The following is a 62,749-nucleotide window of genomic DNA, read 5'->3' as shown; positions in this document are numbered from 1 at the left end:
AGAGCTTTATTAAACTTCTTAATTTCTTTGAAGCCCATTTGACCCACTTCTTTTGCTTCACACAACCTCTCCCAAATAACCCAATGCACCTTCCTTGAGTCATCATTGTAACCCCACCAAAATTTCCTAATGAGGACTTCTAGTTCTTTGATCAGCCCTTTGGGGAGCTTAAAACAACTCATAGTATATGTTGGGATGACTTGAATAACAGCTTTAATAAGGACTTCCCTACCTGGTATGGATAGTAACTTTTCTTTTCACCCCTGTAATTTCTTCCACACCCTTTCCTTAAGGTAAATAAAGCTCCTTTTTTTCTCCCTCCCCACTAGTGCTGGCAAACCTAAGTATTTTTCATATTGTCTGATCGCTGGAACTCCCAATAATTGTTGGATGCAGGTTTAGGTTTGTTGAAGGGTATTGGAGTTGTAAAAAAATATTAGTCTTCTCTTTATTGATTTTTTGACCCGTTCCCCTTTCATAAATAGCCAAAATATCCAGAATCCTTTGACACTCAGCCTCAGTAGCACGGCAAAAGAGGACACTATCATCAACAAAGAATAAGTGCGATACTCGAGGACCATATCTACTAATAGCCACTCCCTTTATACTACCCTCCACCTCTGCCTTTTGTAATAAACCTTGTAAACAGATGGCACACGAGAAATTAAGGAGTCAAAACTCTCATGAAGGAAAGATATAATAATGTCAAGATACAAGATACGATATGTCAATAGTGTATTATCAATACTTCAAGGGTATTATCCAGAACATTTGGATCGGGTAGGGTTGGATATCCATTACCTAATGGGTATGGCCATCCCTACTCCCCCCTACCAATTTTTCCTCAATCTCTTACTTTTTCACAGTTTCAAAGTCTGGTTTTGCTATAAACCCCAACTTTTAATCATTTATAAAAAACAGAGAAATAAATTTTAGTTTACATTTGTCTTAGACTTTGTATTACAATTACCGTTGTCTATAATTTATTAGTTATATATATCGATTAGTATTTTATATGTTACTTTTTTAATATTGTAAATTAATCTTGTCCTCTTGAGCTAAAATCCTAGTCCGCCACTGCATTAGATTATCACTTGAACCCTAGATCCCCATTCATTGAATCTTTCAATTTTTATTTAGATATAAAACATGTTGCATTTAAAAGTCAAATAAATTCTGTGTTATACATCCAACTAAAATTAGGTGGAGTTTATTATTTAAAAAAAAAAAAAAAAAAACTAAATGTATGAGGAAATAGGGAGAAGGGAATCTTTTTTAAGTATGGATGAACATGAATACTCTCAGTAAAACTTATGAACGATCTGACTCTGAGAATTGCGGAGCAAATCATAAGTGTTTTCAAAAACCATCGAGAAGTAATGCAACAATTGGGAAAGACAATGCTAGCCTGGGAGTTATTGGCAGATCTAAAGGCAAATATAAAGTTCACTCGGACTAAGCTAATAGACTAAACTGACCACTGATAATAGAATCAAGAGCAGCTCTGTTAGTGACCAGAAAAGCAAAGACTAAAGACAGGCCGGCATTATAAAGATCATCCCGGCCGGCATTATAAAACAGCCCAAGTTCATCCTCATTGATCGGTAGAGAATACAAGTACTAAGATCTACTCATTTCAACTGTCTTTTTAGTTTTCCTCTCGATTCTCATGTATTTAGGAATGTAAATTAGGTCTGGTTTACCTCCAATAGTTTTTTAATGCAATATGAGAAACTGCCACATCACCCACTAACTAAACAAAAGATAAATATTAAAACCCTTTATCATATCATTCTATCTCAAAAAAAAAAAAAAAAAAAAAAAAAAAAAAAAAAAAAAAAAAAACTAAATTTCCGATTGAAAAACTACTGGAGATAAGCCAAACCCTTCCCCTCTAGCTTGGGTCCTTGTTCAATAAAGTTTGTTTATTTAGAAGAAGAAGAAAAAGTATCATTCATGATTGAAATTAACATGGAGGATTTGATCTCCTCCATTTAAAATTAATCTATTTCATGATTCAAATTAAATATTATAAATCTAAAAGTGTATCTAGTGGTTATACTATTTAAAATTTTAAATAATATAGCATTCTGTAAATTATCAAATCCAAAAATAGTGTTAAGGGTCCGTTTGGATATAGCTGAAAACTGAAAACTGAAACTGAAAAACACTGTAGCGAAATAATTTTTAAATGTGTGAATAGTATCGTGGGACCCATTTTTAATGAAAAAGTTGCTGAAAAGTGAAATTTGTGGGTCCGTGAACAGTACACGATGTGCTGTGATTGGTCCAAAAAATTTGAAAAGTCAAAGTTTGCGGCTACTGTTCATTGAACAGTGCATGAACAGTAGCCGCAACGACCAAAACGCCCCAAAACGCGTGGAAAAAAAAAAAAAAAAAAAGGCAAACGCAGGATTGGGCAGAAAACGCCCAATCCAAACGCACTCTAAGACTCTTTTCCCACTCCCTTGTGTATATGTTTGTTTCTCAAAAAAAAAAAATAATAATAATAATAATAATAATCAGAAAAAAAAAAAATCTTAATATTAAATACATGGAGAGGATAATGCTCTGTTTTCATTTGGTGTGCCACGAGATAAGTAAAACCTAGTAGTAAATGTGTTGGAGCATTTTAATATTAATTAATTAAAATGAATAAATATTACAATATAAATGTAAAGATGTGGGAGTGAATATGGAAAATGGGGAATTAGTGAAAATGTTTAATCCACATTGAAAAGGAGAGATATTATTTTATTCCTTTTAACTGTGGTGATTAATAGGCTAATATGAATTGAATTAGATATTGGGCTAGCTAGATACGTGCGCAAGGGGGAGGTGAAGTGTGGAGGTGACAAGAATCCGTTAAAGGTTCGATGAGATGAGTAAGGAAGAATATAGTCTCCATCAAGAAAAAATAGATAAGTATACAAAAGATGAATACAATTGTTGCTCTTATCTTTTGAATTGTCTTGCCAATCATTATTATGATTATTATGATATAACTTATAATTTTACCAAGAAAATTTGGAAAGCTTTACAAAGCAAGTATGATATCGAGGAGGTTGGTGCAAAAAAGTATGTTGCTAGTAGATTTTTCCGTTACCAAATGATGGATGGAAAATCGGTGGTGGATATAGCGCAAGACTTCCAAATGATTGTGGCAGAATTGAGATCCGAAGGCATTAAGATTGGAGACAATTTGGTGGTAGCTGGCATAATTGATAAACTACCACAATCTTGGAGGGAGTTCCAAAAGACTTTGTGGCACAAATAGAATGAGACATCCTTGGAGACTTTGATCACACACATTCATGTGGAGGAGGAGGCTAGAGGACAAGATGCACTCATGACACAAGAGAGCAATGGTAATTCCACCACAAAGGTAAACCTTATTTCAGCCAATAATAATATGCCCAAAAATCATTTCTCTAGAAATGGTCAATTGAAGCCTAAAAAAAAGCCTTTAAAAATTATAATAGACCTTAAGGAAAGGGAAACCCGAATAAAAATTACAATAAGAACCAAGGACCCCCCTTCATAAGAACAATTTAATAGATCCTGTGTTGTCTGTGGTAAGAGTGGGCATATTGCTCGATTTTGCAAATTTCAGAAACGTTAATTTGTCCCGCAGGTTAATGTAACTGAAGAGCCTTTAGTGGCTATGATTACAAACATCAATATGGTGCAATACGTTGAAGGGTGGTGGGAAGATTCTAGTGTTAATAGGCATGTCTGCTATGACAAAAATTGGTTCAAATTGTTCATTCCTTTTGAAGAAGAAAAAACTGTTATGCTTGGTGACTCTAGCAAAACCAAGGTTCTTAGGAGTGGTGAGGTTGATTTGAAATTCACTTCTGGACTTGTGCTAACATTGAAAGATGTACTTTACACTCCGTCCATGAGGAAGTATTTGATGTCAAGTTTTTTTCTTAACAAGGCTGGCTTCAAGCAAACTACAGAATCTGATAACTATGTAAACACTAAAAAGGGATAATTTGTGGGCAAGGGTTATGCTTGTGATGGAATGTTTAAATTGAATGTTGAGAATAATAAAGCATCTACCAGTTCAGTTTATATGCTTTCTTCTGTTAATTTTTGGCATGCTCGTTTGTGTAATATAAATAGTAGATGTGTGGGAATCATGAGTAGTTTAAGATTAATTCCAAGATTGTCAAAAAAATTTGAAAAATGTAAAACTTGTAGTCAAACTAAGATTACAAAAAGGCCTCATGTTGTAAGAAATACCGAATTGCTTGAGTTAATTCACTCTGATTTATGTGAATTTGAGGGAATTTTAACTCGTGGAGGAAATAGATATATTATCACTTTTATTGATGATTTCTCAAAATATACAACTATTTATTTGTTGAAAAATAAAAGTGATGTTTTTGAAAAATTTCAAGATTTTTTAAAAGAAATTGAAAATCAATTCGGTAGAAAAATAAAAAGAATAAGAAGTGACAGAGGCCATGAGTATGAATCAAGTGCATTCAACTCATTTGTCTAGTCTTTGGGAATTATCCATAAAACTACTGCACCATATTCACCTGCTTCTAATGGTGTGGCTGAAAGAAAAAATAGAACTCTAACTGAGTTAACAAATGCCATGTTAATTGAATCTGGTGCACCTTTACATTTTTAGGGTGAAGCTATTTTAATTGCATGTCATGTTTTGAATAGGGTGCCACATAAAAAGTCACATACCACACCTTTTGAGATGTGGAAAAGACATAAGTCAAATTTGGGATATTTGAGAGGATGGGGTTGTCTTGCTTATGTAAGGCTTACTAACCCTAAAATACCTAAATTAGGTAAAGAGCTACTACCTATGTTTTTCTTAGTTATGCGATTAATAGTGCAGCTTATAGATTTTTTTTATTTTGAAAACAAAATAATTTTTGAATTTGGTGATGCAATTTTTCATGAAGAAAATATTTTGTCATAACCTAGTTCTTCTACTTCACATTTACAAAATGAAGAAAATTTTGAAATGGAACCTAGAAGGAGTAAAAGAGCTAGAGTTGAAAAGGATTTTGGTCTTGATTATTATGTTTTTAACATTGAGGAAAATCCCCAAAATTTAAAAGAGGCTTTAACATCACCTGATGCTATATTTTCGAAAGAGGCTGTAAATGATGAGATGTAATCTCTAATTTCTAATAGAACTTGGAAATTAGTAGATCTTCCACCAAGTTGTAAGACCATAGGTTGTAAATGGGTCCTTAGAAAAAAATTGAAATTGGATGGATCAATAGATAAGTTTAAAGCTAGACTTGTTACAAAAGGCTTTAAACAAAAAGTTGATCTTGATTTCTTTGATACTTTCTCTCTGGTAACAAGAATTACATCTATTAGATTGTTAATTGCTATTCCTGCAATTTTTTATTTGAAAATTGATCAAATGGATGTAAAAACTGCTTTTCTAAATGGGGACCTAGAGGAAGAGATTTATATGGATCAACTCGAAAGCTTTGTAGAGCCTGGACAAGAAAGCAAGGTATGTAAGCTAACTAAATCCCTATATGGCTTAAAACGAGCACCTAAGCAATGGCATGAAAAGTTTGATTCCTGCATGATTGAGAATGGTTATAAATCAAATGAATGTGATAAATGCACTGTTTTAAAAATTGGACCGGACCGGCCGGTCCGACCGGTTCAACCGGGAATCGGAAGCCAATCCGGTCCGGTTAAAACCCTCAAAACCGGTCAACAACCGGAAAACCGGCCAAAAACCGGTCAAAAACCGGGGTTGAACCGGAAATTCTAAAAAAAAACGGTTCTTTGTCCGGTTCGGTTTTTAAAACCATGGATAAATGTATTTATTCTAAATCATGGAATAATTTATATGTTACTAGTAGTTTCTATGTGGATGATATGTTGATTTTTGGCTCAAATATGCATGTTATAAATTTGACAAAAAAATGCTTAAAAGCCATTTTGATATGAAAGACCTTGGTGGGGCTAGTTTTATTTTGGGCATGAAAATTACAAAAACATGTGATGAAATATTTCTTGATCAATCACATTATGTTGAGAAAATATTGAGAAAATATAATTTTCATGATCACAAAAGTGTAGCTACTTCTTTTGATTCTAGTGTTTATTTATTTCCTGTGAATAATGACGATGAGATTTTTAATCAAAAGGATTATGCTAGCCTCATTGGTAGTTTGCATTATGTTACTAATTGTACTAGACCTGACATTGCATATGCAATAGGAGTGCTTAGCAGATTTACTAACAAGCCTAATAAAGATCATTGGCTAGTTATTGAGCGAGTCATGAGATATTTAATTGGTACCAAATGCTATGGCTTATTTTATAAAAAAGTACCCTATTGTGGTTGAAGTTTTTAGTGATGCTGATTGGAATACTTTGTTAGGTGATTCTCTCTACCATTGATTATATTTTTACCTTAGGTAGTGGTGTTATTTGTTGGAAATCTAAAAAGCAAACAATAATTGCTAATTCAACAATGGAAGTTAAATTAATAGCATTGGGTTCAGCTAGTGAAGAGGCAAATTGGCTTAGAGATTTGTTATATGAAATTCCACTTTGGGAAAACCCAATTCCACCTAAATTAATTCACTGTGATAGCACTGCCGCAATTGGTAGAGTTAAAAACTGTTGTTACAATGGTAAATCCAAACCTATAAGAAGAAAGCACAATACCGTTAGATCTTATTTGAGTAGTGGCATAATAACTATGGATTATATTAAATCTAATGATAATCTTGCAGATCCATTTACCAAGGCCTTGGCAAAAGATAGGGTCTAGAATACATCAAAGGGGATGGGACTAAAGTCCATAGAATCATGAGCCATGTATAAGGATACCCAACCCAAGAACCAGAGATCCTGAGAATCAGATTCAATGAGAAAAACGAATCATACGATGGTCGTAAGAAATGCACTATTTATTTTGTAAATAATTTTTTAATTGCTCATCCCTATGATATAAGTGCATTAATCTTGTAATGTGGAGAGGTTGAGTAAAAAACTCTTAATGAAATTTGTAGCTCATATAAGTGGGGTGTCAAAATTACGGGAGCACCTTGACAAAATTTCACCTATGTGAGCGTGGGAGTAGGGCCGCTCCCTATGAGATTTGGACTTAATCTCAAATACACTCATGAAACTGGGATCAGTACACGACCGTAAAGTACTAACTATAAAAGCTAATGTCAACACTTGGGTTGTTGTGTGTAAGCAGTGACGCTTAATTTTTCTAAAATAGTCTTAGTTCAAGTCAGAGACCACTACGACTCTGGAGTTGAGATCGTTGTCTTACTAAGTGAAGGTTCAATACAGAGCACACTTTCATGATGCATAGTGACCCGTCTTTGCCTGGTAATTTCTCTTTAATTAATATTAAAATGAGTGGGGGATTGTTGGAGTATTTTAATATTAATTAATTAAAAAGAAAAAATATTACAACATAAAGGTAAAGATGTGAGAGTGAATAGAGTTAGTGAAAATATTTAATCTCACATTGAAAATGAGAGATACTTTTTTATTCCTTTTAATTGTAGTGATTAATGGGTTAATATAAATTGAATCAGATATTGGGCAAGATACAGGAGAGTGAGTGCTGCACCTCAGTCCAAATAGTGTTGTGTAATTTTTCTCTTTACATTAATAATATTCAAAGAAATATTATTCAGTTTCTTTTTGTGTTATTTCTATTATTATTATGTTTGCACTAACAAAATGTAATTAAAGGTGAGGGCCATGAGGCATTGAGGGAACATTTACGTCAATAGAATACAAATTTGGTGGTTGGACTTGTACCTTATGGGAAGAATTTTATCAATAAAACGAGTCATTCTTTTTCTTTTTAAAAAAAAAAAAAAATTCTAAGAGTATAAAATGTGCCATTCATTTGTTCTTAAATGCTTATAAAGTTTTCATTTAAAAAAAAAAAAAAAAAAGCTTATAAAGTTATACCTACAATGCGCGTGTTTCAGAGGCCACACACTTAACATTTTTCTATAGATAGGTTCTTAATGATAAGAACTGTGGACACTAATTTGAAAATTATTAGGCATTTTCGAAGTATAATGTCGTGATATTCTCCCCTAAAGTAATGCTACAGTCACAAACTATTTTACAATATTTTTGCAAACTATTGATGAGGCAAATTTTTATTAGTTCTAATATAGGTCCACCACTAACATCACATTTATGTTTATCAATGATTATTTGAAAATTACTAAAATTAAATCAACAGTTTGTAAAAATGTTGTAAAATAGTTTATGTCTATAGCATTACACTTCTCCCCTATACTTGTTTTGACAATAATGTTTCTAAAAATATTATTCATTTTCTAAAAAGTATTTTCTATAAAATTATCTTATTTTCCTATGTTTGGTAGCAACCTTAAATGAGTTGAAAAACAATATTCTAATTTCTCTTATTTAGCTTGCTATGTAATAGAGTTGTTTTCCAAAAATTATTAGTGGAAAATAATCTCTAAAAATAAGTTATTCTTTTTATGTTTACCGAAGATAGTTTTTCCTTTGACTAATTTCTTCTAATGCTACGAAATATTGAAAAACATATAAAACTATCTTTATACAAGGTTTTCCATTGAAACAAACAGAACAATATATGGTGAATAATGTCAATTTTAATTACTGTAACATATTGCTATGTGTACGTATTTTCATCCAAAGTGATATTGGAGGGCGACTCGTTGGTGGTTATCAAAGCACTAACTGAACTTGATACTATGCTATCCTTTACAGGCCCTTGGATTGAAGATGCAAAGATCTACTCTAATAGTTTTTTTCAATTACTAAACTCTCATATAAGGAGAGAATGTAAGTGTTGCTCATAATGTGGCAAGATATGCGATTGACATTCTAGATTTTTTTTTTTTTGGATGGAGAATGTTCCATCACATGTTATGGCTGATTTAGCAAGGTTATTTTAATGCATTTCACATTTTTTTGGTGAGAATACTAAGTGCCATGGTATGAGTGCCACTTTTTTTTCTTTTCCTTTTTTTTTTTTTTGGGTGAGAATACTAAGTATTTTAACACACACACACACAAGGGGAGAGGGGTGAAAGTTTTAAAGAAACTGACAGTGGTGTATATCTAAAATGGTTTAACTCTTGAATACACAGCACAAACTTTAAAGTTTAAACCTCTATAGCTCACACTCATTTTTTAATGTGGAATTAACTCACAGTTATTTATTTTGAGAATACTAAGTATTTTAACACACATACACACACAAGGGGAGAGAGGAGAATATCTTAAAAAAACTGACAGTAGTGTATATTTAAAATGGTTTAACTCTTAAATATACAGCACATGCTTTAAACCTCTATAACTCACTCATTTTTCAAGTTCGCTGCCAACTGTAGCAGCACCATCCGTTAAAATTTCTCCCTTTTTGTTGCATTTACCTCGCGGAACCCTCGGTTTTTATGCATACAAGTATTTTTGTTAATGTAACATTACTTGCTCAAACGTGCTTTAATATTTATGGTTATGACACAATTAATATTCCAAAATATTAATATATACTCAATATGATATGCATGATACACTAACAATATATAACAAGGAAGTCCAACAATTATTCTTCAATTAATTTTTTTTTTTTTTAAAAAAAAAATCATACAAAGATAGAACCTATAAAGACTGAAAGCATACATAATCTGATATTCACCAGCTCTATATCTCTTAAACCCAAGTGCATATTTTACACACAATAACAAAACAATGAAGAAACCATGATAATAAAATAAAGACTACTAAGAATTACACCATCCTGAATCAAATGTGACAATGGTCTCGGGCAATTAGAACAATTGGACGTCGCACCTAGTAATCTCAAATCGAGCTGTTGATAAATTTCCGTTAGAAATCAATGGAACTTTCAATCCGCACCTAACCTTGGGCTTGTGATGTCCACCAATGAAATCTCCAATCCTGAACCTAATACGAAGATAGCACTTCAAATAAATGCTATAGACCCCAACACTTTTTTCCTCATTGAAGTCAAGCTCATTAGCTCCAAGCTCCATCCATTGCTGACCTGCAAACGTTGCATTCAAAAAATGCGTACTCTTGCGTTCTACTTTAAAACCCCATTTCGTCAAATTCTCTGTATCGAACCTCTGGCCCTCGTAGAACGCATTGGCCTCGATTTTGTCGAAGTAGATAGCCATCTTCTTGTTGGGGTTTCTGAGAGTGATGTTGAGGTCGAGTTTGTATTGAAGATTGTTGTTGTTGTTTGTGAAATTGAACTGAGTGAGTTTGGCATCCGTGATATGGACCTTGAACATTCTGGGTTGAAGGATAAGCCAACAGATGAAGATAGCAAGGACAATGATGAGAATCAAGGCCACTATGGTCTTCCAAAGCCAGCCAAAAAGGCAACAAAAGCGGCCACGGCTTTTGTGTTTGTCTTCTTGGTTCGGCGGTGGTATAGATGGGCCGGGGTAGGAACCATTCAACTGGGATTCTTTCTCCGCCATTGTTGATCACAAAATTAAGCTCAAGAAATTCACTGAGAGGAAGTTTTGGTTTTTATTTTTGGTTGGTGAGGAATTAATGGTAATAGAAGATGATGGAAGAGTGGTACAATTTACAAGTGTGATGTGTGTGTATATATAGCGGTGGATGAGTAGTGTTGAAAGAAAGGAGGTGGCAATTTCCATTGTCCAAATTGGTAAGCTACGGTTTGGCTACGCGGGGTTGCATGATACAGTGACATAGAAAACGCACGTTTGGTTTGGAAAAGTTCTGTTCCAAAACCAATATTTGGAAGAGATTATAATTTCAAAACTTCACCTTCCAATTTCCATTCTCTATCTATGGTGGATTTGCCCCCCAACAATACCGAATTCAATTAGGCGGCTTTGGATTGGGCCAACATTACCGAATTCAAGTTTATCTGCAACTGATTCTCAAAAAAATAAAATAGTCTGCAATTGGGCCTCTTTGACTTTGGGATTACATTGGACCGGATTTAAAGATTTATATATTTATTTTAATTTGATAATTAGATAAAGGGGTATTTGAACCTAAATAATTTAACATCAATAGGCGTCAGATTGTTTGTTATATACAAGGCTCTTGGCCGTTTTAAAATTCCTTTAAAGTTGTTTAAAAAAAAAAAAAGAAAAATCTTTCAAAAGTTATACACTCTTAGGTATGGACCTTAATTTTGTAATTATATTAAGATATTAGGTTGTATTTACCAATGCAATATAAACAATGTTATCATTTCTAAGTTCAATTTAACTCAATACAAATATGTTTTTGAATTTATTGTCAAAATTTAAAGTATATTGCCTAGTATGGAAGTGTACCTAAAATTTACCCTTGTGTTAAAAAACTCTTTTTCCCTTAAAATTGAAAAAAATGAAGGAATTCCAAACTTTAATCTCAAATGCTTAAAGCTTTTTAGTGCACTATTACATCCACTTTCATCTGTTAAAATGTGGACATTCACGTATCAGTTGTAGATATTGATGCAAAATAGTATATGTAAATGAGTGTGGATGGATACTTTTCCCTATTTAAAAAAAAACAAAAAAACAAAAAAAACAAAAAACAAAATCAACAACAGTGCAAATTAAAACATGGAAAACAATGAATGCTTTAGAAGATGGTGGAAGAGTACTAGTAAGTGTGTATTTAGTAGACTAGAGACTTGGCTTGGATCTAGTACTTTAAGGCATTGGATTTGTTGTGATGGCACACATCTTCTTTTAGCCACGTGTTACCATCACAATGGCTCCGGGTGCACGGGAGCAGCTGGACTCGAGTTTTGTCCTATAACTAAACATAGCAATGGAAAGTGAAAATGAATGTTAGTGGTAATTTTGGATTTCCAATTTGGTAAATCGTAAGGAGAGGTTTAGCAATATGTGGCTACATGAGTGATGTGAGTTAAAACTTAAAATGTGTTTCTTAAAGACTAAAATAAATATTGGGTGAGAGGTTACTCGTTGCATATTGGTAGCACAACTAATAATATTGTTGAATTGTGGGCTATTATGCATGAATTAGACTTAGCTTGGAGATTAATTGGCTAACGACCCATAGTGTATTGGCATTAGAATTGGTATGTGATTAAAAGAATTTATTGGAGCGTGAATGGACCGTCCATCCATGTCACATACACCATAAAGCTAACAGATCTGCAAATGAGTTAATGAAAAGAGTCGAGAGTTGAGAGCAACCCAACAACCTGAAAAATATGATAATTGCCCATCTTTTGTGTACCAATGTTAGGGGACTGCAAGAAGTTGCCCCCATAGATTGCTGAATTTTTGTTATACTCTTTTTACATGCAAATGATACTCCCCCGACGGGTTTGCCTTGGAAAAGTTCTGTTCCGATTTATGTTCTGTGTGATTTATTAATTTATATTTTGGTTCTGTGTGAATTAATGCACTGTACTCTGAACTCTCCTTAATTTTCCGTCCATTTTGATTTTTGACAGGACTTGCGTGCGTTGCTCGGAAATAGATATCATGCGAATTGAATTCAATGGAACCGATAGGAATGTATTAAAGGTATAGTAACAAATGGTGGGAATTGCGTTGAACCGATTTTTTTTTTTTTTTTTAGAATCATTTGAACCGAGTTAAATAGCTTTAAATATCCATTTTAAAGTTCATTTAGCAAAATTGTCAAGGAACCAAGAGTATTCGAAATGTGATATGATATTACATATTCTTATAAGGTAAAACCCTACTCTCCCCGTAATTATAAGTTTATAACTACTGAATTTAAAATAATAAAAAAATTCTTCTAAAAAAATAATTAAAATAATAATAATAAATAATTTTTAAGCAAAATTTGTTACATGTTTAACAGTTTTGTTAAAAATAACTTTTACTTCCTCCTAATTTTTTTTTTTTAACATTTAACTAGAAGTTAGGAATATCACCAAACTCTAGTGTTGAGGTACCGGTCTTAAGTAGACTATTCCAACTTTTAAATTTTTAATAAGTAAGAAAAATTCACATCAATCATGACATATAAGGAAATTAACGACAATAATCCAAAAAGTTTTGCAAAAATGATTGTCCTATTCTTGAATTTTGTGAGAAACATAACAAAATGCAAAAGCTAATTGAGTGACCCAATTAAGCATTTTGACTTTTTAGTAAAGTAAGTGAATCAAATAGCTCAATGGAAAAATAAACGTCATCAAAGAGTGAAGGGCAAATTAGTAATTGTAATAATAATTCATGTATGGGTGGTGTGATAAGGTTTTTTTTTTTTTTTTTTTTTGGTAAATTTCACTAACTATTCCTGAGATTTGGGTTAATGCCAATCAGGTCCAAAACAATTCAAAACTAACAATTTTAGTCCTAAGTCCAAATGGACTATAACGCTGTTAACTCACCTCTCATCCCTCTCTCTCTCTCTCTCTCTCTTTCTCTCTCTTCTATTTCTCTTACTTTGATTAAAAAATAGGCGAAAAGTACATTTTAGTCCCTACATTTTCAACCGATTCCCATTTTAGTCCCTACATTTTATTTTTACCGTTTTTAGTTCCTATTCTGAAAAACGCTTCCCGTTTTGGTCCCTACCGTTACTCATTTAATAGAATTATCCTACGTGACAAACGGTCCAACAGTAAATGCTGACGTGTTCATTAAAATAATATTAAAAATATTATTTATATTTTTTAAAATGCCACATCAGCAATTTAATTTTTTAAAAAAACCACGACAAATAAAAATAATATAAAAATTTCTAACCTAATTATTTAAAAAAAAGAAGAAAAGAAATTAGTTAAATTAATTTTTTTCTTTTTTTGGAAGAACATGAAGAACTCAAAACCATGTGTTCTTCATTTTCTTCCCCAACTAAGCTTGCCCAGAAAATTAAAAATTAAAAATTTACTTTTCTTTTCTTGCATTTTCTTAGCAACCAAACCCATAAAATCACTCAGATTTACAAAATAAAAAGACATGCCCATAAAAATTTACAAAACACAAACATTCAACAAGATTTTCTTATGCTTTGAAACCAAACACAAAAAACACAAAACTCAAACCCAGATTTTCGGCCTCCATGCACAACCAAAACACAAACAACCACACAACCTTGAATTCGACAACCCACACACCTTTAACCCCAGATCTGAAGCCCTCGATTTAGTTAGCCTATGGGTTTTGAGAGAAAGACACCACTGGTTTCGGCCATTAATTTAGAGAGAGAAAGTTTGGGTTTTCGTCCATGGGTTTAAAGAGAGAGAACTGGGTTTTCAATTCAAACTCAACCCGATCCATGCAATCATCATCCTTATCCACAAACCCAGAAATCAACATCGGAATACAACATACACCACAAACCCAAAAATCAACATACACCACAAACCTAGATCAACAAAACTCACAATCCCCAAACCCACCATCAGAATGCACATCTCCACCACGATATACACCACTAAGCTGAGAGATAGAGAGATGAAAGAGAGAGACATACCGATCTGGGATAGAGAGACAACGATCTGTGAGTTAGAGAGAGTTTGAGCCATTTGGGTCTGAGTTGGAGTGAATCATGATAGAGAGAGTAGGTTGTTTCAGAGAAAGAAAAGAAGAGAACCACCGCTAGTTGTGGTGGTGGCGGTACTGGCGATGAGTAGAGGAGGCCGGCCATGGAGGTTGAAAGAGTTGTGAGAGTTTTGGAAGAGAGAGGAAGGTTTGAAATTTAGAAGGGAGGGGAACCGTTTTGAAGGTTTTCTTTTGAGTGTGTGAAATTTTTTTGGGTTTGGATGCCAAGGAAATACATGAAAAAAAAAGGAAGACAAAGAAAAGGGAAGAAAATAAGGGTTAATTTGCTAAGAATATGAGTTAATCTTTTGGGGGGAAGAACACAAAGAAAATGAAGAACACATAGTTCTGAGTTCTTCATGTTCTTCCAAAAAAAGAAAAAAATTAATTTAACTAATTTCTTTTCTTTTTTTAAAAAATAATTAGGTTATAAATTTTTATATTATTTTTATCTAACGTGGCTTTTTAAAAAAAATTAAATTGCTGATGTTGCATTTTTAAAAATGTAAATAATTTTTTTAATATTATTTTAATGAACACGTCAGCATTTACTGTTGGACCGTTTGCCACGTAGGATAATTCTGTTAAATTAGTAACGGCAGGGACCAAAACGGGAAGCGTTTTTCAAAATAGGGACTAAAAGCGATAAAAATAAAATTTAGGGACTAAAATGTGAATCACCTGAAAATCTAGGGACTAAAATGTGCTTTTCGCCTAAAAAATATCTATGGGAAGAACAAGAACTTTCTCAATAAAAAAATTAAAAAAAAAAATGCTTGAATGAAACCAACAATCAAAACTCACTTTCATTGAATGAGGAGGAAAACATAACAAATTTAAACCCAAACCACAGAACATGCAATCAAGAATCAAGAATCGTGACAAAAAATCAGCCTCTCAAATCAAAATCCTAATCTAAAACCAAAACTCAGTCAATCAAAACATCCTCTTAACCGAACCCCCAAATTCGTAGACCTCAGCAAGAAAAAACATTTGCTCTTCTTTGTGGCTTTGTGACCGTCCACCACCAACCACCCCCACAACAAACCCAACATCGCCGATCAAAATCTAATCACCCCTAACCCACACCACGGCAATGCCACAAACACCATAGGAGAGAAAACCCAAACCCTCTAAGGCTTCTAAACTCAAAATCCTAATCCAAATCCAAAACTTAATCAATCAAAACATCCTTTTAAGAAAACCCCCAGATTCATGGGCCTCAGCAAGAAAAAAAATTTGCTTCTCTATGTGGCTTTGTGACCGTCCACCACCAACCACTCCCACAAAAAACCCACCACGACTGATCGAAACCTAACCATCCTTAACCCACACCACGGCACCGCCATAAGCACCACGAGAGAGAAAACCCAAACCCTTCAATGCTGATCCACACTAAAACCCACAAATCACCACTTACCCACACCACGGCGTCACCGCAAAGACCACAAGAGAGAGAAGGGAGAGACTCCACTGCTAATCCACACCAAAATCCACAAACCACCACTTACCCACACCAAAACCCACGAAACACCACTTACCCATGCCACGACACTGCCTCAAAGACCACTAAAGAGAGAAGAGAGTGGGACAAGAGAGTAAGAAATGTTTAAGAGTGAGAGGGATTAGAGAGTCAGAGAGTGAAAACTAAAAATTGAGGAACCAGAGAGAAGAAAGGTATGAGAGAGAAGCTAAAATAAATAATTTGTTAAAATAGTTTTAAATTTATGGATTAAAATGGTTAGTTTTGAATTGTTTTAGATCTGGTTGGCATTAGCCCAAACCTTAGGGGTAGTTAGTGAAATTTACCCTTTTTTAAAATTTTAAAAAAAAAATAGTTATTTTTTTCTTTTTCCATAATTTAAAAAAAAAAAACATTTCCTAAACCAATATTCTTAAAGAATCTCTTTTTTTAGGATACATACATACATACATACATACATACATACATGCATACATATATATATATATATATATATATAGGTGAAAGTACACTTTTGGTCCCTACATTTTAGGTCAATTCTCATTTTGGTCCTAAAATTGATTTTGTTACTAATGTAGTTCCTAAAAAAATAAAATCACACCCTAAAAAAAAGAAAAAAAAAATCAATTATATTTTGGTTCATATTGTCAACCCACTAATGGAAAATACTGATGTGGCAGACAGTGGTACAATTGGCACTAGAAATACTGACGTGATTATTAAAATAATATTTAAAAAATACCACATTAGCATCCACATCAACATACACGTCAACATCTTATTTTTAAAAATTAATTTATCAATTTTAACAAAATTAAAAAACATAAAAAAAAATTAAAAATTAAAAATGTAAAAATACATAAATTCAATTTATGTTGAAGGTCATGAATAAACAAGAACTTAATCCCAAATTACAAGAACACAAACCCAGCTCACAAGAATGAAGAACATAGTACTCAAAAAATTTTATTTTCCAACATTTCTCATAACACAAATTCAACTAAAGACATAGAATTTCATCCCAAATATATCTCCAAAACCAGTAAATCAAAACCCAGCCAAATCAACAACAAAACATCTAAATCATCCAACATCAACAACAAAACAACATAGCACTAATCAGACCACTTATCATCAACAAACCCTAGAGAAAACCCAATCATCAACACAAAATCCATAAATTACATCATCAAACCATAGATCCTCAACAAACCCAAAAGAAAACCTTGGTCTTCTATACTTCTCTCTCTTTCAGATCTAGACCAATAGACCACCCAATCACTATCGATTGGCCATGGGATTAAAAAGAGAGACAAAGATGATGAGTTAGAGAGAGAACGAATTAGACATCAAGAGATTGAACTAAGAAGATGAAAGATTTGGGTTTTCGACTGTCAGTGGCATCATCGTGTTTAGCCTGTGATCTTGGGCTTCGGCCATCAGAGGCAATGGCGGTGGCTTGAACCGAGAAGATGAGAGAGAGCTTGTTTAAGCGAGAGGCAATGATAACGAAGCTGCTGTTGCATCGCGAGTGAGATTGAGAAGTGAAAGAAATGGAGCAAAAGGGTTGGGATTTGAAGGGTTTGTAGAGGTCATTGAAGGACTTGGGAATGGTTAGGGTTTGAGAGATGGGGTTGGTAGAAGAGAGCCTTTGGTGTTGATTGTTGAGGAGAAAAGAATGGTGGAGGTGGTTGAAAACTCTTCTAGAAAAAAAAAAAAAAAAAAAGGTTTAAAACTAACATTTTTAAAATTAGTTTGTTTGTTAAAAAAAAGGTTTAAAACTAAAGACTAAACTCTTCTGGAAAAGAATGGTGGAGCCCTTGTTTGTTTTTTATTTTTTTAAATTAAAATTAAAATTGAGGAGTTAAATTTTATTGTTTTAATTTTTTATTAATTTAAATCTAATGTGGCATTTAAAAAATGCCAAATATTTTTTTTAATAATGTTTTAATGGACACATTAGTGTCACGTCAGCGCCACATCAACAAGCCGGGTATTTCGTCTGCCATGTAGGAGGTTTCCGTTAGTGAGTTGACGATAGAAATCAAAATAGAATCAATTTTCTTTTTTTAGGGATTACATTAGTAGCAAAATTAATTTTGAGACCAAAATGAGAATTGATCCAAAATGTAGGGACCAAAAGTGCATTTTTGCCATCTATATATTATTAAACATTCAATTCCCAATTATCAACTTTCCTTTCTTTCAATAGGGAAACTAAGGATATGTTTGGTAATTGCTTTTTCTCCTTATTTTCTGTTTCCAAAAACAATTTTATATTTTTGAGACTAAAAAACTTGTTTGGTAACCTAAAATGGATAGAAAACAAAGACTATTTTCAAAACTCAATTTGTGAAGAAAACTGAAAATATGTTAAAGATTATTTTTAGTTTCTAATTTTCAAAAATCAATGAAAACACACATTTAATTTAATGAATCTATCTCATTTAATGAGTTAACATTAAAATTCAAATCCTAGTATCTATATATTTTAGTATTTTCTTTTTTCAAAAAACTATCTTTTTAATTTCTACTAACCAAACATGTTTTTTATTTAAAAAATACAAGAAAATTGTTTTTTCTTTATATTCCCAAAAACAAGTTTTTGAAAATAGAAAATAAAAACTGTTACCAAACATAATCTAAAATTTCCAACGGGTAATTGATTATCAATTTTTATTAAACAAGAAAAAAAAAATTCAAAAGTGTGTTTTATAAATAAATAAATAAAAAAAAGACAAAAAGACAAAACTTAGGTACAATACTTTAAGTAATGTTTTTTAAGTTATTTTCTTAAGATTCAACCATGCGGTTACTTCACTAAAAAATACACTTTTATTTGTACTATATCTAAATTTTAAGGAAAAAAAAACATTTAAGTAATTTATCTAAATCTTGTCTAAATTAAAATTCAAAAGTGTGATATTGTTTGAGATAAGTCTCACATGTAATGTCGGGTGGTTCTCACAAACTATTGACCGATGTGTGGGTGGGTATTTATATGAATATCTTAAAGGTCATTAATCAATTGCATGACCTACATGTTGATTCTACATCAAAACAGAACGCCACCCATAAGGAAATTTGGCAAATATATACGCAATTAGCAAAGTCAAGGTTAGGCCTGTATGGGCCCAACAAGGTGATGGCTAGACCCGGGAGGGAATCAAGGCTCGGATTGAGTTCAAGTAAGGCCCAAAAAATTACCCAAGCCTTATTAACTAGACATCAAACAATGCACGAAGACAAGTTTTAATACAACCCACGCATTCCAGAGTGAAGAGCCCATGAGCCTGCCCTCGCTGTGGCTCTCAAGTACTCGTAATTGTAAGAGTGTAGATAATCTTTCCCCTGTTCCCTAAGAGCTTGTTTGGATTGAGATGAGAAAGATAGAAAGTGGAGGGAAGTAAAGTAAAGTTAACTTAAAATAAACTAATTCTAGGCTAAAACTACTTTACTCTACTTTACTTCCCTTCTTTCCTCCCCGATCTAAATGGATCATAAGCTCTTTTAATATGATTTTACAAATAGCAAATTTCTAGACTGGCCTATGCCATTGCTCTTCCTTTAACCTTTGAAGGTTTTCCACATAAAATGATATATAGTAATTGCAATCTATTTCATTCATGTACAATAGTATTATCCTACTGTTATTTTTTTTTTTTTCCTTCCTCAAAATTACTCTACTCTATTCTACTTCATTTATTTCTCCCTCAATTCAAATGGACCATAAACTCTTGTAATATGATTTTACAAATAGCAAATTTCTGGATTGGCCTATGCCATTGCTCTTCCTTTAACCTTTGAAGGTTTTCCACATAAAACAATATGCAGTAATTGCAATCTATTTCATTCATGTACAATAGTATTATCCAACTGCAGTTTTTTTTTTTTTTTCCCCTTCCTCAAAGTTATTCTAGGATCACAATTTTTCGATCATAACTTTTTCCACAACTCTAATATGACAAATTATAGGTGATTATTTATCACTTTCACATGAATTCATAGCTCATAATTAGCCACATTAATATTGTTGAAAAAGTTGTGATACAAAAGTTATGATCGCATATTTTCCTTTTACTTTTAACAATTTAACTGTATTTAACATAGTGTGGACCCAATGGTGAAGTCAAATTTTTTTTTTTTTTTTTTGTTTTGGGATTAATATAAATATATATATATATATATATATATATATATATATATATATATATCCATGGCTGAGCTGGGCTCCTTGGCCCTTTCGTGTCCTTTTGGATATGCGGTACAAGGCCCATATCTAGTTAGGGCCTAATGCCCTAGTGAGTAGTTAACCGTAAGCGGCCTTCATCTCGTTCGCAAAGGATTTCGTCCCCTTAGTGGTCTAGCGCATCATTTATTAGTGAGCTTACGCCCTTATGGCCCACCATAAAACATACTCCAAAAAAAAGCCACAAATCAGAATAATTACTCTTCATATTAAGATCATTTTGAGTTCTTTGATTAACTTTCTTAAAATCTTATTTATATTATTTGATCACATAGTCAATGAGCTACATCCAATTAATTAGGGTGGTGGTTGACTTTGATATCAAATATTAGGAACCCATGAGTACAGAGGCAAAGCTAGGAGAGTCAAAGGGGGGGATGGGGGGAACTGCCCCTAGCCCACCCAAAAAATAGTCTGTCCCCAGCATATTATAATTTAAACCTTTTATGGGTCCACATTAACCAAAATAATAGAAATTCACATATATTACCCTTACTATTTATCTAACTACTAATAGTTTCTTTCATAACTTGAGTTTTGGCTCTAAAATTTTTTTAAAAAAAATAGGTCACTCATGTGAGAAATATCTCAATAGATAAATATAATATTATGAATAAGCTTTTTTTTTTTTTTTTTTTAATAGTAATGTGTGTAAGTGCGCATATCATATATAAATTTTGCCCCTCCCCCACTAAACTCAAATCTTGGCTCCGCTTCTACATGGGTATAACTCATCCTTGAAAACCGGCTTACAATGGAAGAGTACCCAAGAATTTGTAAATACTTAATTCATGTGAGATACTATTGATGTGCAACGAAAATTCGCTAAGTCATCTCCCGTCCATATGCGTCGTCCAAATAATAGACATGAGGTATATCTTTGCCAACTCGTCCGTCTGTCCTTAAGGACAGACGAGCTTACTATCGTCCGTTTGTCCTTGAGGATAGACGGGCTTTCTACCGTTCGTCCGTCCATAAAGGACGGACGAGCTTGCTACCATCCCCTCGTCCATAAAGGGCAAGGGAGGTTACTACGTCTTCGCTGAGCGGAAGAACGAACCGTCACCAGTCAAGCCCAACCGTTGTGAAATACAAACTCCTACGTCAGTTACGGCAGTTACTTCCGAGTCTGTTGGATTTCTCAACTGTGGGAACGGTTACCAAACAAGTAACCGCTTCCCGCATACTATATAAGCACACGCCAGTGAAAGAGTAAGGCATTCTGTTCTTGAGAAACTGAGTTTACATTTCTTAGTCAGAGACTAACTTCACCATCGGAGGGTTCTTGGCCGGCTTCCACCGGTCTCCTCTAAGTTTTTTACTTGTTTTCTCAGGATCCAGTCGCAAGGTTATCAAAGCCCGACATTTTCAGTCCACTGATATCCCAGAGTTCATCAGTTGGCGCCGTCTGTGGGAAGGAATAACGTTTGAATTCTATTGTTGGATTCTGCGATTTCTTTCTTGGACATAAGGGCTAAAATGGTCCGGACAAGATCAAGGGCTACCAGTCCAGGCCCTCAAGAAAGCAGAGGCGACCATCAATCGGTGCCTACCGTACAACCGCCTTCTGTCCAACACGTGCAATCCATAGCTGCTACTATGGCAGAACTGACCCGCCAGAACCAGGAGTTGGTTAGAGAACTTAACATGAGGAGGCAGCATCGTGATGAGAACGTTGGAAGACATGCCCAGAGCCAAGATGAGAGGAATGTCGAGTTTGAAAGCCAGTCAAGGGGTACCCCTTCAAGGAGGGTGCCTCACTTGGAAAGGGAGATGGACCAAATGAGAAGAACTATGGATGAGATGAAGGAAAATATGAAGAGGACCAACCCTATAGAGGACTTGGTTCACAGGACTGACTCCCCTTTTGTGCCTCCTATCAATGCTCACCCTTTGCCACCGAAGTTCAAGATGCCTTCCTTAGATTCATATGATGGGATGCGAGATCCATTTGACCACATTGCCACCTTCAAAACAACTATGCATCTTCAAGGGGTTCCGGATGAGATAATGTGCAGAGCTTTCCCCACTACCCTTAAAGGACCCGCACAAGTGTGGTTCAGCAAAATACCTCCAAGCACGGTAACGTCCTTCGAAGAATTAAGCAAATTGTTTGTCAAGAACTTTATCGGAGGACAGAGGCACAAGCGTTCCTCGTCTAGTTTGCTGACCATAGAACAAGGGGAGAACGAAAGTTTGCAGTCGTTCATAACGCGGTTCAATAGGGAAGCTTTAGCAGTGGACGAGATGGATGACAAGCTCCTCCTGGCGGCTTTCCACAATAGGGTTCACTCTGACTTGTTCATCCACAAGCTATATGAGCAAGAGCCTCAGACCATGGCCGAACTCGTCCACTCAGCCCAGAATTTCATGAATGCGGAGGATGCTATCATAGCCAAGAAGAGGAAGAGAATTGAGAAAATGGAAGCTAACCCCACTCGCCACTCAGAACAAGGTCCTCGTCTTAAGAAAGGACGAACATAAGACAAAAAGGATCGTGACAGGAAGGCAGGCCCCTCAGCACGAAGTCAGCAGTATACGCCATTGAACATGCCACTTGATCAAGTCTTAATGCAAATCAAAGACGATCCTTCCTTGAAGTGGCCAGAAAAAATGAAGGGAGATCCAAATAAGCGCAATAGAAACAAGTATTGTCACTTCCATAGAGACCATGGGCATGATACGGACGAATGTTTTGATCTAAAGCAGCAGATTGAGAGTCTTATAAGGCAGGGGAAGCTAAGAAGTTTCCTAGGACGAGACCACAAGGATGAAAAACTCAAGGGAAAAGCTGAAGAGTCGTCACGGCAACCTCTCGGAGAAATCAAAGTTATTGTCGGAGGGAGCTCTGCAGTTCAGTCGCCCAGGTCCAGGAAAACATACCTGAAGGTGGTGCAGAGCGTCCAACTCTCTGGAAGACCACCTAGAGATAGGGATACGGACGAATAGGCAATCACAATCACCGAAGAAGAAGCTGAAAGAATCCACCATCTTCATGACGATGCTATTGTCATTACCTTGCTCATCGCTGACTACACAACCAGAAGGATACTCGTTGATAATGGAAGTTCTGCAGATATCCTATATCTTCCAGCTTTTCAGCAGATGAAGTTAGGACAAGACCGTCTTCGTCCGGTGAATTCTCTATTAGTAGGTTTTGGTGGAGCGAAGGTGCAGCCGGTGGGTACTGTTACATTACCAGTGGTAGTTGGGGCATATCCACAGCAAGTCACCAAGGATGTGAATTTCCTGGTAGTAGATTGTTCGTCCTCCTATAATGCCATAATTGGGAGGCCAACTTTGAATAGTTGGAAAGCAGTTACGTCCACCTATCACTTATCAGTCAAGTTCCCAACGGACTATGGAGTAGGACAAGTGCAAGGAGATCAACTGGTAGCGAGAGAGTGTTACTTGGCTATGTTGGCCACCGACGAGCAAGTGCAGACCATGACTATTGAAGAAAAAAAGGTCGTGGTAGAACCTATTGAAGTGTTGGAAGATGTTCCCCTAGACGAAAGGAACCCTGAGAGATGTACCAGGATGGGGGCAGATCTAGAAGGAGGAATTAAGGAAAACCTTGTCCAATTTTTGAGGAAGAACATAGATGTGTTTGCTTGGAGTTATGAGGATATACCTGGAATAGATCCTAAAGTCATCACCCATCGCCTGAACGTATGTCCATCCTCGAAGCCAATATGACAAAAGAAAAGGATGTTTGCTTCTGAGAGAGAAAATGCTATTAAAGACGAGGTTCAAAAATTGATGGCAGCGAAGTTTATCCGATAGGTGTACTATCCAGATTGGTTGGCCAACGTAGTGATGGTGAAAAAGGCGAACGGCAAGTGGAGGATGTGTGTGGATTTTACTGATTTGAACAAGGCTTGCCCAAAAGATAGCTATCCATTACCACGCATTGATCAGCTGGTGGACTCAATCGCGGGCCATAAACTGCTTAGTTTTATGGACGCTTTCTCAGGATACAACCAGATACGGATGGATGAGATTGACCAAGAGAAGACCTCGTTTGTTACTAGCCAGGGCTTGTTCTGTTATGAAGTAATGCCCTTCGGCTTGAAAAACGCTGAAGCAACGTATCAACGACTGGTCAATCACATGTTCCGTCCTCAGATTGAGCGAAATGTCGAAGTGTATGTGGATGATATGTTAGTGAAAAGTTTGGAAGAGTGTAAACATCTAGACGACTTACAAGAAACCTTCAACACACTCAGGCGATACAGTATGAAGTTGAACCCCAGAAAATGTGCTTTCGGAGTAGCATCGGGAAAATTTCTTGGATTCATGGTCTCACACAGGGGGATCGAGGTAAACCCGGAAAAGATCAAGGCAATCCTAGAAATGAAGCCCCCGCAGAATATTAAAGAAGTTCAATCCCTCACCGGGCGAGCGGCCGCCCTCAACAGGTTTGTCTCCAAAACTACTGACAAGTGTTTGCCATTTTTCAAGGTTCTAAAGAAAGCATTCGAATGGACGGACGAGTGCCAAAGAGCCTTCCAAGATTTGAAGACGTATCTTGTCACGCCCCCGTTGCTAAGTCCGTCCGTGGTAGGAGAGGAACTGTTTTTATACCTGGCGGTGACCCCACATGCTGTGAGCTCAGCACTGATAAGAGAGGAAGCAAAAATGCAAAAGCCAGTGTACTGCACCAGTAGGGCATTGAGGGGGGCGGAAGGTCGATATCCGCTAATAGAAAAGCTAGCCTTCACGCTCATCACGGCTTCCAGGAAGTTAAGACACTACTTCCAAGCCCATGTAATCAATGTTATGACAGATCACCCACTTAAGAAAGCTATGAACAAGTTGGAAGCCGCAGGACGTCTGATCCAATGGGCAGTCGAACTCAGCGAGTTTGATATCCGGTACCAACCAAGACATGCTATTAAGGCTCAAGCCCTAGCAGATTTTATTGCGGAGTTCACACCAAGATGCGATGATGAAGTGCAGGACGATAAAAGGTGGGTGGTCCATGTAGATGGCTCGTCCACGCAGAATGCAGGAGGAGTAGGGGTGGTTTTGCAATCCCCTGAAGGAGACAAGTTGAAGCATAGAGTCCGTCTACAATATCGACCAACTAACAATGAGGTGGAGTATGAAGCTCTGCTTAAAGGGCTAGAATTGGCTAAGTCTGTAGAAGCGGAGTCAGTTCTTGTCCTGGGAGACTCTTCGTTGGTAATGGGCCAAATAAATGGGACATATGAGGCGAAAGAAGAACGAATGAAAAAGTACTTGGAGAAGGTATTACAGCTCGTGAAAAAATTCAAGAAAGCTAACTTCATTCAAATCCCGAGGGAAGAGAATGCGGAAGCAGATACCTTAGCGAAGGAAGCCTCAGCAACCGGAACAATCGACGAGTATGATGAAATTCAGTACGTCCCGAGTGTAGATCTCCCGCAAGTGCAGCAAATAGGGAATGAAGAAAATTGGATGACCCCAATCGTCTCGTATCTGAAGGACGGGAGACTTCCGGAAACAAGAGACGAAGCTAAAAAGCTCAGGATAAAAGTTGCCAGATACGTCCTTATGGACGAAGTTCTTTATAAGAAGGGCTTTTCTCAACCTTATCTTAGGTGTCTGGCCCCAGAGGAGGCGAACTATGTGCTGAGGGAAGTTCATGAAGGAGCTTGTGGAAACCATTCGGGAGCCAGAATGCTCATCCACAAGGTCGTTCGTGCAGGGTACTATTGGCCAACTGTCCAAGCGGATGCAAAAACTTATGTCAAGGCATGTGACAAATGCCAACGATTCAGCAATATCCCCAGGCAACCATCAGAGTATCTCACCCCAATGATGGCCCCATGGCCTTTTGCTCAATGGGGCCTAAACATCCTGGGTCCTTTTCCACTTGGTACTAGACAGATGAAATTTTTGGTGGTAGGGATTGACTACTTCACGAAGTGGGTGGAAGCGGAACCCTTGGCAAGCATTACGAGGCAGAATGTAAAGAACTTCGTCTGGAAAAATATACTATGTAGGTTTGGAGTCCCCAAGGTACTAATATCCGACAATAGGCGGCAATTTGACAATACCCTTTTTAGGGACTTTTGTCAACACTTCGAAATCCACAATCACTACTCCTCTCCCGCCCATCCACAAGTAAACGGACAGGCTGAGGTTACAAACCGATCCTTGCTGAAAATCATCAAGACTCGTCTTGAGGGGACAAAGGGAATATGGCCAGATGAGTTACCTGGTGTCCTATGGGCATACAGGACGACGGTGAGGAACCCTACAGGGGAAACCCCTTTTAACCTAGCCTATGGGAGCGAAGCAGTTATACCTGCCGAAGTGCACATGGCCACTCATAGGGTGATATCATATCACGACAAGGATAATGAGGAGCAACTCCGTCTGAACCTCGATCTTATAGACGAAGTGAGGACAGAAGCAGAGCACAGAGCAGCAAAGTACAAGAACCTCATGGCTAGGCAATATGACGCAATGGTGAAACCAAGGCGCTTCAACATAGGAGATCTCGTCCTGAGAAAGGTCTCCTTGGCAACCAAAAATCCAGCTCATGGGAAATTAAGCCCCAATTGGGAGGGACCTTATAGAGTCATCAACTTTAAAAGACAAGGATCCTATTATTTGGAGGCCCTGGACGGGAGAAAGCTAGAACATCCTTGGAACGTGGAGCACCTGAGGAAGTACTACCAGTAAGAATGAGCCAGAACGAGTATCACTGTGGACGAGCTTGGAGCTTGCTACTCTTTATATTCTACTTATGTTTAGTTATATGTCTGATACTGTTGCTTTGCTATTTATGTTGTGGTTTTTTAATATAATTCTGGACGAAGCTATGAAGTTAACTAAATAAAAGGCACAAGCATGTATGTGTCCTATCTGTAAACGATATGTGTAATGTGCAAAATGTTGTGTGAATTTCGAACTCCATGCTACTCTCGTTCAAAGCTAACCTACAAGGTGGCTAGGAACGAAATATTTTAACTGTCAATGAGACGAATAAATTCTCTGGACGCGGAGATGTAACGTCTAAAGCTTTCCTGAAGGTAAAGCAAGATCAAGGCACCCCATCCTAATCAAAGGACGAGGTAGAGCCTATAATAAGCCCAGAATATTCGTTCCTGAGGGTAAAGCAAAGATGAGGTATCCTCGTCTTGATCAAAGGACGAGGGAGAACCCAACTTGGCAAACTCGTCTGTACAAGGCAAAATGTGCGTCCAAGCCTTAAAACAATTAGGACAAAGGACGAGGCATAATGCACATCCAGACCCTAAACAGTAAGGCCCATAGACGAGGTTTTTAGACAGCCCCGTACATGGACGAGCAAGGTCCGTAAATCTATGGACGATCAGGGTGCAGAAGAAATTCTAGTCTAAGGACGAGAAATAACCATTGAAGTTTTAATAGATGGTTTAAACACACCAAACATGGAAGAGTAAAGTATGTAACCATGCATACGAAATGAAAAATCTTGTCCATACATAAAAGAAATAAAATCCACCAACTGTTTGAAGGGCGGACAACCAACGTCCAAACACCCTTGTGAAGAACTAGTTTCAATACCTCGTCCTAAAAAATATTGGACGAGTTTAGTGTACTTGAATTACATCAAAAGATCCCAAAACAAAGGATCAGACAAAAAAAAAAAAAAAAAAAAAAAAAAAACTTGTTCTTAAGCAGGTGGAGTAGTGGGTGGCTTGGTGGAGGCATCGTCTTCAATATTCACGTCCTCAGAGCTGGTTTGGAGAAGAGAGCTGGTAGCAGCGTTCAAATTAAGTTTGATAGAGCTGAAGTCCACCTCAGGGAAGTTTTCAACAGCGTCCATCCTGAAATCTTCAAAACTCGTTGCATAGTTGTGGTCCAGTAAGTCTGTGAATTCCTTGGACGCTTTGAACTCCGCAATGGCATCGTCCTTAGCCTTGGAAAGGGAAGTACTCAGCTCGTCATTCTTCGCTTTAAGGTGGTCAAGACGAGAATCTTTCTCCACCGCAGCGGCCTTCAACTCTGTGATCAAATTTAGCTGCTCCGCTTCCTTCTCCTTAGCTTCAACAGCAACCCCAGCCCATTTCTTACTCTCGTCCCTCACGCTTCTTAGGGTCGTCTCTAGCAAAATTCTCGTCTTGTCCAACTCAGTGGCTTGCCTAGACGCTGCGATGAACTTGGACATGTCCTGCAAAAGAAAAATGCTTGGTTAAGACGCCCAAAAGATAGTGAAATAATAAAGGCAAGATGAAAGGAAATTTACCTTAAAAAGATCATGAACACCAGAATGTTCAAAATCTTTTAAAGACATATCATAACATGCATGTATATCTTCGTCCTTCACAGCTTCTTGAAAATGTTGCCAAGCCAAATCTTCGTTTTCAACTATGTTCGTAGATACCCTCGGCGGGGGCTGAGACGAGACAGACGTAGTCGTCCTAGGAGGCGTCTTGGACGAGGTCGTCTCCACAGGTGGAGATACGTCCATATCAATCGTTTGGACAGAGAGATTGGGTTGAGGCAGGATAGGCTTGGCCACCTTAGATGATAACTGTTTCACCCTTTTGTCATGACGACTGGGGAGGCTACCTAAGTCTAAATTCCTAGGTAGGGACTTCCTTTTGTCTCTAGAAGACGGACGAGTCTGAGGTACAGTGTCAGGACAAGCGTCTCCAGCCTCAGGACGATCCCCCTTGCCAGCAACCTCTTTTCCCTTGTTAACTTTCATTGTTGCCATTCCTAAATAAAAAAAGGGGGGTTTTGTTTTAGAGCTAACATAAAAAGAAAGGGTAAAAGACGTCCTGAGATAGAGGCCTTACTTCTCCTTACTGTTATCTCGTGCGCGAGTGCTTCGTCAGAAGGATTGGGACCAAATCCCCACTTGGCAAGTCGTCTAAGCGTCACTAGGGAGTGGAAACTCCTATCTGCGTATAGACGAGCTCTGTGGACGCGATCACGATGAAACTTGCTAAGGGAAGGACGCCCAATAGCTGTAAAGAAGTGAGTTAGAATACAAAAAATAATAATAATAACTTTAAAAAAAAAAAAAAAAAAAAAAAAAAAAAAAAAAACTTACCCTGAGGACGAAGGTTCCCTAGGTCCCCAATATAACGACCAAAAGTGTCCCGTCCAACGTCTGAAGGGTTTCCAGCCCAATTCCTGGAGACGAAGAAAAACTCCGTCTTCCACTTTCTGTCAGACGAGGGTAGGGACCTAATCATTCTACAATCTTTGCCCCTGGCAGTAAATTGGTAAAAGCCAAGGGATTGATGAATTTCGGAGGGTTTATAACAATAGAGGAACTCGTCCACTGTAATAGGACGGTCCCCCCCAAACACCTCTCTCCATAGGACTTGCATAGAGATGACCAATCTCCATGCGTTGGGATTAAACTGGCATACCCCCAAACCTAACCTAACTAGTAATTCCCTAATGAAAGCGTTTAAAGGAAATCTCAAACCCCCCAAAAGATAGGCCTTGTAGACGCCTATCCCAAAACGAGGATCACAACACCATTCTCCACGGACGGGCAACCTGGGGTTAAGCTTGTCTGGGATCTGGTACCATGCCCTCAGATTATCTAACCTTTGTTCGTCTGTTTTAGAAGGTATGTCTATTGCACAGCTATATACAGTAACCTCCTCCTCGTCCAAAGGAATAGACGGAGGGACGGACGAGGAAACCCTGGACGAGGTACCTGCCTGGGACCCTGAGACCTTCCTAATTTCTTGTTGTATAGCCTCTAAGGGAAACCCAGGGACGCCGGAAACATATTCCTCGTCCGTAGAGTTCCCCCCATCACTACTACTAGAACCACTAGAACTAGTATTGGACTCGGATTGGTACTCGTCTATGGCCTTTTCTAGATTGTCGCTAGACGACATTTTTTTTTAGAAAAGATAAAAAAAAACCTAAAAGACGAGAGAAGAGGGAATACCTGGCTCTAAGACGAAGGAAGGCTACGGACGCGAGAAAATTCCTAGACGAGGCTCTAGACGAGGAATGTCAAAGAACGAAAATCTTAGAAATGCAGAGGGCAACGAAGAAATTCCTCTATTTATAGGAAATTGACCTGGGCATATAAAACGACACAACCAATCAGGAAGCGGCACGTGGCATTCATCTCGAAAAATGAATCGACGAGACTCGTCACCAATGAGAATGTGACACGTGGCATCTCGATGTATGGGCTTTCTAGGTACAATGCCTGGTTGTTCACCTCCTTAGATGACCTATATGAACGACGGGGCAACTGATGTGCAACGAAAATTCGCTAAGTCATCTCCCGTCCATATGCGTCATCCAAATAATAGACATGAGGTATATCTTTGCCAACTCGTCCGTCTGTCCTTAAGGACAGACGAGCTCACTATTGTCCGTCTGTCCTTGAGGATAGACGGGCTTTCTACCGTTCGTCCGTCCATAAAGGACGGACGAGCTTGCTACCATCCCCTCGTCCATAAAGGGCAAGGGAGGTTACTACGTCTTCGCCGAGCGGAAGAACGTACCGTCACCAGTCAAGCCCAACCGTTGTGAAATACAAACTCCTACGTCAGTTACGGCAGTTACTTCCGAGTCTGTTGGATTCCTCAACTGTGGGAACGGTTACCAAACAAGTAACCGCTTCCCGCATACTATATAAGCACACGCCAGTGAAAGAGTAAGGCATTCTATTCTTGATAAACTGAGTTTACATTTCTTAGTCAGAGACTAAATTCACCATCAGATGGTTCTTGGCCGGCTTCCACCGGTCTCCTCTAAGTTTTTTACTTGTTTTCTAAGGATCCAGTCGCAAGTTTATCAAAGCCCGGCATTTTCAGTACACTGATATCCCAGAGTTCATCAACTATGATCATAACATTGATACAAAAATAATAATACACCATTTATTTGAATTCAAATATTGATGATATGACAAAATTTAATTCTATTAGTCTCTCACAAGCTCACTGGATAAAGCTTAGCCTTTGCTCTCAATCTATACGGAGTGACACATTTTTTTTCTTCTTCTTTTCTTTCCAAGATGGGATAACTATTTCTAATATAATTAGCATACATATAATCTGTTATTCACCAGCTCTATATCTTGTAAACCCAAGTGCATATTTTACACAGAATAACAAAACAATGAAGAAACCATGATAAATAAAGACTACTAAGAATTACACCATCCTGAATCAAATGTGACAATGGTCTCGGGCAATTAGAACAATTGGACGTCACACCTGGTAGTCTCAAATCGAGCTGTTGATAAATTCCCGTTAGAAATCAATGGAACTTTCAATCCGCACCTAACCTTGGGCTTGTGATCCCCACCAATGAAATCTCCAATCCTGAACCTAATACGAAGATAGCACTTCAAATAAATGCTATAGACCCCAACACTTTTTTCCTCGTTGAAGTCAAGCACATTAGCTCCAAGCACCATCCATTGCTGACCTGCAAACGTTGCATTCAAAAAATGCGTACTCTTGCGTTCTACTTTAAAACCCCATTTCGTCAAATTCTCTGTATCGAACCTCTGGCCCTCGTAGAACGCATTGGCCTCGATTTTGTCGAAGTAGATAGCCATCTTCTTGTTGGGGTTTCTGAGAGTGATGTTGAGGTCGAGTTTGTATTGAAGATTGTTGTTGTTGTTTGTGAAATTGAACTGAGTGAGTTTGGCATCCGTGATATGGACCTTGAACATTCTGGGTTGAAGGATAAGCCAACAGATGAAGATAGCAAGGACAATGATGAGAATCAAGGCCACTATGGTTTTCCAAAGGCAGCCAAAAAGGCAACAAAAGCAGCCACTGCTTTTGTGTTTGTCTTCTTGGTTCGATGGTGGTATAGATGGGCCGGGGTAGGAACCATTCAACTGGGATTCTTTCTCCGCCATTGTTGATCACAAAATTAAGCTCAAGAAATTCACTAAGAGGAAGTTTTGGTTTTTATTTTTGGTTGGTGAGGAATTAATGGTAATAGAAGATGATGGAAGAGTGGTACAATTTACAAGTGTGATGTGTGTGTGTGTGTGTGTATATAGCGGTGGATGAGTAGTGTTGAAAGAAAGGAGGTGGCAATTTCCATTGTCCAAATTGGTATGCTACGGTTTGGCTACGCGGGGCTGCATGATACGGTGGAATAGGAAACGCGTGTTTGCTTTTGGAAAAGTTCTGTTCAAAATCCAATATTTGAAGAGAGTAGAATTTCAAAACTTGACCTTCCAATTTCCATGGTCTATCTATTGTGGATTTGTCCAAACAACACCGAATTCAATTTGGCGGCTTTCGGATTGGGCCTACATTACCGAATTCAATCTTATCTGCAATTGATTCTCAAAAAAATAAAATAGTCTGGGCCTCTTTGACTTTGGGATTACATTGGACCGGATTTAAAGATTTATTTATTTATTTAAATTTGATGCAAGCCTCTTGGCCTTTTTTTGAAGAGTTTTAAAATCCCTTTAGGCTGAAAAAAGAAAAAAATAAAATAATAAGAAGGAGAAATTTTTTGGAGGGAGTTTGGTTGGAAATGGGAGAGGAAAAAGTGATAGTAGGATTTGGGTGTTTTCTCCAAGCCCACAAAAATGTTTTCTCTCCCGGAGGACTTGCACATGGGCTTTGTCCTGTACATTGCTATTTTTTTTCTTTCTAGTTTTAGTGTTTTTTTTTTTTTTTTGTGCTCATTTTTTGTTTGTTTGTATTATTTATAAATAAATAAAAAATTGAAGTATCCATACACAATTTTTTTAATAAAAAAATGTGTTACTTTTTTGTTTTTAATAAAAAATGTGATATAATTGTAAATTTGTATCAACTTCATTTTTTATCATCTCATTTTTCTTCTCAACCAAACAAATAAGTTTTTCATCTCTCCACTTTTCCATCCTCCAACCAACACAAATGTGAGAAAATTAAATCTCTTTTATCTTCCCACTTTTCTATCCCCTCCCTATTTTCTATCTTCCTAATTTTCCACTCTTCCAACCAAACAACCCCTTATAGTTATTCTAACAAAAAAATTGTTAAAGTTCTTAAGCAAAATTTGTCAAATGTTTGGCAATTTTGTCAAGTAAAAATTTAAGTACACGCTCTTAGGTGTGGACTTTAATTATGTAATTATATTAAGATATTAGGTTGTAGTAACCAATGCAACATAAACAATTTTATCATTTCGAAGTTCAATTAAATTTAATACAAATATGTTTTTGAATTTATTATGGAAATTTAAAGTATATTTCCTAATAAGGAAGTGTACCTAAATTTACCCTTGTGTTAATTTTTTTTTTCTTTAAAATTGAAAAAAAAATGTAGGAATTCCAAACTTTAATCTTAAAGGCTTAAAGCTTTTTAGTGTACTATTACATTTACTTTCATGTGTTAAAATGTGGACATTCATGTATCAATTATGGATATTGATTCAAAATAATAGATTTAAACAAGTATGGATGGATATTTTTCCCTATTTAAAAAAAAAAAAAAAAGAAAAAAGAAAAAAGGAACAACGATGCAAATTAAAACATGGAAAACAATGAATGTTTTAGAAGATGGAGGAAGAGTAAGTGTGTACATAACTAGGGACTTAGCTTAGGTCTAGTGCTTTAGTGCATTAGATTTGTTGTGATGACGCATGTTTACTTTTGTGCACATGTCACCATCGCAATGGCTCTAGGTGCACAAGAACAACTGGACCCAAGATTTATCCTATAACTAGATATAGCAATGGAAAGTGAAGAGGAATGTTAGTGGTAATTTCGAATTTCCAATTTGGTAAGCCATATGTTGCGGTTCAGAAATATATGGATGCATAAGTTTGATGTGGGTTAAAATTTGAAACGTGTTTCTTAAAGACTAAAACAAACATTAATTGGGTGAGAGGTTACTCGTTGCATTTTTTATCACAACTAATAATATTGCTGAATTGTGGGATGTTATGCATGGAGTAGAGATAGCTTGGAGATTAGGATATAAACATCTAATTTTAGAAATGTATTTAAAACTTGTGATTAATTGGCTAACAACCCATGGTATATTGGCATCGGATACTTATGTGTTGGTTTGTGATTGAAAGAATTTAATATTAAAGCACGAATAGACCATCCATCCATGTTACGTACACCATAAAGCTAATGGATTTGCAAATGATTTAACGAGAAGGGTCGAGACTCGAGAGCAACCCAAAATCCTGAAAAATATGATAACTGCCAATTTTTTGTGTACCACTGTTTTTGTATTGGGGGACTGCTAGAAGTTGCCCCCATAGATTGCTGCCTTTTTGTTATACCCTCTCTTTACAGACAAATAATACTCCCCTACGCGTTTGCCTTGGAAAAGTCCTGTTCCGATTTTGGTTCTGTGTGAAATAATGCACTGTACTCTGGACTTTCTTTTTGGACAATGTCTATTTTGACAGGACTTGCGTGTGTTGCTTGGAAAGAGATTTCACGCGAATTGAATTCAATGGAGCCGATAGGAATGTGTATTAATTGCGTCGAACCGAGTTTTTTTTTAAAGCTTTAAATATCCATTTTTAAATTCCTTTACCAAAATTGTCAAGGACCCAAGAGTATTCGAATTGTGATACTACATATTCTTAAAGGTAAAACCGGCCTCTCCCAGTAACATGGAATTTAAACCCGGACCGGACCGTACAGTTGGACCGTAAAATCCTCGAACCGTTCACATTTACAGTCCATTTAAGGTGAAGAACCGTTCCATACGAAAAAAGCATGGAACCGTCCGGACCGCGGTCCGACCGTCCGGTTCTATGAACCGTGACCAGTTCGGACAATTCAAACGGGCTGCCTTGTTTTAGCTTAAAACGGTGCCGTTTCGTCCCTTTTTTTTTCCCCCTAATACGGCGTCGTTTGGCTTTCTGATTGAATAATCCTCAATCCCTTAAACGAAACCCTCAGTCCCTCACTCTCTGCCTCTTCCTCACTCTCTCAATCACTCTCTCGTCTCTGCCTCTCTCTGTCGTCGACGTCGCCGTCGAAACTCAACTCAGCCCACTCTCTCAATCACTTTCTCGTCTCTGCCTCTCTTTGTCGTCGACGTCGCCGTCGCAGCTCAGCTCAGCCCACTCTCTCAATAACTCTCTCATCTCTGCCTCTCTCTGTCGTCGACGTCACAGCTCAGCCTAGATCGCAGCTCAGCCAAGATCGCACGCTCATCGCAGCTCAGCCGTCGCTCTCACGCTCATCACAGCTCAACCGTCGCTCTCAAGCTCATCGCAGCTCAACCGTCGCTCATCGTAGCTCAGCCATCGCAGCTCACTCTCCTCCTCTTCCTCCTCCTCCGCCACCGATCAGGTGAGACCCATTGGCTACTCTCTCTTTTATTACTATTTACTAATTTCATTGCTTCAAATTCTTTTTTCTTTTATTTGACTCTTTCACCCATCATTTTATCAATATCTGATTGCTGATTTATTATAAACCCAATTTTCATTTCCAATTTTATTAAAAAAAAAAGTTGCTTTTTTTATTTTTTAGAGTCAGTTTAATTTCTGTGTTTACATAGTTGAGGCTTTTTATTTGTGGAAAAACTAACTATGTGTGTTTTTGATGTATTTTTATTTTTATTTTTTTGTATACTTGTGAGTCTGATTGTAATTCAGCAATTAGTGGCAAAACTAACTGTGTGTGTTTAAATGTATTTACTGGATACTTGTGAGTCTGTTTGTAATTCAGCAATTGTGGCAAAACTAACTATGTGTATTTTGATCTATTTATTGAGTACTTGTTAGTCTGATTGTAATTCTGCAATTTGTGGCAAAACTAACTATGTGTGTTTTGATGTATTTTTTGAATATCTGTATTTCAAAAATTGATGGGTCTATGCGTGTTGACTGGTTGTTTAGTCTTTTAGATTAAAATGGAAACAGAGACCGGGTCTACTCCATCACATGAAGTTGATTCCAATGTAGTGGAGTCTTGCTCAAAAGTAAGGGAAAAGGTTGATCCGGCTTGGGAACATTTTATTATTGTTTTTTAGAACTAAGTTTTATGTATTTTTGTAAGAAACAATGTGTAGTTGTGTACTGTAACTTGGAGGCTTGTTTGTGTATTTTTACTTTGTACTTTTAAGTTTTATGGACTACATTGGCTAGTTTGGACTACATTGGGGTGTGAATTTTGGTAATAGAAGCAGTACTAGTACCAGTACTCTATCTATGGTTGCTTAATTAATTATTAGTTATGTATGTTTTACCTTTGTGTTAGTATAGTTAATTAGTAAGAGTAAGGTCTTTTTGTGCTTTTGTAATAGAAGCAGTAATAGTACTTTGTAGCTCGTGCATGTCTGAGCTGGAATCTAGATATACCTGTAATGCATGTGCATGAAAGTACTTGGATGAAGATTTCATTGCAAGCCCACTCTCTTGAGATCTAGCTAGGGCTATGCAGATGAATATATTATATATAGATACTTCAAACTAATAATTTACTAAGCTTTGCCTTTTTCTCAGCCTATGAATGCATTTATGTATGTCTGTTGGCTGTCTTGAAAGTAAATTAAACTAATTTAGTTATTTTTTCTATTTTTTATTAATTTAATGTTTTTATATATATTTAAAATAATTATTAAATTAATTATGACGTCATCACGGTTCGACCCCGGTTCGACCCCGGTTCGACCCCGGTTCGACCTTAAAAACCTTGAACCTCTCTCTTTTAAGGTTCAATGAACAGTCCGGGTCTAAAAACCTTGCCCAGTAATTGTAACTATTGAATTAAAAAAAATAGTAATAAATAATTGTTTAGCAAAATTTGTTACATGTTTAACAGTATTGTTAAAAATAACTTTTACTTCCTCCTAAAGTTTTTAAAAAAATATTCAACTAAGAGTTAGGAATGTCACCAAACTCTAGTCTAGTGTTGAGGTACCGGTCTTAAGTAGACTATTCCGACTTCTAAATTTTTAATGAGTAAGGAAAATTCACATCAACAATGAGATATAAGGAAATTAACGACACTAATCCTAAAAGTTTTGCTAAAATGATCGTCCTATTCTTGATTTTTGTGAGAAACATGACAAAATACAAAAGCTAATTTTTTCTTGAGTGACCCAATTAAGCATTTTTACTTTCTGGTAAATTAAGTGAATCAAATAGCTCAATGGAAAAATAAACTTCATCAAAGAGTGAAGGGCAAATTAGTAATTGTCAAAATATTCATGCATGAGTAGTGTGAGTTTTTTTTTTTTTTTTGGGGGGGAAAATTTAGTTATTTTTTTCTTTTTCTATAAATTTTTTTAAAAATATTTCCTAAACTAATATCCTTAAAATATTAGTTATCTCTCTCTATATATATAAACATTCAATTCCCAAAACCATTCTTTCAATATGTAAATTAATATTTCCAAAAGGATAATTGACTATCAATTTCACTAAAACAAAAGAAAATTCAAAAGTGTGTCTCATAAATAAATAAATATATATATATATATATATATATATATATATGTGTGTGTGTGTGTGTGTGTGTATATCTTAAAAGTTTGATTTTGTTTGAGATAAGTCTCACATGTTGGTGGTTTCTCACAAACTATTGACCGATGTGGGTGGGCATTTATATGAATATTTAAATGTAATTAATTAATTGCATGACCTACATGTTGATTCTACATCAAAACAATCGTTCTTAAATAAATAAATAAATATATATATATATATATATAAATAAAAAATAAAGGCCACCCATAAGGAATTTGGCAAATATGCAAAGTCAAGGTTAGGCCTGTATGGGCGGCCCCAAGAAGGTGATGGCTGGACCCTGGAGTGAATCAAGACTTGAATTGGGTTCAAAGTAAGGCTTAAACATCAAAACAATCGTTCTTAAATATATAAATATATATATATATATATATATATATAAAATAAAAAGGCCACCCATAAGGAATTTGGCAAATATGCAAAGTCAAGGTTAGGCCTTTATGGGCGGGCCCAAGAAGGTGATGGCTGGACCCTGGAGTGAATCAAGACTTGAATTGGGTTCAAAGTAAGGCCTAACAAATGACCCAAGCCTTAGTCACTAGACATCAAACAATGCACTGAGTCAAGTATTAATCTTCTGAACTGACCTGTGCTGTCCTGTGCCATTGCTCTTCCTTTAACCTTTGAAGGTTTTCCACATAAAAAAATATGTAGTAATTGCAATCTATTTCATTTATGTACAAGTAGTCTGTTATATCTTTTAACACAATTTTGACGTAACAAATTATAAATGATTACTTATCACTTTTATATGAACTCATAACTCATTACCAACTATATCAATATTGTAGCAAAAGTTATGGTATAAAAATTGCATTCACATTTTTTCTTTTTACCTTTAACAATTAACAAGTATTTGAATTCTTGTTGGGCCAATGGTGAAGTCAAATTATTTTTTTGGGATTAATCAATATATATTACAATAGAGCATCCGTGGCTGACTTGGGCTCCTTGGCCCTTTTATGTCCTTTTGGATATGCGGTATAAGGCCCATATCTAGTTAGATGCTCTAGTGAATAATTGGCCATACGAGGCCTTCATCTCGTCCGCAGAGGATTTCGCTGCCTTAATGCCGCAAACATCATTTATTAGTAAGCTTGGGCCCTTATGGCCCACCATGAAGCATGTTCCAAAAATTGCCATGAATCAGAATAATTACTCTTCATATTGAGATCATTTATAGTTCTTTAAGTAACTCCATGATGAGTTTCTTAAAATCTTATTTATCAATTTTATTTACCACTTATCAATAATCTAAATAGATAATAATAATAATAATAATAATAATAATAATAATAATAATAATAATAATAATAATAGAAATGGATTCAAGTTACACCTGGTGTAACTTCACAAGAGTTACACCTTTTGTGAATCATTGATTACTATTAGATTTAAGGGTCAAAAAACACTTATAGTAGTATCATTATTACTCACTAGGAATTAGTGATTCAAGCATTAACTCTTCTTATTAAAAAAAAAAACTGTTTTTTTTTTTTTTTTTTTTGGAGATTCTGCTGGAGATGAAGGCTTTGAAATTGAAACAATCTTAGAGGTTTCATATGAGCTCGGTTGTACCTTATAGACACCCTCTGATAATTAAAACTACCATATTTGGATATGACAGACAAGCTATATTTAAAATTTATACTGCTATAGCCTATAAGTTAAGGGGTTCCTTACTCTGACATATCTTTCTTCTTCTTTCTTCTTTCTTCTTCCGCTTCTTTCAATTAATCTATTTGCTTTTTCTTCTAATTTTATTTCTCTTTTGAACTCCAAAACCAAAAATTAGATAGCGTAGCGATGCAAAGGTTTATTGCAGTGAGGTCTGTATGTGCTAGTATTTTCACAAGGAAGAGACACTTTTCTACCACTCTACTCTTCGATGATACTCAGATACAGGTCTCTCTCTCACTCAATATATGGAGCACACAATTAGTCCCACAATGAACATAAGAAAATGGTTTTAGGAGTCACATTTAGCTTTTTGAGGGTTGAATGTGATATTATTTCTTTACCATCATATTGGCTACATAATATAAAGATGGACAAATAAATGAGTTCGCAAATGGTAATCATTTTTATTAAAACAAAATAAAGATAACTTGTATTTACAATTTTATCTTGAGAATTTTATGAATGGTGGAGGCCCGAGGAAGAAGTCAAGAAGACAATAAAGATAGCTTGTATTAAAACAATTTTTTTTCTTTAATAAGAAGAGTTAATGTCTGAATTACTAATTTCTAGAGAGTAATAATGATACTACTATGAGTGTTTTTTGACCCTTAGATCTAATAGTAATTAATGGTTCACAAAAGATGTAACTTTTATGAAGTTACACCAGGTATAACTTGAACCCATCTCATAATAATAATACACTATTTATTTGAATGTTGATGATATAACAAAATTTAATTCACTTTGATGAAGTGCAAATCGTCAGTCTTGTAGATTCGTCCAGATGAAGCCGTATCTTCGTCGATATCACTGTGAAAATGGTAAGATAGCTCCCTTAAGGTGGACATCGGTGTGGTGTCTGCCACAACGTCTCCGATGCCAAAGTCAGTATAAGAGAACTTTGAGGAAATAACAAAGTATCAGAATAACTAGTAATGCTTTGAGGTGTGTCTGTGTACCTTGTATTGGTGCTGTGAGGGCTTTATATATGCTTCCACAGCCCCTAGCCATTATGGTAGTTAATGTGGCTTTAATGTCTCTCTTGGTAACGCCTCATGCTCAATAATGTGTGCCTTAATGAGGCATCCAACGGTCTGTACAGTTGGTCTTGTAACCACTCGGGACATTATTGGCTGCATTGAATGGCTTCGTTACTTTCGTCAGTGATACGGACATGTGGTTAGTTCATCTTAGAGGACAGCCTTGTCGGTCTCGAAGGGATCATTCAAGGAGGTTGAGTTCGTCAGTCCATCAATGAAATATATGCTGAGATCATCCAAGTAAGGTGAGTTCGTCAGTCCCATCAGCTGCCCCCCAGGTTCTGTGGTCGTCATGACGTGTTATGACGACCATCAGAAGATGAAAGGTTTCCTGATCAGACATGGCTCGAAGAGACAAAGAACTCAAAGTTGAAAAAAGACTTGATTATCGCCATGGACGAGGCCAACACTCTCAAGGTCATTGCTGTTAAGGCCGTTGAGTCTTTTCAGCAGGCTGAAGATCTGTTGCGATACCTCGCCAAGCAAAATCTAGAGAACCTTGATCTTGAGGACGTAAACAAAGAAATCTGTTGTGACTTGCACTTTTGAGAGGGTATTGACCCGTCAGTAACTTACATCCGTCTAGGCGGAATCTTGTCACTTAGCTAATTTTTGTGACTTACACCCATTGAAGGGATCTTGTCATTTTTGGATTCGTCAGTAACTTACATCCGTCCAGACGGAATCTTGTTACTTAGCCAGTTTTTGTGACTTACACCCATTGAAGGGATCTTGTCATTCTTGGCTTCGTCAGTAACTTACATACATCCAGGCGGAATCTTGTTACTTAGCCAGTTTTGTGACTTACACCCATTGAAGGGATCTTGTCATTCTTGGCTTCGTCAGTAACTTACATCTGTTCAGGCGGAATCTTGTTACTTAGCAAGTTTTTGTGACTTACACCCATTGAAGAGATCTTGTCATTCTTGGCTTCGTCAGTAACTTACATCCGTCCAGGCGGAATCTTGTTACTTAGCAAGTTTTTGTGACTTACACCCATTGAAGGGATCTTGTCATTCTTGGCTTCGTCAGTAACTTACATCCGTCCAGGCGGAATCTTGTTACTTAGCCAGTTTTTGTGACTGACACCCATTGAAGGGATCTTGTCATTTTTGGCTTCGTCAGTAACTTACATCCTTCCAGGCGGAATCTTGTTACTTAGCCAGTTTTTGTGACTTACACCCATTGAAGGGATCTTGTCATTCTTGTCTTCGTCAGTAACTTACATCCGTCCAAGTGGAATCTTGTTACTTAGCCAATTTTTGTGACTTACACCCATTGAAGGGATCTTGTCATTCTTGGCTTCGTCAGTAACTTACATCCGTCCAGAGTCTCCCAAATGAAGCGTTTGACATATGACCTCAGAGTTTCCTTCTCTCCCTGTCTAATGGTGAGTAAGTAGTCTGCCGGCCTCTTTGGACGTTGCCCCCCTATGAAATGGCGCAAGAAGGCATTACTCAATTGCTCGAAGTTGTCTACGGACGAGATCAACAACTTCGTGAACCATTCTCTTGCAGCTCCTTTGAGAGTGGTGAGAAAGGAACGACACAGTATCTCGTCAGGTGGTTGTTGAAGACCTAGAGTTGTCTTGAAGGTATTAAGATGATCTTGAAGGTCCCTGAGTCCGTCAAACGGCTCAAGTTGAGGTAAGCGAAACTTTGACGGTACAGAGCATTCAAGTACCGCCATGGTGAAAGGCGAATCCGTAACCCTTACCATTCTGTCTATGCTTCGGTCCGTCTTCTCCTTAATGGCGCCCCTCAGTTCGTCCATCTCCTTCCTCATTTCTCGATGGAGATCTGAATTTTGCTCGTCCGGAGTAGTTGGCCTCTGAGGGGTACCCCTCTTGTGGCTATCCCCTTCTCCTTCCAGGTTACCCTTGGACCGGTTCTCTTCCTATTGAGCCTGTTGGACCTGCTGGAGTTGTAGCTTCATTTCCTGGTTTTGCTTAGTGAGTTCTTCAATGGTGGCTGCAAGGGCTTGAACTTGCTAGGCCAAGGCTGCTGAATCTGGATTGGATTCCATCTGAATGTAGAGGGTTGATGGAAACTATGTTTTCAAATATGAATCTGAAAATGTCGTTCCCCACAGACGGCGCCAAACTGATGAAGTGCAAATCATCAGTCTTGTAGGTTCGTCCAGATGGAACCGTATCTTCGTCGGTGTCACTATGAAAATGGTAAGATAGCTCCCTTAAGGTGGACACTGGTGTGGTGTCTGCCACAACGTCTCCGATGCCAAAATCAGTATAAGAGAACTTTGAGGAAATAACAAAGTATCAGAATAACTAGTAATGCTTTGAGGTGTGTCTGTGTACCTTGTATTGGTGCTATGAGAGCTTTATATATGCTTCCACAGCCCCTAGCTGTTATGGTAGTTAATGTGGCTTTAATGTCTCTCTTGGTAACGCCTCATGCTTAATAATGTGTGCCTTAATGAGGCATCCAATGGTCTGTACAGCTGGTCTTGTAACCGCTCAGGACATTATTGGCTGCATTGAATGGCTTCGTTACGTTCGTCAGTGATACGGACATGTGGTTAGTTCATCTTAGAGGACAGCCTCGTCGGTCTCAAAGGGATCATTCAGGGAGGTTGAGTTCGTCAGTCCATCAACGAAGTATATGCTGAGATCGTCCAAGCAAGGTGAGTTCGTCAGTCCCATCACACTTAGTTCAAAATAGATGGATAGAAGTTTAGGAACTCTATGGTGGAGTTGCACTAAAATCTATGGAAAATATTAATTCCTAATTATATCTCTATTATGTTGATACTTTTGACTTGATTCCACATCTTTGCTCTTCCCTGCCTAAACAATAAAATTACAAGAACTACAATATACAAAATTAATGCAATTAAGTTAACTTATTGAAGCCTACATACTCGGGCAATGCTAATTGAAATTTACTGTCAACCTAGTCTCTCACTAGATAAAGCTTAGCCTTTGCTCTCTATTTATAAGGAGTGAATTTTTTTTTTCTTTCTTCTTTTCTTTTCAAGATGGGATAACTATTTCTAATATAATTAGTGCATGCACCAGATTATAAAATCAATAAAAGTAAATAAAAAAATTCTCTAAACTTCTTTTAGCCTGGGCTGCTGAACTGAACAAATTGAGAAGGTTCCTGAAATATTTAATTGGGATTAATATTGTTGCGCTTATCTTTGACGGACTCAAAGATACTGGTTGCTTAATATGCACGTGTACTCTGTTGAAGGGGCCAATAACTTTTCTCATATATATAAAGAAATCAATGACTTGATCAGAATCAAATGTCTAATGATCACATCAATATACTTAAGCAACATTGGCAACATTAAAAAATCAAGAATAGCGGCTATATATATAGTCGTGGCTTTATCTATATATAAACACAACGAAAGTAACAAAGAAGATATCATAATAAAATCCAATCATCTAAATAAATAAATAAAAAGATAATAACCAAGTCCATCTCTCGCAAACCTAATACTATAATGTATAGAGAAAACAAAAGAATGAAGAAATCCCAATAAAAAAAGAACTAAAAAAAATAATATATAAAATCAAACATGACGAAGGTGTGCCAATCAAAAATCAATGTCGCACTTGGTAATCTCAAAACCAGTGGCTGAATTTCCATTAGAGCTCAATGGAACTTTCAACTCGCAGTCAACCTTGGGCTTCATCTTCCATGTCTTCAACTTCCCTACCTTAAACCTAAGCTGAAGATAAAGCTTCACATCAATGTTATAAACCCCAGCAGTCTTCTCGGAATTAAACTCAGAAAGCTCCTCAGCCGCAAGCACCACCAATTGCTGCCCTGAAAACTCAGTGTTCAAAACTTCCGTACTCTTATGCCCTTGATAAAACGGTGTCAAACTCTTGGTACCAAACCTCTGGTCATCATAGTAAGCCCTAACCTCTATAGAATCGTAGTAGACACCGATCTTCTTGTTGGGGTTTCTGGCAGTGATGGTGACGGCAAGGTTGTATTGGAGAGTGTTGTTGGACGTGAAATTGAATTGGGAAAGCGAGGCTTCCGTGGCGTAGAATTTCAAGTTGGTGGGGCGGAAGATAAGCCAAAAGATGAGAACAGCAAGGCCAACGATGACAACCAACGAGACTATGAATTTCAAAAGGCAGGCACAGCAGCTGCAGCCTCTGCCACGGCCGGGGCGGTGGTAGGCTTGGCGTGGCGGCGGGACTGAGGGGCCATAGTAGGCACCATTCAAGGGTTGGTTTTGTTTCTCTGCCATGGTTGAGAACAAAAATAGGAGCAAGAAAGTAAGAGAAAACTAGGGTTTAGCTAGTATTTGATATAGAAGATGATGGAAGAGTTAGAAGAGGAATAGAGATATTGAAGGTAAGGGTACAATGCGTGTGATATATATATAGAGAGAATTAAGATTGCTGTGGAGAATTGAATTTGAGAAAGGAAAGGAATAGGATTGTTCGTGGTATTTGGTAAAGCCACGGATTAGGTTTTCTACGTGTTTACATACGGCACGGCTGCAATTGCATGAGAACTCACGTCGGCTTATAACGCGTTTGCTTTGTAAAAGTCCTCGTTGGATATTTGTGTTCGATCTGTGTGAACTTAGTACCTATGTTTAGAACTTTGCAACAAAATATTTATTTATTGAGAACTAGTGCTATTGCACCCCTCTCCAAGTTTCCTTCTTTTTTAATTTTTTATATATAGAAAAAAATTGAATTGAAGTTATTATATATAAAGAGTAAGTCTAATATCACATCAATTTTTACAACTTTGCCACAATTTTGTCACATGACCACTCATGAGTCGTAAAATCATGGACTCACTCACACGCAAATCACCATGTGGCAAAATTGTGATAATTAGAGATAAATGATCATAGAAAACAATTATAATATGTTTTTTTATTATTGGTGTGGGGACTGGAGATTTGGTATTATGTCGAAATAATAAATACTAATAATGACTCATAGGTTATTATTAGATAATTTCCTATATTAAAAAAAAGGGTTATTGGATAATTTCAATCCTTGACTTGCGTGTGTTACTGGAGATATTTAGTCTACTGAGATTTCGTTTTCTGGGAAAATATACGCGCATTCAACTGGTTCTAATCAATAAAAATTCAATGAATATATTTGTTTACTAATTTCTGGCCTATTATATTATCTTAAATACAAAGTTTTTGTGTATGGAGCTTTTCATCTTCCACTGGTACTCTTTCGTTTTTGGAGTCTTTTTTATTTCTTTGAGAAAGTCGTTTTTGTAGTCTAGATATTTTGCCTTTCAATCTTCAAATACTTTTTCTCAAAAATAATATTCTAAAATACTAGTAGTATACTAAGTTACAATTGATTTCAAATGATGAAAAACAGTACGGTGAGCCAAAATTTTAGTTTAAAGGGGCTAAAATTATATAATCAATGGTTGAAAATAAATTAAATTGATAAATTAAATTTAATATATTTAAAAGTAATTAACAGAAAATTAATTGACTTACAAGATATGCTGTATATATTACCTTCTTTTTTTATATATAAAAATGATAATTACTGTACTCAGGTTTAACTTCGTTCTCGAGTATATAGTCACTTATTGATGAACTTAAAAAATTACTTTAAATATAAAAAATTTAAATATGTCATTTGATTTCTTAGGGGCAAGGAAAAAAAAAACTGTAAAATTTTTTTTTAGAATAAAAAATGCTTTAGAATTATTTAAAGTTTTAATAATTGAAATTTTTAAAAACATATATATATATATACACACACACACTTAAAACAAGTTTTATACATCGTGGAATAGTTGAAAAAAAGAAAATAACGAACCGAATTCGATACATTGCTTATTTAAGTTTTGCAATAAATTTTCCCTCAAAAATTTTTTTGCAATAAATTAACCTCAATTATTTTTAAGGCTACACATACAAATTATACAACAACAAAAACAACATTTGATTCTCAAAAAAACAACAACAACAACAACAACATTTAGTCTCAAAATTATGATCCATGCGCAAAAGTTACAAGTATTGGATAAAAGGTCTTTATATATATTAAAAAAAATGTAACGTTAGGGTGTGATATCAATAGAAAAAATAAATCTAAAAAAGTGATATTGTTAAAGAATTAAGAAAGTATTATATATATCATCACGTACTCTTGACATGACATCACTCTACAAGTATAAGTTCTTGTGGGGGTGAGGGAAGGCAAAGGTCAGGATTTAAGTCTTTAGAATAAAGTTTTACACACATATACACTTAAATTATGTTAAAGTGGATTTCTATCCCAGATATATATATTAAAAAAACCATATATATATATATATATATATATGGGGTGCATGATGGTTTCAAACTTTCAGCAACCATGTGTTGCTAATTATTCGCGCAACTACAATAAATTTCTCATGACTATAATAATTTTAACTTATAGAGACAATAATTAATTTTAGTGTAGGGGAGTTTTGAACCTAATTGCCTTTTTTGAAGACAAAATTTGACCAATGTATTATACTAACTAGAACTCACCTAAGGGTAAGATTTTTTTTTTTTTTGGAGAAAGACCTAAGGGTAAGATTTATAGTTGCTTATGGCCCATAATTTGAAATTATTGATAGAATAAATTCTACGTTTAAATTTGAAACAATTAAAAATAATGTGGTAATCATAAACTGATTATAAATAGTTAGTCTACGTATGCGCACATTTTTATATATATTAAATTGTAATAAGTGGATAAGAAAAGTACATCAGTATTGGATTCACATAAAAGAGCTATTAAATTAATTAAAATTTATTACTTCAATGAGAGAGAGAGAGAGAGTTTTTAGATATTTAAGAGGTTGTATCTTGTATGCTTTCATAATAAAACTGAATGTAGCTGTGCTCCAAAAGTCATTATTAGAATTTGGCCAACTAGGTTGCCCATTTGTAGGCAAATCTAGGCCAATCAAATTGGAGTTATTAAATGAAATTAACTCTAATGTGACATACATTATATGAGAGTGAGTTGCAAAAGGGGTGTAACATCCCATTTGTGTAAATAATGAAAAATAAATTCCTTCGAGTAAATCCAAGAGCATGGGAGAAAGGTAGAAAGAAGGAATTTATTTTTCCTATGCTCTTGGATTTACTCCAAAGGTTCTTAGGTTGTGAGTTTTATGGATCTTACTCTAGTAGTAAGCACCTCCATTACAACAATTCTTCAGATTATGACAGCATAGTTTATAATGTGAAATAACCCTATGTAAGGTCTTATAGATATATTACTCATTTTATTTTGGTATCAGTATAACTCATTCAAATTTAACACTCCATAATTCAATATATAGGCTAAAAGCCGGAACTAACTATAAAGTTATAATAACCCTTCAGAGATATGCATGGAAAGAACAATTTTGGGCATGTTTCATACAGTTCAGGGGCCATCACTTTAAACTTTAAAGGTCTTAGAGCATCACCAATAGATTAGCTAAATCTATTTTTTGAAGAACAAACCCCAAAAATCAGCTCCAACAGATTCTCCAAATGCAAAACTTTTCCAAATTTTTTTTAAAGTTGTTACAGTGCTTCTCTAGATATAGAAAACATTGTAGCAACTTCAAATGAATTTTTCTCCTTAAAAAAATACACAACTCAATAGGAAGAATAAATGATGATTAAAAAAAGAATAAACAATGAATGGAGAAATAATATTTAAATGAGATAGAGAAAATGATAGAGAATTTGTTGAAAAGTGTATTTGAAAAAGTAAGTAAGTAAAAACTAAATGTCACTGTTTACTGTCTAAACAGTACAAAAATTTAGATAAGCTGCTGGAGATGTTCTTACAAATCTATCCCACTTAAAAAGGAAAAGACGACATTAACCTCGATAACTCATGATGACAAGGGAAGGGAGATATGGAAGAGGTCCATTGGACACCAACCCTTCTTCCTTAGCCATAAGGAAAAATGACTATAAACTCCTCTAGTCAAGAATGTTCCATTTATTTTTTTATAGGTATGATAAATTTGAACGTATAGTCTGATTAGTTTTATTGTAAGTAAGATTCAAACAGTCTGATTATAAATCTTATGAGTAGGATAACTACAACTCACCTACTCGTAAGATTTATAATTCTTTACAACCCATAATTTGAAATTATTGGTAGAATACAATAATCTACATTTATAGTTGAAACAATTAAAATGATGTGGTAATTATAAACTAATTTTAAATAGTTAACCCCGCAACTGGATCCCTTTTTTATTTAAACTTTCAAGTATTTTGTGTATGGGAGATGTCAACTCACTTACAAAGTTAAAATACCATTGGCTAGATATTCATCACTTGAATAACTTAAACCTGAGGCTATTTTCGAGGTTTTATGCTTTCATAATAAAATTGTATGGCAGTGTGCTCCAAAAGTTATTATTAGTTGGCCAACCGAGTTGCCCATTAATGGGCATATTCAGGCCAATCAAATTGGCCTTATTAAATGAGATTAACTCCCATGTGACATACATTATATGGGAGTGGGTTACAAAAGGGGGATAACATCCCATTTGTGTAAATAATGGAAAATAAATTCCTTCTCTCTACCTTTCTCCCATGCTCTTGGATTTACTCTAAAGGTTCTTTGGTTGTGGATTTTGTGTGTCTTACCCTACTAGTAAGCACCTCCTTGAACAACATTTCTTTAGATTACGACGGCATAGTTTATAACATGGAATAACCCTATGTAAGGTCTCATAGATATATACTTACTTTATTTTGGTCATCAATAATGCATTCAAATTCAACACTCCATAATTCAATATATCAGGCCAAAAGCCAGAACTGGCTATAAAGTTATAATACCTTCTCAGACCTCAAAGATATGCGTGTTGAGAACAGTTTTGGGCAGGCTTCTTACAGTTCAGGGCCATCAGGTTATAGGCCTTACAAACATGAACTGGGCTTCTTGACCCAACAACAACAACAACAACAACAACGATAATAATAATAACAATAATAATTAAAGTTAAGCTACATAGTTTTTTTTTTGAGGGAATTGAAAGTTGAGCTACATAGTTTTTTTTTTTTTTTTTTTAACAAGAGAGAAATTCAACTCTAACTTAATTTAAATGTATATGTGTAAAACTCTCTCTTGAAGACTTAAACCCTAGCCCTTATCCCTCCACATCTCACAAGTACTTATACTTGTAGAGTAATCATCGCACCAAAGATGAGTGATGGTTAAACTACATAATTGATTCCATTTACTTACCTTTTAACAAAAAAATAAAATAATTTTGACTCCGTTCTTTAAAATTAAAGGGGCAGCCGAATTTCTTAATTCATAAGACTTTTCATTGGCTAAATTTACAAGCAACTGTTTTCTGACACGTTGAGCAGGTGTAAATGTAATGGTGTATTCATTTGATCAATTTAGATTCTTCTAAAGAATTGATTTGTTCACCTGCTACTTGAAAAATACGCTAGTTTCATTCAACAAAAGCATCATAGAGTAGAAAAAAGCACCAAATGCAATATTTTATTTATATACCAACGAATGTGACAAATAAAACTCAATGACAAAAACATAATATAATGTCATAGGGAATGAAAAAAAATACATGCTCCCCTCCCCCCAAAAAAAAATATATGATAATACAATAGAAACTAAAAATCAAAAGACCCAATTAAACTTCATAGATGAACAAGCTAGCCCTGCTGTGATGATCATCGATCAGAGCTTCAATTTGCACCTGGTAGTCTGAAAGGTACCTCCTGCACTCGAAGGAACTGATAAGTCACAATTGATCTTGGGTTTGAAGTGCCCAACCTTGATCCAACCCACCTTAACTTTAAGCTTAAGATTGAGCTGCACATCAATGCTATATTACCCATTACTCTTCTCAGAATTATAGTTAGAAACCCCACCAGCAATTGTTGTAAATCAAACACAGTGCTCAACTCACTCGTACTCTTGTGCCCTTGGTAAAACGGTGTCAAACTCTGTGTATCAAATCTCTGGCCTCCATAATAACCATTGACTTGGAAGGTATTGTAATATATACCAAGAAGCATGTTCCAAAAATAGCCATGAATCATAATAATTACTCTTCATATTGAGATCATTTATAGTTCTTTGAGTAACTCCATCATGAATTTTTTTAAAACTTATTTATCAATTTTATTTACCACTTATCAATAATCTAAATATATATAAAAAATAAATAAATAATACACTATTTATTTGAATGTTGATGGCAGTGGCGGAGCCAGAATTTTAGTTCAGAAAGGGCAAAATTAAAAGACAACATTTAAAGTGAAAATAATCTAAAAAATATTAATCGATAATAATAACAAAATAAATAAACAATTATAAAAAAATAAATATATTTCATATCATTAAAATAAATAAACAAAAATAACCAATTCATAGAACAACAAAATCTACAGCAAAAAGTTTACAAATTGATGTGGTAAAAATGTGATTAGTGTTATTTAAACAATTTAATCAATAGATTTTGTGATTATTTTTCGTAATTTGTGACATGCCAATTTGTAAGATATAAATAGTCAAATTTGCAATATCTCAAATATCACTTAACAACAAAATACTGCAAAAACTATCATTAATGGTGAAAATAATGATAGAAATTAAAAAAGAAAAAAGTTGTGAAATAAGTGTCGAACGGGGTCAAGACAAAAGCTTACAAGAACAATAAATTAGGTGAAAATGATTCGATGTTTGAGAAAACTTTTTTTTACTTTCCTTTAATTGTGTCAGAATAACTTTCAAGTTTCAACCATTTGGATGTCTTTTTTTTCTTTCATTTTCCTGTGTCAGAGTCCTTTAAGATTACAATTACATATACAAGGAAATTTTAGGTGGAGTCAGGGGGGCAAGTGCGCCTCTGGCTCCACCACTGGTTGATGGTATGACAAAATTTAATTCACTTGGTTCAAAATAGATGTATAGAAGTTTAGGAGCTCTATGGTGGAGTTGCACTAAAATCTCTAAAATCTATGGAAAATATTAATTCCTAATTATATCTCTATTATGTTGATACTTTTGACTTGATTTACACATCTTTGCTCTTCCCTGCCTAAACAATAAAATTACAAGAACTACAATATACAAAAATTAACGCAATTAAGTTGACTTATTGAAGCCTACGTACTCGGGCAATGCTAATTAAAATTCACTAACAACCTAGTCTATCACTAGACAAAGCTTAGCCTTTGCTCTCTATTTATAAGGAGTGACACATTTTATTTCTTCTTCTTTTCTTTTCAAGATGGGATAACTATTTCTAATATAATTAGTTTATCAGATAATAAAATCAATAAAAAAAAAATTCTCTAAACTTCTTTGGGCCTGGGTTGCTGAACTGAACAAATTGAGAAGTTAAAAAATCAAGAATAGCGGCTATATATATAGTCGTGGCCTTATTTATTTATAAACACAACGAAAGTAACAAGGAAGATATCATAATAAAGTCCAATCATCTAAATAAATAAATAGAAAGATAATAACCAAGTCCATCTCTCGCAAACCTAATACTATAATGTATAGAGAAAACAAAAGGATGAAGAAATCCTAATAAAAAAAGAACCAAAAAAACTAATATATAAAATCAAACATGTCGAAGCTGTGCCTATCAATAATCAATGTCGCACTTGGTACTCTCAAAACCAGTGGCTGAATTTCCATTGGAACTCAATGGAACTCTCAACTCGCAGTCAACCTTGGGCTTCAACTTCCATGTCTTCAACTTTCCTACCTTCAACCTAAGCTGAAGATAAAGCTTCACATCAATGTTATAAACCCCAGCAGTCTTCTCGGAATTAAACTCAGAAAGCTCCTCAGCCTCAAGAACCAACAATTGCTGCCCTGAAAACTCAGTGTTCAAAATATCCGTACTCTTATGCCCTTGATAAAACGGTGTCAAACTCTTGGTACCAAACCTCTGGTCATCATAGTAAGCCCTAACCTCTATAGAATCGTAGTAGACACCGATCTTCTTGTTGGGGTTTCTGGCAGTGATGGTGACGGCAAGGTTGTATTGGAGAGTGTTGCTGGACGTGAGATTGAATTGGGTAAGCGAGGCTTCTGTGGCGTAGAATTTCAATTTGGTGGGGCGGAAGATAAGCCAAAAGATGAGAACAGCAAGGCCAACGATGACAACCAATGAGACTATGAGTCTCAAAAGGCAGCCAAGGCAGCCGCAGCCTCTGCCACGGCCAGGGCGGTGATAGGCTTGGCGTGGTGGCGGGACTGAGGGGCCATAGTAGGCACCATTCAAGGGTTGGTTTTGTTTCTCTGCCATGTTTGAGAACAAAAATAAGAGCAAGAAAGTAAGAGAAAACTAGGGTTTAGCTAGTATTTGATATAGAAGATGATGGAAGAGTTAGAAGAGGAATAGAGATATTGAAGGTAAGGGTACAATGCGTGTGATATATATATATAGAGAGAATTAAGATTGCGGTGGAGAATTGAATTTGACAAAGGAAAGGAATAGGATTATTCGTGGTATTTGGTAAAGCCGCGGATTAGGTTTTCTACGTGTTTACATACGGCACGGCTGCAATTGCATGAGAACTCACGTCGGTTTATAACGCGTTTGCTTTGTAAAAGTCCTCGTTGGATTTCGATCTGTGTGAACTTAGTACCTATGTTGAGAACTTTGCAACCAAATATTTATTTATTGAGAACTCATGCTATTGTACCCCACTCGAAGTTTCCTTCTTTTTTTATTTTTTTTTTATATATAGAAAAAAATTGAATTGATGTTATTATATATAAAGAGTAAGTTTAGTATTACATCAATTTTTACAACTTTGTCGCAATTTTGTCATATGATGACTCATGAGCCCAGGGACGAACCCAGGATTTCAAGCTGGGGGGGGCCGAAGATAAGCAAAAATTTTTTTTTTCAAATACGTATCCATATAGTATTAATAAACTATCAACCAAGACAAATATTAAGATACAATCATCTACCAACAAAAACAAAACACACGAAACACTATTAAGATACAATCATCTGGAATTGGGGAATGAATATTTTTTGGGATTGAAACATCGACATTTTCCGGAATTGAGAAATGAATATTTTCTAGAATTGGAACATCCACATTTTCTGGAATTGGAATAGCAAGATTAGTTATTGGCAATCCTATGTTGACTTCTGAAGAATTTGAATCCTTTCTTTTGACAAAATCAAACATTGTAGTTGGTTTTTTCATGATCTACAAATAAAATAAGAATCATATATATTATCTCACAAACGGTAATATGCATGATGCATTTAATTATAAATTTACAACCAGAAGACCTTATTTGATTGGTCTAGGTGTTGGGGCTTTTCGGATTGCTCCACTATATTCGAGTTTATTTCTTCTCTAAGTATTGCTCTTTAAGTTTTTTCTTGTTCTTTGTTGCTGTTTGTATGTTTGTTGCTTTTCCTTGTATTCACCATCATGAACACCTTGTATTGGCTTGCTTTTGTTTGCAGTTTGTTTTAATAATATTCTTATTACCTATCAAAAAAAAATTATAAATTTAGTATTTCTCACTTATTTTCAATTTTTAAATTTATCTAATTTAGCATTACGAGTTAACAATAAGCGCAAGTGAATCACTGTTATTTTCTTAAATTTGTATGACAATTTTCTATATTATATGATTTGTTTTTGTCTTTTGTCTTTGGTCTTTGGTCTTTGCCTTTATTTATCTCTTTGTCTTTGTCTTGTCTCCATATTTCTAACACTCACGGACTCACCCAATCCCCCTACTAACATTACGATTTTATTCTACAGTAGCAACAAAAACTTTTCCGTACCCAATCCCACTATCGACACTGTGTAAACTTTTCCTAACTTTACCCTTTTTTTTTGTTTAGTTAATGTGTGCCCTTAACAAATCTATTTTTGAAAAAGTTTTATTGGGTCAATTTTCAATAAACTTTTTCAAAAATTGGTTTTACTGTTGTGTACCCCACACATTAGTAGAATCATTTTCTTTTCTTTTTTCAGTAGTCCCTATTATTGCCCAACAACCGGTCAATAAATAGTCAAACACTACACTAATATATTCTCTAATCTCTACAGAATCATAAACACAGAGTCACAGAGAGTCACAAAGCCAAAAAAAAGAAGAAAAAAAAGCACAGATTCAATTCACAATCAACAACTCAGTTCATCACTCATCAATAAACACCACAAGTCCACAAGCACAGATTGTTAGATTCTGAGATTCACAAATATTATATTAGGTTTTGAAAGAAACTAGGAAAGGATAGATTAAATACTTGTGAGTTGAGCTAGAACAATGAAGCTGGGCTGGGCAGATCGAGCAACCAGCGGCAAGAATCAAGATGGGTCTCGCGTGGGCATGGCGATGGTGGTGGCATTGGTGTGGCCATTTCCCGTTTGGGTATGCGATGGGAACCGGTGGCAGCGTGAGGCATGAGGCGTGGTGGCGGCGTGAGGCGTGAGGCGTGAGCGGTGGCATGAACCGGTGAACGGCGGCATGAGCTTTTTTTTCACTGTGTCTGTTTCACCTCTGAGTCTCGCCTCTCTTTTCTTTTCTTTTTTTTTTCCTTCGTTTTCGGTTTTCGCTTGTTCCGTTTGTTCCTTTTGCTAGGTTTTCAATTTTTCTTCTTTACATTTTTTTTTTTTAGACTTACATGGGCTGATGGGCTCTTGACTGGGCCGGCCGGCTGGGATAGGGGGGGCCAAGTCATTTTGATAAGGGGGGCCAAGTCCTTTATTTTTTTGTTTTTTGAAAAACTTTACCTACTAAAAATTTTTTTTTTTTGGACCCAGGGGGGGCCCGGGCCCCCTTAGGCCCCTTCCTGGGTCCGTCCCTGGAGCCGTAAAATCATAGACTCACGTACGAATCATTATGTGGCAAAATTGTGAAAATTAGTGCTAGGCTCATTTTTTAGCAAAACACACAAAATCTATTAATGGTGTTTTTGTGTGGATGGAGGATGTTCCACCATAAGTTGCTGATGTACTTTTAGCCGATTTTGACTGATTTTAGTTTTATAAAATTTGAAGTCGGATTCTCAAAAAAAAAAAAAAAACCAATAGAGATAAATGATCATAAAAAACAATTATAATATGTTATTTTATTATTGGTGTGGGGACTGGAGATTTGGTATCATGTCGAAATAATAAATACTAATAATGACTCATAGGTTATTATTAGATAATTTCCTATATTAAAAAAAAGGGTTATTGAATAATTTCAATCCTTGACTTGCGTGTGTTACTGGACATATTTGTCTACTGAGATTTCATTTTCTAGGAAAACGCGCATTCAACTTGTTCTAATCAATAAAAATTCAATGAATATGTGGCTTGTGTCTAGTGTTAGTTTTCACTGGACACGTGTCTGTCATCCAATGTGTTCAGTGAAAATTTTCACTGGACACAAACCGTGTCCCTTATTACTCTTTCGTTTTTGTGTATGGAGCTTTTCATCTTCCACTAGTACTCTTTCGTTATTGGAGTCTTTTTTATTTCTTTGAGAGAGTCGTTTTTGTAGTCTAGGATATTTTTCCTTTCAATCTTCTAATATACTTTTTCTCAAAAATACTAGTATACTAATTTACTATTGCTTTCAAATGATGAAAAGCAGTGGTAAGCCAAAATTTTAGTTTAAAGGGGCCTAAATTATATAATCAATGGTTGAAAGTAAATTAAATTGATAAATTATAATTAATATATTTAAAAATAATTAACAGAAAATTAATTGACTTATACAAGATATGCTGTAAATATTACCTTCTTTATATATATATATATATATATATATATATAAATGATAATTAGTGTACTCAGGTTTAACTTCGTTCTCGAGTATATAGTCACTAACTGATGAACTTAAAAAATTACTTTAAATATAAGAAATTTAAATAGGTCATTTGATTTCTTAGGAGCAAGAAAAAAAAAACTGTAAATTTAAAAAAAAAAAATAAAAAATGCTTTAGAATTATTTAAAATTTTAATAGTTGAATTTTTTAAAAACATATATATATATATATATATACACACACTTAAAACAAGTTTTATACATCATAGAATAGTTGAAAAAAAGAAAATAACAATCCGAATTTGATACATTGCTTATTTAAGTTATGCAATTGTTTCAAAAAAAATAAAAAAAGTTATGCAATAATTTTTCCCTCAAAAAAAAAATTTGCAATAAATTAACCTCAATTATTTTTAAGGCTACACATACAAATTATACATCAACAACAACATTTAGTCTCAAAATTATGATCCATGCGCAAAAGTTACATATAAGTATTGGATAAAAGGTCTTTATATATAAACGTGTGTATATATTTATTTATTTTTTTTTTAAAAAATACAATGTAACGTTAGGGTGTGATATCAATAGAAAATAAAAACAAAAATCTAAAAGTGTGATATTGATGAATAAAAGTTAGACAACAATTGTATTGGATTCAGAGAGTGTTTTTTAAGTTTTTTTTTTTAAATTAGATTTTAATTGTTGTCTAATTTTGCGTCATGTGTCTTATATATATTTAAAATTTCTAGATCAGTTAATGTTAAGCAAAAGACAAAGAGTTTAATATAAATAAACCATAAAATAAAATAAAATAAAATAACCTATAAAAATGAGTAAACTCATGTGTATCCAAAAAATAAAATAATAAAGAAGAAAGAAAGAGTAAAACTCATGCATGTATATATTTATAAGTTTATAACTTAAACAAGGTATAATTTGAATTCGTATATGTATAATTGTGTTGTTTTTAATTGTACTGTGCATATGTACGGATTATACACTAATTATATATAATGAGGCTATTTAAGAGGTTGTATGCTTTCATAAGAGCATTAGCATTGGTGATGCTAAAAAGCCATATTGTTATTTTTAGCACCACCAGTACTAAAAATGCTACAATGGTGGTGCCATAGCTAAAATTTTTTAGCTTTTTTCTACAGTGCACAACCATCTATAACTATGCACTGTAACAAAAAATTGTATTTTATTACACTCTCAAACTATCTTTCTCCCTTGCACACTCTCGTCTTCTTTTTTTCTTTTTCTTTTTTCCTTTTTCTCTATCTCCCTTGCATGCTATTTTTCAACTAATGACTCTGCTCTCTTTAGTTTTTAGATTTATTATGTTGGGTAGTTTTATGGGTTTTGCAAATTGGAATTTTGTGAATTTTTTTGAATTTTATTTTTGCAAATTTGTGTGTTATGTGTTTTCAGATCAGAAGAAAAATAGAAGGCCAAACCCACTATAATAGTGGTTGTGATGGTTGTTTATTATAGTGGATATATTATTTTATCGTGTTATTTATATTATTTTATTGTGTTAAAAGCTAAAATAAAACCATTGATGTTGGGTGTTTTATAAATTAAGAAGATAAAATAGATAAAGTAGTTTTTTGTGGTGCCAAATAGCTAAATTTATAGCTCCACCAATGTAGATGCTCTAATAAAACTGAATATAGCTATGCTCCAAAAGTCATTATTAGAATTTAGCCAACTGGGTTGCCCATTAGTAGGCAAATCTAGGCCAATCAAATTAGCGTTATTAATTGAAATTAACTCTAATGTGACATACATTATATATATGAGAGTTGGTTGCAAAAGGGGTGTAACATCCCATCTGTGTAAATAATGAAAAAAAAAAAAATCCTTCGAGAAAATCCAAGAGCATGGGAGAAAGGTGGAAAGAAGGAATTTATTTTTCCTATGCTCTTGGATTTACTCCAAAGGTTCTTAATTAGGTTGTGAGTTTTATGGATCTTACTCTAGTAGTAAGCACCTCCATTACAACAACTTTTTAGATTATGACAGCATAGTTTATAACGTGGAATAACCCTACATCACTCATTTTATTTTGGTATCAGTATAACTCTATATAAGGTCCTATTACTCATTTTATTTTGGTATCAGTACAACTCATTCAAATTTAACACTACAGATTCTCCGGAAAAAAAAAAAAAAAAATCAACACTCCATAATTCAATATATAGGCTAAAAGCTGGAACTGCCTATAAAGTTATAATAACCCTTGAGAGATATGCATGTAGAGAACAATTTTGGGCATATATGTTTCATACAGTTCAGGGGCCATCACTCTAAAGGTCTTACAAATCTATCCCACTTAAAAAAGGAAAAGATGACATTAACCTCGCTAACTCATGACAAGGGGAGGGAGATTTGGAAGAGGTCCATTGGACACCAACCCTTTTTCCTTAGCCATAAGGAAAATTGACTATAAATTCCTCTAGTCAAGCCTATTCCATTTATTTTTTTATAGGTATGATAAATTTGAACGTATAGTCTGATTAGTTTTAATGTAAGTAAGATTCAAACAATTTGATTATAAATCTTATGAGTAGGTTAACTAGAACTCACCTACTCATAAGATTTATAATTCTTTACAACCCATAATTTGAAATTATTGGTAGAATACAATCTACATTTATAGTTGAAACAATTAAAATGATGTGATAATTATAAATTAATTTTAAATAGTTAATCCCGCAACTCGAATCCTTTTTTCCTTAAACTTCCAAGCACTTTATTTATGGAAGATGTCAACTCAGTTACAATACCATTGCCTAGATATTCTTCAGCTGAATAACTTAAACCCAAGGCTATATTTACGAGGTTTTATGCTTTCATAAATTAATTTTAAATAGTTAACCCCGCAACTCGAATCATTTTTTCCTTAAACTTCCAAGCACTTTATTTATGGAAGATGTCAACTCAGTTACAATACCATTGCCTAGATATTCTTCAACTAAATAACTTAAACCCAAGGCTATATTTACGAGGTTTTATGCTTTCATAAATTTATTTTAAATAGTTAACCCCGCAACTCGAATCTTTTTTTTCTTAAACTTCCAAGTACTTTATTTATGGAAGATGTCAACTCAGTTACAATACCATTGCCTAGATATTCTTCAGCTGAATAACTTAAACCCAAGGCTATATATTTACGAGGTTTTATGCTTTCATAATAAGAGCATTCTCGTTAAGAATTGTAAATGATATAATTGCTAAATTTTAACATCAAGTTTGTAAAAAACATATTTCATCAAGAATTCTAAATCCTATTAATTTTGCAATCTAGCTACAGTGGGCTGCTATCTCTAGCAGCCCACTGTAGCAAGATTGTAAAAAAAAAATAAAAAAAAAAAATAAAAAAAAAAAGATTTGTTTAATGGTAGTTGCTGAGTACAGAAAACATGGTATGAATGGTAGTTATTTGAAAATATAAAGAAAGAATAAAGAAAACATAAAGAAAGAATAATAAAAAAGGAATATTTAAATGAAGTAGTAAAATAATAGAACCTTTGATATTGGGTATATTATAAAGTGAGATATTAAAATGAATAAAGTAACTTTTTAAGATGCTAAATGCTAAATTTTTTACATTTCATAACAAAAATTCTCTAAAATTATATGTAGGGGTGTGCAAAAAACCGACGAACCGAACAAACCGACCGAAACCGACCGAACTGTTGCCAAATTTTCGGTTTGGTTTCGGTTCGGTTCGGTTTCGGTTTCATTTTTTAAAAACCGAAATTTTCGGTTTCGGTTTCGGTGTTGGATTTTTTCACACCGAAACCGACCGAACCGACCGAATATATACATATTCATGTAACACTAGTACATAACTGATCAGTGGCTTAGTGGTATGCGCCTTGTTGTTTGGCTAGCTGATCCCAAGTTCAAGCCTTCGCGTGGGCCTTGTGTGTCTTTTTTGCTATTTAATTTTTTAAAACCCTAGAGCATGACATAAATACGAAAATACCCCTATTTTATCTTTCCCTTTTCTTTTCTTTTCTTCAGGCGCCTCCTTCCCCAACTTTTTCTCTCAATTTTTTCTATCTCTTTCTTCAAGCTGTGAAAATCTTACACATTTGTACATTACAGAACGCCAAACCAACGAACATTGGTTGGACTTTCCTTCCATTCCTCACATCCCATTTTCCCACAAACTTTCTCTACAGTTTCTTGCCTCTGAGTTTTTTTTTTTTTCGCCGGAAAGTTTTAAGCCTTAGAAGAATTTTCATTTTCCCAGATAAGTTTCCTCTCCATATTCTCTGATTCTTTCTGAACAGATAAGAACATCAAGAATTTCTGTTTTGGAAAAAAGGGTATCTGTTAGCAGTGTTGAAGTGGTGTTTTATTTATTTATTTTTAATCTTTATTTGAATTGGGGTTTGTTAATTCTTGGATAAGTAGTAGCAAATACTGATTTGGAGTGGAATGCTGGTTTTGTTTGTGTTTTGAGCTTATGGTGTGGTTTTGAAAATCTCAATAACCCTCTCTTTGGAAAACCGAAAACCGACCGAAACCGACTGAAACCGAAATACACCGAAACCGATTGATTTCCAGCAATTTCGGTCGGTTTCGGTTGAGAATTTCACAAACCGAAATATTCGGTTTTGGTTGGCCATACCCATACAAACCGACCGAAACCGAACCGAACACACCCCTAATTATATGTCAGTGTGCTCCAAAAGTTGTTATTAGAATTTCGCCAACTAGGTCGCCCATTAATGGGCATATTCAGACAAATCAAATGGCCCTGTTAAATGAGATTAACTCCCATGTGACATACATTATATGGGAGTGCGGTCACAAAAGGGACATAACATCCCATTTTGTATAAATAATGGAAAATAAATTCCTTCTCTACCTTTCTCCCATGCTCTTGGATTTTGTGTCTTAACCTAGTAGTAAGCACCTCCTTGAACAACATTTCTTTAGATTATGACGGCATAGTTTATAATGTGGAATAACCCTGTATAAGGTCTTATAGATGTATACTCATTTTATTTTGGTCAACAACGAATTCAAATTCAGCACTCCATAATTCAATATATCAGGCCTAAAGCCAGAACTGGCTATAAAGTTATAATACCTCTTCAGACCTCAAAGATATGCATGTTGAGAACAGTTTTGGGCAGGTTTCGTACAGTTCAGGGGCCATCAAGTTAAAGGTCTTACAGACATGAACTGGGCTTCTTGACCCAACAACAATAACAATAACAATAATAATAATTAAAGTTGAGCTACATAGTTGATTCCGTTTACTTACCTTTCAAAAAATAAAAATAAAAATAATTTTGATTCCGTTCATTAAAATTAAAAGTGCAGCCATATATTTTTTTTTTTTTTTTTGATGAGGCAGCCATATTTCTTAATTCATAAGACTTTTCATTGTCTAAATTTACAAGCAATTGTTTTCTGACACGTTGAGCAGGTGTAATGGTGTATTCATTTGATCAATTTAGAATCTTCTAATTGATTTGTTCACCTGCTACTTGAAAAATAGGCTAGTTTCATTCAACAAAAGCATCATAGAGTAGAAAAAAAGCACCAAATGCAATATTTTATTTATATACCAACGAATGTGACAAATAGAACTCAATGACAAAAACATAATATAATGTCATAGGGAATAATAAAAAATACATGCTCTCCCCACCCAAAAAAAAAAAAAAAAAGTATATGATTATACAATAGAAACTAAAAATCAAAAGAGCCAATCAAAGTTCATAGATGAACAAGCCCTGCTGTGATGATCATCAGAGCTTCAATTTGCACCTGGTAGTCTGAAAGGTACCTCCTGCACTCGAAGGAACTGATAAGTCACAATTGATCTTGGGTTTGAAGTGCCCAACCTTGATCCAACCCACCTTGACTCTAATCTTAAGATTGAGCTGCACATCAATGCTGTAGTACCCATTACTCTTCTCAGAATTATAGTTAGAAACCTCACTAGCCCCCAACACCAGCAATTGTTGTCCATCAAACACAGTGCTCAACTCACTCGTATTCTTGTGGCCTTGGTAAAACGGTGTCAAATTCTGTGTATCAAATCTCTGGCCTTCATAATAACCATTGACTTGGAAGGTATCGTAATATATACCCATCCTCTTGTTGGGGTTTCTAACGGTGAGATTGAGATCAAGGTTGTATTGAAGTGTGTTGTCCGTGGTGAGATTGAATTGTGTCAATGAAGCACCAGTGGCATAGAATTTAAGGTTATTGGGGCGAACAAGGAACCAGAAGATGAGGGCGGCGATGCCCACAAGGATGATGACAGTGAAAACTAGTTTGAAAATGAGGCTGAAAATGCAATTGCAAAGGCAGCCAAATAGGCAACCGCAGCAGCCACAACCGCCGCCACTGCCACGGCCAGGGCGGTGGTAGGCTTTGCGTGGCGGTGGGACTGAAGGGCCATAGTAGGCACCGTTCAAACCCTGTTTTTCTGCCATGGATATTAAACTGAGATTAGAGTGACTTATAAAGGAAAAAAGGAAAGCTAGAAGTGGATAGATACGA

At 35.4% G+C, this 62,749-nt stretch overlaps 7 protein-coding genes across 7 annotated transcripts in view; 2 read left to right on the top strand and 5 right to left on the bottom strand.

Annotated features, from left to right (window-relative positions):
* Positions 1-9,818: 9,818 nt before the first annotated feature.
* Positions 9,819-10,496, bottom strand: LOC115951999 (NDR1/HIN1-like protein 10). Its single transcript, XM_031069105.1, has one exon. The coding sequence runs from the start codon at positions 10,494-10,496 to the stop codon at positions 9,819-9,821; it is 678 nt and encodes a 225-aa protein (XP_030924965.1).
* An 11,255-nt stretch (positions 10,497-21,751) lies between these two features.
* On the top strand, positions 21,752-22,756 carry LOC115951998. The gene has a single exon (XM_031069104.1). The coding sequence runs from the start codon at positions 21,752-21,754 to the stop codon at positions 22,754-22,756; it is 1,005 nt and encodes a 334-aa protein (XP_030924964.1).
* Positions 22,757-22,822: 66 nt separating this feature from the next.
* LOC115951997 lies at positions 22,823-23,971 on the top strand. The gene is made up of 2 exons (XM_031069102.1): positions 22,823-23,161; positions 23,222-23,971. Exons 1-2 carry the CDS (start codon positions 22,823-22,825, stop codon positions 23,969-23,971), a joined length of 1,089 nt encoding a protein of 362 aa, XP_030924962.1.
* A 7,174-nt stretch (positions 23,972-31,145) lies between these two features.
* Positions 31,146-32,242, bottom strand: LOC115953693 (NDR1/HIN1-like protein 10). Its single transcript, XM_031071452.1, has one exon. It carries the CDS (start codon positions 32,112-32,114, stop codon positions 31,437-31,439), a length of 678 nt encoding a protein of 225 aa, XP_030927312.1. The 5' UTR covers positions 32,115-32,242; the 3' UTR covers positions 31,146-31,436.
* Positions 32,243-43,828: 11,586 nt separating this feature from the next.
* Positions 43,829-44,783, bottom strand: LOC115953525 (NDR1/HIN1-like protein 10). Its single transcript, XM_031071237.1, has one exon. It carries the CDS (start codon positions 44,665-44,667, stop codon positions 43,999-44,001), a length of 669 nt encoding a protein of 222 aa, XP_030927097.1. The 5' UTR covers positions 44,668-44,783; the 3' UTR covers positions 43,829-43,998.
* A 7,022-nt stretch (positions 44,784-51,805) lies between these two features.
* Positions 51,806-52,813, bottom strand: LOC115953416 (NDR1/HIN1-like protein 10). Its single transcript, XM_031071053.1, has one exon. The coding sequence runs from the start codon at positions 52,710-52,712 to the stop codon at positions 52,044-52,046; it is 669 nt and encodes a 222-aa protein (XP_030926913.1). The 5' UTR covers positions 52,713-52,813; the 3' UTR covers positions 51,806-52,043.
* Positions 52,814-61,767: 8,954 nt separating this feature from the next.
* LOC115953285 (NDR1/HIN1-like protein 3) overlaps positions 61,768-62,749 on the bottom strand; it is a 1,079-nt gene continuing 97 nt past the window's right edge. Inside the window, exon 1 of the mRNA XM_031070884.1 lies at positions 61,768-62,749. This exon is cut by the window's right edge and continues 97 nt beyond it. Within this exon, the coding sequence (XP_030926744.1) occupies positions 61,990-62,682 (693 nt within the window). The 5' untranslated portion in view covers positions 62,683-62,749 and the 3' untranslated portion in view covers positions 61,768-61,989.

The sequence above is a fragment of the Quercus lobata genome, chromosome 7, assembly GCF_001633185.2.
Source record: "Quercus lobata isolate SW786 chromosome 7, ValleyOak3.0 Primary Assembly, whole genome shotgun sequence".
Classification (NCBI taxonomy): Eukaryota; Viridiplantae; Streptophyta; class Magnoliopsida; order Fagales; family Fagaceae; genus Quercus; species Quercus lobata.
This window is presented reverse-complemented; position numbering and strand designations above follow the sequence as displayed.

Coding starts and splice junctions, on each gene's coding strand:
- LOC115951999 (XM_031069105.1), bottom strand. CDS start 10,496: ATGGCGGAGAAAGAATCCCAGTTGAATGGTTCCTACCCCGGCCCATCT.
- LOC115951998 (XM_031069104.1), top strand. CDS start 21,752: ATGGTCCGGACAAGATCAAGGGCTACCAGTCCAGGCCCTCAAGAAAGC.
- LOC115951997 (XM_031069102.1), top strand. CDS start 22,823: ATGCCACTTGATCAAGTCTTAATGCAAATCAAAGACGATCCTTCCTTG. Junction 23,162..23,221: donor CCAGGAAAACATACCTGAAG/GTGGTGCAGAGC, acceptor ACGGACGAATAG/GCAATCACAATCACCGAAGA.
- LOC115953693 (XM_031071452.1), bottom strand. CDS start 32,114: ATGGCGGAGAAAGAATCCCAGTTGAATGGTTCCTACCCCGGCCCATCT.
- LOC115953525 (XM_031071237.1), bottom strand. CDS start 44,667: ATGGCAGAGAAACAAAACCAACCCTTGAATGGTGCCTACTATGGCCCC.
- LOC115953416 (XM_031071053.1), bottom strand. CDS start 52,712: ATGGCAGAGAAACAAAACCAACCCTTGAATGGTGCCTACTATGGCCCC.